Below are 72,089 nucleotides of genomic sequence, written 5' to 3'. Positions count from 1 at the left end.
TGAAAAATTGCAATCAAGAAATAAACAGCAGTTCTCTGAGCCAACTGTACAAGAACAAAGGGTTCATGATGAAATTTGCTAAGAAAGCTTTTACATCTTCTCAACATACACGTCCAAACACACAAAACAATAACTTGTACAGGTGATGGTTATGCTAGTTAGCTTGATTTGATGATCTTTCCACAATTTATACTATATCAAAACATCATAAAAGGGACACACAGATGGATATACTATTAAAGATAAGAATAAATGGAAGAAAAATTCAAGTTGTACATCTCAAATATATATAATACTTACTTATATGTCAAGTGTATCTTAATAAAGATGCTTTTAAAAATAGCTATTACAACTTAAAAAATAATCCAATTAATAAAGCAGGAAAGGACTCAGGTAGATCATTTGAGAGAGAGAAAGCTGACGGCTAACATATTCACATACACAGTTAGCCTCTTGGGAAATGAAATAATAACAATGTAAGATCATTCAGTTCTGTTCAGTTCAGTCGCTCAGTCGTGTCCAACTCTTGCGACCCCATGAATCGCAGCATGCCAGGCCTCCCTGTCCATCACCAACTCCCGGAGTTTACTCAAACTCATGTCCATCGAGTTGGTGATGCCATCCAGCCATCGCATCCTCTGTCATCCCCTTCTCCTCCTGCCCCCAATCCCTCCCAGCATCAGGGTCTTTTCCAATGAGTCAACTCTTCGCATGAGGTGGCCAAAGTATTGGAGTTTCAGCTTCAGCATCAGTCCTTCCAATGAACACCCAGGACTGATCTCCTTTAGAATGGACTGGTTGGATCTCCTTGCAGTCCAAGGGATCCTCAAGAGTCTTCTCCAACATCACAGTTCAAAAGCACCAATAGTCAATAAAGCAGAAATAGATGTTTTTCTGGAACTCTCTTGCTTTTTCGATGATCCAGCAGATAGTTGGCAATTTGATCTCTGGTTCCTCTGACTCTTCTAAAACCAGCTTGAACAACTGGAAATTCACGGTTCATGTACTGCTTAAGCCTGGCTTGCAGAATTTTGAGCATTACTTTACTAGCGTGTGAGATGAGTGAAATTGTGTAAGATCATTAGGACTCCTGTTTTCTCATCCTAAAATTTTCTCATTTGCTTCACAGAAGACACTGTGAAGTAGATGCCTCAGATACTGTGAAATATGTGTGCTATTGTTGCACAGGTGTATTTGCAAGCATCCTTTGGTGTGGATCTTTCTCCTCTCAATATTAAAACATGGTCAAATAAGACCCATCATAAAAATGAGAAATATCTTCACTTTAGGTTATACCCATCTACAGCTAATACCCTATTTCTCTACCCCAGTTAATTAATAAAATATTTGGACACATGTTCTACTTTTACAGGAAGCATTTTATGCTTCTCATCCATCTTATAATTGGGCTTCCATTTCTATCACTGACTCTTGAGAGTCCCTTGGGCTGCAAGGGGATCAAACCAGTCAATCCTAAAGGAAATCAGTCCTGAATATTCATTGGAAAGACTGATGCTGAAGCTGAAACTCCAATCCTTTGGCCACCTGATGGGAAGAACTGACTCATTGGGAAAGACCCTGATGCTGGGAAAGATTGAAGGCAGGAAGAGAAGGGGATGACAGAGGACAAGATGGTTGGATGGCATCACTGACTAGATGGACATGAATTTGAGTAAGCTTTGGGAGTTGTTGAAAGACAGGGAAGCCTGGTGTGCTGCAGTCCATGGGGTTGCAAAGAGTCAGACACAACTGAGTGACTGAACTGATTTCTGTCATTTAGTTGGCATCACAGAACACTGCCTTTCTGAGTTCAATATTCACTTCTCCTCTTCATATCATAACACTATTAATACACTGATATTTAGTTAAGCCAACAAACCAACCACAGTGGGCTCTGGGCTCTGGCCTGGGCTGAGCTGGTACTCAAGCAATCTCAGGTAAGCATCTGGGATATCCTTCTCTCTAATCTTTACCTGCAGTGTCCTTTGGGCTCTTGGACTCTCCTGCATGGGAACTCTGAAAAGAAGGTCTTCCTGTGACAGGCTGAATCCTTTCATGGATGGTTGATGTTGGAGACTGAGGCTTTGTCCCCAAACAAGACAACAGGAAGGAGACAAGAACTGGTCCCTTAGTTGGACTTTGGACTCAAAAAGCAACAATCGTGTCTCACCCTTGTGCAGGTGATACAAACTCAAGGATGCAGCAGAGGAGATATTTACAGCTCTCTTTGTTTTCTCATTAGGTTCATTTCCCTAATGCTGTAATGACCATGAATTCCCGCAGGGAATTCCGGACAGAATTCTTGACAGAAAGGATTTTTTTTTTCCGGTGATTCTCTATGCCCAGGATACCATTAACAAGCCAGGTGAATTCAATGCTTATTAATCCTTCTATATTAACTCTTGCTTTCCAAAGGTCTAAACTGCCAGCACCTTAACTCAACCCTGAATTTAAATTTTCTCCAGTGAGACTGAGGCAACTATCTTGAATAGGTCCACTGACTCATTAAATAATTGATTTGTGATGGCTACATACCCCATTAAACCTATAGAAAATTATATTTCCCCTCTTTCTAAGGAGGCTTCCCACGTGGCACAGTGGTGAAAGAATCTGCTTACCAGCGCAGGAGACACAAGAGAGGCAGGTTTGATCCCTGGTTGGGAAGATTCAGTGGAGTAGGAAATGGCAACCCACTCCAATATCCTTGCCTAAAAAATTTCGTGGACAGAGGAACCTGGTAGTCTACAGTCCATGGGGTCACAGAGAGTCAGACCCACTAAGCAACTGGGCGCACACACACAGTCTTTATATGAGGGACAATTTTGTTTCTTTAATGTAAAATATTGGACAGTGCATTCTTTCAGTTCCTGACACTTTTGCTAAAATCATTAGACATTTCATATTTATATCTAATGTTGAGAGTTGTCCTTTTGCTTCTCATTATAAAACGTCTGTAAGTTTGGGGATATATTTAGATTTTTTTAAGTGCCATAATCTGGCTTAGTACAGTGTATGTATGTATGTGTTAGTCACTCAGTCATGTCCAACTCTGCAATCCCATGGTTGGAGCCCATGAGTCTCCTCTGTCCATGAGATTTCCCAGGCAAGAACACTGGAGTGGGTTGTCATTTCCTTCTCGAGGAGATCTTCCCAAGCCAGGGATAAAACCTGCATCACCTGCATTGCAGGCAGATTCTTTACCGTCTGCACCACCAAGGAAACCTGCCTTAGTACATTATAGGAAGTTAATTTTTAGAGAAGCTCCTTTTGTGAGGTAGTGCTGTTATAACTCCCTCCTCCATTTCAGGAATGGGTCTGGGATGTATTTAATGTTCCACTGAAAATTGCAAACTGATTTCGGGATGGAATCTTGATTGGAATTCTTTCAAGATGCTTCCAGTTCTCAGGCTTTGGTTTGTGGTTCTCAATCAGTGATGATTTTACTCCTGGGATTGTTTGACAATGAAAAGTCAAATGCTGCAAAATACCACAATACACAGGATAGCAGGGAACACAAGTATCCTGTCCCAAAGTAACACTGAAGATGTGAAAAGTCATTTACACCAGCGCTTCTCCAACTCCACAGTGCATGCAAGTCACCAGGAACTGTAATTCAGGGCAAATTCTTATTGAGCAGATCTCCAGTGGAGCCTGAGGGCTCCGCATTTCTAACAATATCATGGCAGTGTGAAGTTCAAGGTCCTAATCTCTGGGTAATATTTTGAGTAACAAGGCTCTGGCCCTGTGTTAGAGTCAGGTACAGGAATATTTATGTGTTCTGTAACAAAATTAATTTTTTTACACAATTTTGAAAGAAAACTGTTTCACCCACTGCACAGGCTGTGATAAATTCTGGTTGATTCTTTTATATAAATGCTTCTGAATGATAGTAAATAATATATGTCAGGAAAAGACTTTGTAGTTGGCAGAATACAGGCCTCAAAACAATGTGCACATCCTAATCCCAGGTACTTTTTTATATGTCAGTTTATATAAAGGGGGATAAAGCTAGTACATAAAATAAATTTGCTAATCATTGACCTTAAAATGGGCTTCCCTGGTGGCTCAGATAGTAAAGAATCTGCCTGCAAGGCAGGAGAAGCAGATTTGATCCCTGGGTCTGGAAGATCCCCTGAAGAAGGGAATGGCTACCCACTCCAGTATTCTTCCTTGGAGAATTCCGTGGACAGAGGAGACTGGCAGGCTGTATAGTCCATGGGGTCACAAGAGTCAAGCATGACTAAATGACTAACACAGACAGACAAGACCCAGCAATCCCACTACTGGGCATATACCATGAGAAAACCACAATTCATAAAGACACATAAATGCCAATGTTCATTGCAACATTGATTACAATAGCCAGGACATGGAAGCAACCTAGATATCCGTCAATAGATGAATGGATAAGGAAGTTGTGGTACATATATATATTATGGAATATTACTTCATCATAAAGAGGAACAAATTTGAGTCAGTTTGAAGTGGATGAACCTAGAGCCTGTTATACAGAGCAGAGTCTGAGAGAGAAAAACAAATATCATATATTCAGTTCAATTCAGTCACTCAGTCATGTCTGAATTTCTGTGACCCCATGGACTGCAGCACACCAGGCTTCCCTGTCTTTCACCAACTCCCAGAGCTTGCTCAAACTCATGTCCATTGAGTCCGTGATACCATTGAACCATCTCATCTTCTGTCATCCCCTTCTCCTTCCACCTTCAATCTTTCCCAGAATCAGGATCTTTTCCAATGACTCAGTTCTTTGCATCAGGTGGCCAAGTACTGGAGTTTCAGCTTCAGCATCACTCCTTCCAATGAATATTCAGGACTTATTTCCTTTAGGGTTGACTTATTGGATTTCCTTGCAGTCCAAGGGATTCTCAAGAGTCTTCAACACCACAGTTATTTGGTGCTCAGCTTTCTTTATAGTCCAATTCTCACATCCATACATGACTACTGGAAAAACCATATCTTTGACTACAGAGACTTTTCTTGACAAAGTAACATCTCTGTTTTTAATATGCTGTCTAGGTTGGTCATAGCTTTTCTTCCAAGAAGCAAGCGTCTTTTAATTTCATGGCTGTAGTCACCATCTGCAGTGATTTTGGAGCCCAAGAAAATAAAGTCTCTCACTGCTTCCATCGTTTCCCCATCTATTTGCCATAAAGTGATGGGACCAGAAGCCATGATCTTAGTTTTTTGGATGTTAAGTTTTAAGTCAACTTTTTCACTTTCTTCTTTCACTTTCATCAAGAGGCTCTTTAGTTCTTCTTCACTTTCTGCCATAAAGGTGGTGTCATCTGCATATCTGAGGTTATTAATATTTCTTCCAGCTGTCTTGATTCCAGCTTGTACTTCATCCAGCCCAGCATTTCGCATGATGTACTCTGCATATAAGTTAAATAAGCAGGGTGACAATATGCAGCATTGACGTACTCCTTTCCCAATTTGGAACCAGTATGTTGTTCCATGTCCAGTTCTAACTATTGCTTCTTGACCTGCATACAAATTTCTCAGGAGACAGGTAAGGTGGTCTGTTATTCCCATCTCTTTAAGAATTTTCCACAGTTTATGGTGATCCACACAGTCAAAGTTTTGGCAATAAAGCAGAAGTAGATGTTTTTCTGGAACTCTCTTGCATTCTCAGTGATCCAACAGATGTCGGCAATTTGATCTCTGATTCTTCCTCTGCCTTTTCTAAATCCAGCTTGAACATCTGGAAGTTCATGGTTCACATACTGTTGAAGCCTGGCTTGGAGAATTTTGAGCATTACTTTGCTAGTGTGTGAGATGAGTGCAATTGTGTGGTAGTTTGAACATTCTTTGGCATTGCCTTTCTTTGGGATTGAAATGAAAACTGACCTTTTCCAGTCCTGTGGCCACTGCTAAGTTTTCCAAATTTGCTGGCATATTGAGTACAGCACTTTCACAGCATCATCTTTCAGGATTTGAAATAGCTTAACTGGAATTCCATCATCTCCACTAGCTTTGTTCATAGTGATGCTTCCTAATGCCCACTTGATTTTGCATTCCAGGATGTCTGGCTCTAGGTGAGTGATTACACCATCGTGGTTATCTGAGTCATGAAGATCTTTTTTGTATAGTTCTGTGTTTTGTTGCCACCTCTTCTTAATATCTTCTGCTTCTGTTAAGTCCATGTCGTTTCTGTCCATTATTGTGCCCATCTTTGCATGAAATGTTCCCTTGTTATCTCTAATTTTCTTGAAGAGATCTCTAGTCTTCCCATTCTATTATTTTTCTCTATTTAATATCATGTATTAACACATATATATGGAATCTAGAAAAATGGTACTGATGAACCTATTTGCAAGGCAGGAATAGAGACACAGATATAGAAGATGGACTTGTGGACACAGCTGGAGAGGGTGGGACAAATTGAGAGGATAGCAATGACATACCATTGACACTACCACGTGTAAAAAAGCTAGCTAGTGGGAAGCTGCTGTATACTACAGGGAGCCCAGCCCGATGCTCTGTAATGACCTAAAGGTGTGGGGTAGGGAGGGGGTGGGAGGGAGGCTAAAGAGGGAGGGGATATATGTATAAAAAAAATTAAAATAAAATGAAATTATATACAAAAAATGATTTTGGGCACAGACCTAAACATTCCTATACCTAACTCTAGCAGAGGCTGAGAGTGTTGTTACTCAAAGTGTGACCCTCAAGACCAGAATCTGCAGCTTCATACCCCTGCACAGCTATTAGAAATGCAGAGTCCTCTGACCCACTGGAGACCTGCTCAATGAGAATTTGTCCTGAATTACAATTCCTGGTGAGTTGTATCCACAGGAATTGGGGAAGTGCTGGTGTAAGTGGGTTTCCTCTCCTAGACATTAACATTTGGGGCAGGATAATTATTGGCATTGAGTGTTATCCTATTAATTGTGAGTGTTTTACAGCATCCCACCTTACATTGCCAAGTAACCCCAGGAGCAAAACCATCTCTAGATGAGAACCACAAACCAAAGCCTGAGAACTGGGAGCATCCTGATAGAATTCCAATCAAGATCCCAACCAAAAATCAATTTGTAATTTTCTACAGAACATTCAATTCCTCTGAGCCCCATTCCTGAAACAGAGGATGAAGTTATAATAGTGCTGCCTCACAGAAGGAACTTCTCTAGAAATTAAATCAGATCATCCCTATATTGTGCTAAGGTAGGTCATGGTGCTTGAAAATATCTAAATATATCTCATAACTTACATATACTTTATAATGAGGGGCAAAATGACAGCTCTCAACTTTGGGTATAATATGAAGTTCCTAATGGTTTTAGCAAGTGTCAGGAAACCAAAGATTTCCCAGGTGGTGCAGTGGTGAAGAATCCTCCTGCAATGCAGGAGATGTGGGTTCAATCCCTGGATTGGGAACACTCGCTGGAGGAGGAAATGGCAACCCACTCCAGTATTCTTGCCAGCAAAATCTGATAGACAGAGGAACCTGGCAGGCTGCTGTCCATAGGGTCGTAAAGAGTTGGACAGACTTAGAATGCATGAAAAAAAAAAAAATGAAAGTCGGGAAAACAAAGGGGGCACTGCCAAATGTTTTCCATTAGCGAAATAAAACTGTCCTTCTTATGAAGGGAATAATTATTTCCTAAGGGTTTCATGGGCTGTTAGCCATCACAAGTCAATGCTTTAATGATTCAAGGGAACTAGTCAAGACAGCTGCCTTAGACTCAGATGTTAGAGAAAATTTAAATTCAGGATTGAGATACAGTACTGGGAGTTTAGACCTCTGGAAAGGAAGAGAGTTAATGGAGGATGATTAATAAACATTGAAATCTCCTGACTTATAGCTAGTATCCTGGGAACAGAGAATCAAAAGACAAAAATCCTTTTTTTTCCAGACCAGTGTCCACAGGGAAATCACATAGTAACAAGGGCGGGTTACTACTACAAGGCTTAGTAACAAGAGGGAAATGAACCTACTTAGCAGACAGAGGGAGCGGTAAATATCTCCTCTGTTGCATCCTTGAGCTTGTACAACCTTGGCACAGACTAAACCTGGTTGCTCCTTTTGGAGTCCTAAGTTTGACTAAAGGACCAATACTTGAACCCTACATGCTCTCTCATCTGGGGACAGAGCTCCAGTCTCCATCATCAACCATCCAGGAAGGGATTCAGACTTCCACGGGGAGACCTTCCTCTAAGAGTTCCCATGCAAGAGATTTCAAGAACCCAAAAGACACTACAAGAAAAGGTCAGAGAGAATGTTCACTAGCGGTCATCTGAGAACCATTTCAGCCTAACCCAGAGCCCAGAGTTCACTACGGTTGGTTGCTTGCTTGATTAAATATCAATTCATTTTTATGATGCTAGAAAGAGAAGTGAGCGTTCAACTCAGTATGGCAATATTCAATGATGCTAATTAAATGATATCAATGTAAGCCCAAAGAGAAGACGGGTGAGAAACATAAAGTGCTTCCAGTAGAAGTAAAACAAATATCCAGTATCTTATTCATTTACTGGAGTAGAGAAATTGGGTATTAGCAATAGGTGGATATAAGACATAGTGAGGGCATTTCTTTTCAATCTGTTTTTAATTGGAGGATAATTGCTTTACAATATTGTATTGGTTTCTGCCATACATCAACATGAATCAGTCATAGGTAAACATATGTTTACCCTCCCTCTTGAACCTCCCTCCCACCTTCCCCATCCCACACCTCTAGGTTGTCACAGAGTACTGGTTTGAACTTCCTGAATCACACAGCAAATTCCCACTGGCTATCTCTTTCTATCTTATTTTACATGTAGCATTTCTTTCTAATTTTTATGACAAGACATATTTGATCATGTTTCAGTGTTGATTAGAAAGGTCCATACTAAGGAATGACTGCAAATACATCCTTGAAACAGCAGTTGCCAAAGACATAAACTTCGCAGTTTTCTTCTGTGAAAGAAATGAAAAAAAAATTATGATGTGAAAAGGAGTGTGCTAATGAACTCAGTTTCCAATTATTTCATTACCTCTGAGGATGAATATATACGTGGATTTGTTAGCCCTTTTTTCTCTCTTATCGGTTTGAGTCTTCCAATTTTGTGTAATAGGATCTGTGAGCTTTTATTCATATTTTTTAGTGCAGTCTCTCAAAGAATTGGAGTTTTTCACAAATTGGCTGTTTTAGTTGCTTTATGTAAGTATAATTGTATTGGTGAGGGACTGTGAGTGTATGTAAATTTTGTGTAGTCACATCTACCATCGGTCATATTGTGTTCTCTCCATTGCTCTTCAATTTTAATTTTTTCCCAAAAGAATTGGGCCAGCATATTACTACTCTTCACCTGCAAATCATTGTTTTAAACAAAATGGGTAGTGAAAATTCTACCACTTTAGTGCTAATAAATCACCCTTTATAAGTTTCCAGCAAGTTTTACATCTAATTACTCCTTAATGCTCTTTCTGACATTTTGTGGTTGGTGTGTGTTGTGTGTGTTAGTTGCTCAGTCATGTCCAACTCTTTGTGACCTCATGGCCCCTCTGTCCATGGAATTCTCTGGGCAAGGATACTGGAGTGGTTGCCATTCCCTTTTCCAGGGGATCTTCCTGACCCAGGGATCGAACCCAGGTCTCCTGCATTTGTGATTGGATCTATATCTAAATGTTGCCTCACATTCAGCCATCATGAGGAAAACATCTTTTTTTACCTTTTGACTAAAGATCACTTATACCTCCCTTAAGCATATTGAAAGCCACAAATTTCCATAAACGTGAAATTGCAACTTGGATACTGCTTTCTCCTTATATTTTATTTTTTAATTAATTTTTATTGGAATATAGTTGCTTTACAATATTTTGTTAGTTTCTACTGTACAGCAAAATGAATCAGCCATACATATACATATATACCTTCCCTTCTGTAATTCTTTCCACTCAGGTCCCCAAAGGGCATGAAGTAGAGTTCCCTATGCTGTACAATAGGTTTTCATTAGTTATCTATTTTATACACAGTATCAATAGTGTACAAGTGTCAATCTCGATGTCCCAATTCCTCCCACCTCCTCTTATCCCCTTGGTGTCCATACATTTGTTCTCTATGTCTGCATCTCTATTTCTGCTTTTCATATGACCCAGCAATCTCACTCCTGGGCATATACCCAGAGAAAACCATAATTCAAAAAAAAATATGCACCCCAATGTTCATTGCAGCACTATTTATAATAGCCAGGACATGGAAGAAACCTAAATGTCCAACAACAGAGAAATGGATAAAGAAAAAAAGGCTGGAATTGTTTCCATGTCTGAAGGTTTTGTATGTGTGTGTGGACTACAGAGGTCATTGATGGTTGGGCAAAGATCAGAACTAGGACTAGAACATGCCCATAGGACTTATCAGAAAGGCAATCAAAACCCAAAAAGAACAAAGAGAAGATGCCACATGTGAAAACAGAGATAGAATTTTGCCAATAGGAGAGTATCATATAAAACCAGTAGCTCAAATAAATATTAACTAGTCTCAGGAAAAACAAGATTTGTTGCATGAGACTAAAAATGGCCAACATTCAATTCATATTCATTGTACCTTGTATACACCTTTTTATAAAGTGTTGGATTTTTCCCTTTGCTCATTTTTCTCTTCTACTGTACAATTTGTATTTCAGATTAGAGGAGGATTATAGATATATAGGTATATATACAGGCATCTTTGCTCACTGAAAAGAGCAAATAATGTATGCTTAATACAAGGAAGAACATGACCATACCAAAATAAAACTCAGGTTTATTGGTATCTGAGATTATAAACCAGAATTGCTAGATGCCAGCTGTAAATAATTTGATCTGATTGACTTGAGTTGTATCAACTAAGTCAATCAGGGTAGTTGGGAGTGAAAAATACATGGAAGTAATATAGCCTAGGAAGCCAGGGTCTACTGTGTGTGTGTGAGAGAGATGTGGTGCCTTGTGGAGTGTGAGAAGTCCTGAGATCAGGGGTGCTGAACTGATATATTCCAAGGTGACTCATACAGAGGCCATAACTCAGTCAACAGAAGGATTTGTTTAAACATACAGGACAGTCTTGCAACAATTTCAGAAAGTGCTAGAGGAACCTAGTATGGATGAAAGACTCCCGTGACTTGCAATTTCAGCAGCATCAGGAGGCCACCTTGGTCCTCAACATCCTCTGACACCACCAGTCCTCACTCTACCCCTTGTCCATTACCCTCCCCACACTGGCTTCTTTTCTTTAAACTAGAACATCTTAAACAAGCACCAGCACCAGGGCCTTTGCACTGGCTGTTCTCCCTGCCAAGCACACACTTGATATATTCAAGTCTCCTGCTCTCTCTTCATTGAGGTCTCTGTTCAAAGTCACCCTTTCTGCATGCCTTGCCTGAACACCTATAAAAAGTAGCACCCCCTCTTTACTCTTTCCCCTTACACTTGCTTTCATTTTTTTCATAGTCTCTGTCACCATCTGACATGCTGTACTTTTTTATTTCCTATATTCTTTCTCCATGACTGGATTTTAGGAAAATTGGTTTTTCAGGACTGTATACTCTGCCAAATCCAAGAACAAAATACTGAAATTAATTTTTAACCACAAAATATAAATGGTAGCATTTCAGTGATGTGAGGATGCAAATTAAACATGTCATTTCCCCCTTTTTTTTTTAGTCACCTCCAAAATATGGCACAAAGGAACTTAACAAGACCTTCAGAATTTCTTCTCCTGGGGTTCTCAGAGGAACCAGAACTACAACCCCTCGTATTTGGGTTTTTTCTCTCCATGTATCTGATCACTGTGTTTGGAAACCTGCTCATCATCCTGGCCATCAGCTCAGACTCCCACCTCCACACCCCCATGTACTTCTTCCTCTCCAACCTGTCCTTTGTAGACATCTGCTTCACCTCCACCACCATCCCCAAAATGCTATGGAACATCTACATCCAAAGCCAAGTTATAACCTATGAAGCCTGCATCATTCAGGTGTATTTTTTAATGCTGTTTGCAGGGTTGGATGACTTCCTCCTGACGGTAATGGCCTATGACCGCTTTGCAGCCATCTGTCACCCCCTGTACTACACAGTCATCATGAATCCAAAAGTCTGTAGAATTTTGGTTCTGGTTAGCTGGGCCATCAGTGTCCTGCATTCATTGTTACAGACCTTAATGGTGTTGAGACTGTCCTTCTGTGGAGAGTTGGAAGTCCCTCACTATTTCTGTGAACTCAATCAGATAGTCCGACTTGCTTGTTCTGACAGCTTTCCCAATGATTTGGTAATATACATCACAGCTGTGCTGCTAGCTGGTGGTCCCCTCACTGGAATCTTTTACTCTTACTCTAAGATAGCGTCTTCCATCCACAGAATCTCATCTGCTCAGGGGAAGTATAAAGCATTCTCCACCTGTGTATCTCACCTCTCAGTTGTCTCTTTATTTTATTGTACAAGCCTAAGCGTGTATGTTAGCTCTGCTGCTACCCACAGCTCCCAGTCAAGTGCAACAGCATCAATGATGTACACTGTGGTCACACCCATGCTGAATCCTTTCATCTATAGTCTAAGGAACAGAGACATAAAGAGGGCTCTGAAGGCATTCTTCAGAATAGCAGCTATAAAAAGGACACTTGTCCTGAGATAAAGAAAGGCACATAATTGAAGGATTCAGAGATCTAGTGCTCGTAATTGCAAATCTTTGATCAGATTCTTTGATCTGGCTGTGAAAGTAGAACTTGCTCCTTCTATTTATTTCCTGGGATTTTCATTTCTTTTATTTCAACATCTCCATACAGTTTATGTCATTTACTTTATTGAAGTGCGTGCTCACTCTCTCTTTCACATACAAGAGTGTTTCTGTTTTATGGTTTTCTCAGTTTCTCAGATTTAGAAGAAAATCTGAGAAAGAACCTTGGATCTCAACCTTGGATCTGAACAGTTGGGGAATTCCCATTATCCTATGATGAGATGTGTTTCTTAAGAACAATTTATTCTCAAATAAAATATAAAGTGTCTTGCATACGTTGTCACATGCATATATCCTCTACAAATAGTTGTGCTTTTGTGTACTTTACAGTACAGTGTTGTATAGGGTACAGTAATTCTCTTTATTTCAATCCCAGGATGTCCAGAAGCAAACATAAAAGCAGTGGTGATGTTGTTGGTACTGCTAAGAAGCACCAAGTAAAAATGATGGAAACAAAAATGAAAATAACTAAGAGACTGGAGCGAGGAATTGAAGGAATTGGAGGACCAGAGAAACGACTAAGACAAGAGGAAGAAGATGTAACTGAAGAACCAGAGAGAACCATGACACAGAAAATAGCAAGGGGATTCTCTTTATATGAAAGGGCACTTGATGCAGAGAGTCAACTCACTGGAAAAGACTCCGATGTTAGGAAAGATAGAGCGCAGGAGGAGAAGCAACAGGATGAGATGGTTGGATGGCATCACCGACTCAATGAATGTGAGTCTGAGCAAACTCTGGGAGATGGTGATGGACAGGAAAGCCTATCCAAGAGGGAGGGAATATATGTATACATGTACCTAATTTACTTTGTCATACAGCAGAAACTGGGCTTTTCTTGTGACTCAGATAGTAAAGAATCCACCTGCAATGTGGGAGACCTGGGTTCAGTCTCTGAGTTGGGAAGACCCCCTGGAGAAAGGAAAGGCTACCCACTCCAGTATTCTGGTCTGGGGATTTCCATGGACTCTCCATGGGGTCTCATAGAGTCAGACATGACTGAGCGACTGAACAACAAGAACAAATTAGTTTTTGAGGTGCAGGACCTGAGTGTAGAATGGTACACGAAGGTTGCAGCAGCCATTCAGAATGCAATCCAGTGCTGCCCTGTCATCTCTGATGGGAGAAAAAGCCACACCAAGACATCAACAGACTGTTTTTTCAACTGCTTAGCTGCTCAGTCATGTCTGACTCTTTGTGACCCCAAGGACTATAGTCACCAGGCTCCTCTGTCCATGGAATTCTCCAAGCAAGAATACTGGAGTGGGTTGCTTCTCCAGAGACTCTTCCCAAGACAGGGGTCAAACCCAGGTCTCCTGCATTGCAGGTAGATTTTTTTACCATCTGAGCCAACAGAGAAGGCAGAGAATACTGGAGTGGGCAACCTATCCCTTCTCCTGGGGAACTTCCCGACCCAGGAATCGAAACAGGGTCTCCTGCATTGCAGGCAGATTCTTCACCAACTGAGCTACCAGAGTAGCCTGGGAGCTGCAAGGGAAGTTTTTTCAAGAGGGTAGATCAAACGAATCCAGCAAGGAATCAAAACCTGTGTCATCAACATCAGGTATGAGTGAAATTTCAGCTTCCATCTCCTACTGTTAATGATCCTTCAGCTCTACCATCTCCCATCTCCTGTCCCTCCTCCAGTCAGTAATTCTTGTCTGTTCACTCAACACCAACCCCTATATGCCAGCTGCTGTACTCTACCACTGTACTTCTCAAGGCACTGTACAGTAAGATTGAGAAGGTTTTCTTTATGTTTTGTACTTGTTTTTCATGTGTTATTTGTGCAAAAAGTTGTATAAACCTATTATAGTGATGGTGGTGGTTTAGTCACTCAGTCGTGTTTGACTCTTTGTGACTCCATCACCTGTAGCCTACCAGGCTCTTCTGTCCATGGGATTTCCCAGGCAAGAATACTGGAGCGGGTTGCCATTTCTCCAAGGAAACTGATTATAGTATAGTACTATGTGTTAGTACTATAGTATAGTACTATTGTGTTAGTTGGGTAGGCTAATTGTATTGGACTTATGAACAAATGGGACTTATGAACACACTCTTAGAAAGGAGCTCATTCATATCTAGGAAACTTGCTGTATTATATTTCTGTGTCCCCCTGAATATTTACAGTGCTGCCCACTCATGAATCTTTCCATAGCTCTAAATTAAACACCATGCAACTCTTTTCTAAAGTTAGGCATAATTTTAAAAAAGAATCAATGAATGTACATTTGAATATCATCCATTGTAAGTCCTCATTATGATCAGAAATCTCTTCAATTATTATGATCAAAGGGCAACTGACAAGAGAGGTTGAATTCCTGCCCAGCCTGTAATTCAGACTCACCAATTTTTCTCCACAAGTATTTATTTTATTCCAATCTCCCCTGGTTTCCTGGAAAGTAACATCAATGGAATCATATTTTAATACAGTTTTTTGAAGTAAACTTGAAAAACAGAATGATCATGAATGCTGTCTTAAATATTGATGCAAATGCCAAAAATAAGAAATAGCAGATGTTTACAATTCATATTTGTTTATTTTGGTTGTTGTTATCAATAAACTATCCAGTAGGTTGTCACTTCATGGGAAATGGCTTTCTGTGCTTTGCAAAAGCTTTCAAGTCTAATCAGGTCATGTTTATTTTTGCTTTTATTTCCTTTGCTTAAGGAGACAGATCCAAAAAATATTGCTATGATTTAGGTCAAAGACTGTTCTACCTATGCTTTCTTCTATGATTTTTATGCTTTCCAGTCTTACTTTTAAGTCTTTAATCCATTTGTGTTTATTTTTGTATATGGTGTGAGAAATATTTTAATCTAATTCTTTACATGTAGAATTTTCCCAGGACCACTTGTTGAAAGACTTTATTTAATATACTTGCCTACTTTGTCATAGGTTAATTGACCATAAGTGTGTGGTTTATTTCTCAGCTCTCAGTTCTGTTCCATTGATTGTATGTGACTGTACAATGCCATTTTGATGACTGTAGCTTTGCAGTATAGTCTGAAGTTTAGGAGAATGATACATCCTATTTCGTTGCCATGGGGATTTTTTTGGTTGGTTGGTTCATTGGCTTTGTTTTGCAATTGCTTTGACTATTCAGATTCTTTTGTGGTTCCATATGGATTTTAGCCATGTATGTGTTTTAGTCCCTCAGTTGTGTCCAACTCTTTGCAACCCCATGAACTGTAACCCACCAAGGCTCCTCTGTCCATGGGATTCTCCAGGCAAGAACACTGGAGTGGGTAGCCATTCCCTTCTCCAGAGGATCTTCCTGACCAAGGGATCAAACCTGGGTCTCCTGCACTGCAGGCCAATTCTTTACCATCTGAGTCACCAGGAAAGCCCTGAATTTTAGGAATATTTATTATATTTCTGTGGAAATTGTCATAAGTATTTTGAAGTACTAGAAGTGGATATTAGAAGTAGAGAGAGTGGGCATCCTTGTCTTGTTCCTGAATTTAGAGGAAGGACTCTCAGCTTTTCACTGTAGAATATGAGGTTGCTGTGTTTAGGTCATAAATGCCATTTTGTTGAGATATGTTCCCTCTATACCCACTTTGATGAGGATTGTTATCATGAATGGATGTTGAGTTTTATCACTGGTTTTTTAATGCATATAGTTTTTAAAAACTATTACTGTGGTATAATTGATTTACAACATTGTGTTAGTTTCAGGGGTACAGAGAAGTGAATCCATTATACATGTATGTATATACACTCTCTAGCTTTTTTATCATGTAAGCCATTACAGAGTATTGAATAGAGTTCCTTGTGCTATACAGTAGGTTCTTCAGTTCAGTTCAGGTCACTCACTCAGTCATGTCTGACTCTTTGCGACCCCATGAACCACAGCATGCCAGGCCTCCACATCTATCACCAGCTCCTGGAATCCACACAAACCCATGTCCATTGAGTCGGTGATGCCATCTAACCATCTTATCCTCTGTCATCCCCTTCTCTTCCTGCCCTCAATCTTTCCCAGCATCCGGGTCTTTTCAAATGAGTCAGCTCTTCGCATCAGGTGGCCAAAGTATTGGAGTTTCAGCTTCAACATCAGTCCTTCCAATGAACACCCAGGACTGATCTCCTTTAGAATGAATTGGTTGGATCTCCTTGCAATCCAAGAGACTCTCAAGAGTCTTCTCCAACACCACAGTTCAAAAGCATCAATTCTTCAGTGCTCATCTTTCTTTATAGTCCAACTCCCACATCCATACATAACCACTGGAAAAACCATAGCCTTGACAGTAGGTCCTTATTAGTTGTCTTTTTTTTTTTTTTCTGAGTTCTTTTTTTTTTTTTCCTTTATTTATTTTTTTTTTCCAGTGGGTTTTGTCATACATTGATATGAATCAGCCATAGAGTTACAGGTATTCCCATCCTGATCCCCCCTCCCACCTCCCTCTCCACCCGATTCCTCTGGGTCTTCCCAGTGCACCAGGCCCGAACACTTGTCTCATGCATCCCACCTGGGCTGGTGATCTGTTTCACCATAGATAATATACATGCTGTTCTTTCGAAATATCCCACCCTCACCTTCTCCCATAGAGTTCAAAAGTCTGTTCTGTACTTCTGTGTCTCTTTTTCTGTTTTGCATATAGGGTTATCATTACCATCTTTCTAAATTCCATATATATGTGTTAGTATGCTGTAATGTTCTTTATCTTTCTGGCTTACTTCACTCTGTATAATGGGCTCCAGTTTCATCCATCTCATTAGGACTGATTCAAATGAATTCTTTTTAACGGCTGAGTAATATTCCATGGTGTATATGTACCACAGCTTCCTTATCCATTCGTCTGCTGATGGGCATCTAGGTTGCTTCCATGTCCTGGCTATTATAAACAGTGCTGCGATGAACATTGGGGTACACGTGTCTCTTTCAGATCTGGTTTCCTCAGTGTGTATGCCCAGAAGTGGGATTGCTGGGTCATATGGAAGTTCTATTTCCAGTTTTTTAAGAAATCTCCACACTGTTTTCCAGAGTGGCTGTACTAGTTTGCATTCCCACCAACAGTGTAAGAGGGTTCCCTTTTCTCCACACCCTCTCCAGCATTTATTGCTTGTAGACTTTTGGATAGCAGCCATCCTGACTGGTGTGTAATGGTACCTCATTGTGGTTTTGATTTGCATTTCTCTGATAATGAGTGATGTTGAGCATCTTTTCATGTGTTTGTTAGCCATCTGTATGTCTTCTTTGGAGAAATGTCTGTTTAGTTCTTTGGCCCATTTTTTGATTGGGTCATTTATTTTTCTGGAATTGAGCTTCAAGAGTTGCTTGTATATTTTTGAGATTAATCCTTTGTCTGTTTCTTCATTTGCTGTTATTTTCTCCCAATCTGAGGGCTGTCTTTTCACCTTGCTTATAGTTTCCTTTGTTGTGCAAAAGCTTTTAAGTTTCATTAGGTCCCATTTGTTTAGTTTTGCTTTTATTTCCAATATTCTGGGAGGTGGGTCATAGAGGATCTTGCTGTGGTTTATGTCGAAGAGTGTTTTGCCTATGTTCTCCTCTAGGAGTTTTATAGTTTCTGGTCTTACATTTAGATCTTTAATCCATTTTGAGTTTATTTTTGTGTATGGTGTTAGAAAGTGTTCTAGTTTCATTCTTTTACAAGTGGTTGACCAGCTTTCCCAGCACCACTTGTTAAAGAGGTTGTCTTTTTTCCATTGTATATCCTTGCCTCAAACCAACAAATCATAGAAGAAATCAAAAAAGAAATAAAAATATGTATAGAAATGAATGAAAATGAAAACACAACAACCCAAAACCTATGGGACACTGTAAAAGCAGTGCTAAGGGGAAGGTTCATAGCATTACAGGCTTACATCAAGAAACAAGAAAAAAGCCAAATAAATAACCTAACTCTACACCTAAAGCAATTAGAGAAGGAAGAAATGAAGAACCCCAGAGTTAGCAGAAGGAAAGAAATCTTAAAAATTAGGGTAGTTATCTATTTTAAATATGTGTGTGTTAGTCTCTGTCGTGTCCGACTCTTTGCGACCCTATAGACTGTAGCCCTCCAGGTTCCTCTGTCCATGGGATTCTCCAGGCAAGAATACTGGAGTGGGTTGCCATTTCCTTCTCCAGTTTTAAATACAGTTGTGTATATATATCACATGTAAATTATTTTTGATGAGTTTGTGGGCAAGGTGGGGTCCACATCTTTTTACTCAGCCATCTTAATCTCCTCCTCCAAGATTTCATCATTTTTGTATAACTGAGTAGCATTACATTGTACATACACACATGCCTTCTTTTACATACATACACGCCTTCTTCTTTTACATACACATATGCCTTCTTCTCTTACATACATACATGCCTTCTTCTTTTACATACATACATGCCTATTATCCATTGATGGGCACTTAGCTTGTTTCCATATTTGGCTGTTGAAAATAATGTTGTGATGGACTTAGGGGCACATATATCTTTTCAAATTTCTGATTTTGTATTTTTAGGATAAATACTCAAATTGGAATAGCTGGATCATAAGGTAATTTTATGCTTAATTTTTTGAGCAGTCTCCCTACTCTTTTCCATAGTAGCTGCACCAATTTACAGTCCCATCAAGAGCATGGATATAAATGGAGAATAAATTTATAAGAAAGAAGTAACCCACTCCAGTATTCTTGCCTTGGAAAGCCCATGAACAGAGGAGCCTGACAGGCTACAGTCCATGGGGTTGTAAAGTGTTGGAAATGACTTAACAACTAAACAACAATAATACCTTTTAATTTGTTGAATACCTTTCAATTTGTCTTGATTATATACATATATATATAGAGAGAGATCTTTTTGAATATATCAATCCAAACTTTTTCAGAAGTATATTATTTGATGTGATTCATGGGTCCTTGCATTAAAAACATAGAATTGATCATGTATATGAAATGAATTCATACACTTCTCATTCAAAAGTTCAGGTGAAGACAATTTGGTGTGCAGAAAATGTAAAACTATATATTCTGTATCCTAGACACAGAGTATGGGCAGGAAAAGTAGAGATATAGGGAATTAGCTGGTGGAGGGATGTACAGTGATATAGGATGTTTTTCTAAGGAGAAGCATATTTAACTATGATGAATGAGATCCAGACCCAGAATGCTGCCAAACATTTCCCTGCAACAGCAGTTCATGAGACATATATTTCAGTGTCTCCTCCCTCTTAATATTCAAATAAAAAATTTTATTACATCAAAATTGTGTGCCAAAGAGCTTACCCTGCAGTTATTTCATTACCTATAAGATTAAATATATGTGTAGAGTTGTTTGGTTCAGTTCTGTTCTGTTCAATTCAGTCACTCAGTCATGTCCAACTCTGTCACCCCATGGACTGCAGCACGCCAGGCTTCCCTGTCTTTCACCAACTCTAAGAGCTTGCTCAAACTCATGTCCATCTAGTCAGTGATGCCATCGAACCATCTTATCCTGTATCATCCCCTTTTCCTCCTGCCTTCAATCTTTCCTAGCATCAGGGTCTTTTCCAATGAATCAGTTCTTTGCATCAGGTGGCCAAAGTATTGGAGCTTCAGCTTCAGCATCAGTCCTTCCAGTGAATATTAAGGACTGATTTCCTTTAGGATTGACTGGTTTGATCCAGTAGAATTGTTAGTCCATTACTTCCTCCTTTTAGAACTGACCATTCAAATTCTTTGCTTTCATATAGGAAATTCAGCAAGTTATTGTTCCTGTTTAGTTTTTTTCTTTTAATATATGCTTTCAAACTAGAAATTGGATTTTTATGATCAAAACTGCTGTTCGCCCTGAGATATTTCATGTATATATACAATTATTTGTGTAGAACTTCTGAGAATTTAAAATTTTGTGTGGTAAAACCTGCGTCAGTCATCCTATGCTCTCTCCAATTTTTTTTTTAACTGATGGAATTGAGCCATCATTTAACTATTCTTCACTTGCAAATCCTTACCTTAAACAAAAATGAAAAGGAATGTTCTTCTTTGTGCGTGGTGCAGATAAATCACACTTTTGCATATTTTGAACTACTTTCCACATTTCTTACTCCTTATGGTCCTTTCATTCTAGACCTGTCTCTAAAAGTTGCATAATGTTCAGCCTCTATTTGAAAACTTCTCTTCTTTACATTTGAATAAATATCACCCTTATCTTCCACATTCATATTGGAATCCATGTTTCTAAGTAAGAGGAAATTCTAACTTGGACAGTGCTTCTGTCTCATATTATAACAACTTGCTGTCATATTATCTCTTTCAATGTCTTTTGTTATAAAAAACTGAATTAGTGATATTAAGTTATAATTATCATAACCTTTTCTTTAGAATTTGGTTTTGTATTTTCCATTAATTGTTTCTCATATGGCTTTATTAATATTGAATTTCACAAAGTGCAGAAGGTAAAAAACATGGATGAAGAACCCCTTGTGACTTGAATTTTCAGCAGCAAGAGGGAGAACACCTTGTTCCTCAACATCCTCTGACACCATCTCTCCTCACTCTCCCTCCTGCTCATGTCCCTCACCAGACTGGCTTCCTTTTCTGGACTGGAGCATCTTAAACAAGCACCTTCCTCAGGACCTTCAAATTAGCTGCTGCCTTGCCAAGATGCACTGCCCCAGGTATGCTCATGGCCCTAGTTCTGTCATCCTTGAGGTCTCTGTTCTAATAGCACCTTGTTCACAGGTCTTACCTAAACATACAAGAAAACTCATGCTCCCTTTTGACTCTCTACATCATACCTCCTTTCTTTTTCTTCATACCACCCACCACCATCTGCCATGCTACATAATTTTTGCTGGCTTATATTCTTGGACTATAAAGAAAGCTGAGCACCAAAGAATTGATGCTTTTGAACTGTGGTGTTGGAGATGACTCTTGAGCATCCCTTGGACTGCAAGGAGATCCAACCAGCCCATCCTAAAGGAAATCAGTCCTGAGTATTCATTGGAAGGACTGATGTTGAAGCTGAAACTCCAATACTTTGACCACCTGATGCAAAGAACTGATTCACTGGAAAAGACACTGATGCTGGGAAAGACTGAAGGCAGGAGAAGGGGACAACAGAGGATGAGATGGTTGGATGGCATCACCAACTCGATGGACATGAGTTTGAGCAAGCTCTAGAAGTTGGTGATGGACAGGGAAGCCTGGCGTGCTGCAGTCCATGGGGTCGCAAAGAGTCAGACACTACTGAGTGACTGAACTAACTAATTACATAGAATGGAGTTTTTTAAATATTAAGTTACACAGCCCCTATACAGTACTAAAATCCATACAACTCTTATAACAAACATTTTCTAATGAGGGACTTCCTGGAAGCTTTTAACTGTTGCTGTAAGTATGAAGCTCTTAACAGTTATGGCAAAACTTTCATAAATCCAAACACAATACTGTCCAAGGTTTTATATTAAGGAATAAAGTTATCCCACTTTTGAAGATGGGAATGCTAATTTTCTCTAGATATGGAGGGCTGTGGCTCACCAGGAGTGAAGTTGGTGCCTTGAATAGGGATCTAACCAAGACAGAATCCTCAAGCTTAGACTCTGGAGAAAATTTGAACTCAGAGATGGGGTGAAGTGTTGGGACCTTAAGGTTTATTCCTCTGGAAGACTGGTGAATTTATTAAAGAAGCAATAAACACTGAATACTGAATTCATCTGGCTTGTAACATTGAATCCCAGACAGAGAGTATGAGCAGGAAACTTTTCCTATCTGACCAAACCACTGTCCCACAGGGAAATCAATTATTAGAGGTGGTAGTTACAGAAGGGAAACATACTAATGAGCAGACATAAGGAGCCATAAATATTTCCTGTGCTGCAGTCCCTCAGCCTGTGCAAACTTGGACTAGATTGGGGCATGGTTGATGCTTGCAGAGTCAGAACTCTAGTTGGGGGACCGATGCCTGACTCCACAATCTAGTCTGTAGATAGAGTCTCTGTCTCCATCAAGATGAGTTGGGCGATGTATGTTGAGACCTTGCTGTCAGAAACTCCACCCAGGTGTGTCCAAGAGCCCGGTAAATACTACAAGAGATGGTCAGATGGAATGACAGCCACGAATATTGACCTGAATTCGCCTGAGCACCTATGTAGACTAAACCCAGAGTCATGATCACTGCGGTTGTTTGTTGTATTGACTGATAAATTAATGGATTATTTCATGATGCATAGAAGTGAATACTGAACTCAACAATCCAGGGGTCAACGTTGACTATTAAATGATGGACATGGAAGCCCAGTAAGAAGAGGGATTGAGAGGTACAAAGTGCTTTCAGTAAAAGTGAAACATAAGTACCTTTGCAATTAACTGAAATAGAGATATAGGGTACTAGCTATGGGGGAATGTACAGTGATATAGAATATTTTTCAAAGAAGAAGCATATTTCACTATAATGAGTAAGATCCAGAACAAGGAATACTGGCAAACAATTTCCTGCGACAGCAGTTCAGGAGACATACATCTCACAGCATTTCCAGCCTCTTAATATTAAAATTAAAAAATTTTTTATTATGTGAAAATGGGTATGCCAATGAGCTTACTCCACAATTATTCATTGCTTATAAGATTAAATAAATGTTAAAGATTAAGTAAAGATTAAATGAGATTAAGTTAAATAAATTCACTAGCCAATTACTTCCTCATTTTAAAATTGACCCATTCAAGTCCTTTGCTTTCCTATGAGAAGTTCAGCATGTTTTTGCTCCTGTTTTTTTATTATATGCTTTCAAACTAGAAACTTGGTTTTTATCATTAAGATTGCTGAATATGTCATGTATGTATACAACTATTTGTGCAGAATGTGTAAGAATTTAAAATTTTTTATGTGAAAAATCTGTGTCAGTCATCTTATGCTCTCTCTAATATTTTTTTAACTGAAGGAACTGAGCCATCACTCAAATATTCTTCACTTGCAAACCCTTGCCTTAAACAAAAATGAAAATGAATGTTCTTCTTCATATTTAGTGCAAATAAGATACATTTTTGCATATTTCCAACTACTTTCCACATCTCTTATTGTCTTTTTGTTCTAAATCTATCACTAAAAATCGCATTGTAGTCAGCCTCCATCTGAAAGACTCTTCTCTTTACATTGGAATAAATATCACTCTTATCTTCCATATGCATATTGGAATCCATATATTTCCATATAAGAGAAAATTATGACTTGAATAGTGTTTCTGTCTCATACTATAAAAACTTGCTGTCATCTTATTTCTTTCATTGCCTTTAATAATAAAAAATTGAATTAGTGATATTATTAAAATATTATGACTCAGAAGGCAAGATGGTTGGATGGCATCATCAACTCAATTGACATAAGTTTGAGCAAACTCCCGGAGATAGTGAAGGAAAGGGAATCCTGGTGTGCTCCACTTCATGGGGTTGCAAAAAATGGGACAAGATGTAGTGAAAGGTTATTGCTGAGCCATGAAACACGCTGGGATTCTTGGCCTCAGGAGGAGAGGAATTAGATCCAGGGCCACTGGATCTTGTCACTTAGATCCTTGTCACTGGACAAGGCTTGATCACTCAGAGCTTTTGTGTAATAAAGTTTTATTAAATTATAAAAGAGAGAAAGCTTCTGACATAGACATCAGAAGCGGGCAGAAAGAGTGCTCCCTTGCTAGTTTTTAGCAAGAAGTTATAGACCTATTAGCAGGCTGCTAAAAGGAAATGTCTCAAAACTCAGAGAGTGGCACCAGGCCCCTCACCCACAATATGCATTTTGAGATAACATCAGCACAAGGTGAGTTATCCCAGGCCATAAAACAATTGACAGGAATCTTGAAGAAAGACAGATTCCCAAGCAAATACATAGTCTCATTAACACATCTAAAGAGAACATTTCCATAAGAAAAATGAATTGCTTATCTCAGGATTTGAAAAAACCTCAGGTGGAAACAGGTGTCCTCATGGCAACACAGAATTTTGAAAGAACCCGCCTTTTAATTGTAATTTTAATTTTGCCTTTTAATTTTGTATAGAAAAGGGGGGGAAGGTCTGACACGTGTAATTTGTTTCCTCCTGCCACTTAAGTGCTGACACTTGCAGCCTATTTCTTCCATTTGGAGGCCCCTAGCCTTCCTACCTGTTACCCTCTCAGTAGCAACAGAACAACAACGATTATAAACTTTTCATTTGGAATTTGGTTTTGCATTTTCCTTCAATTGTCTCTCATATGGCTTTTTCTAACAGTGAATTCCTTAAAATATAGAAGATACATAACATGGATGAAGAACTCCTTGTGACTTGATGTTTCAGCAGCAGGAGGGAGAACACCTTGTTCCTCAACATCTCCTGACACCATTTCTCCTCCCTCTCCCTCCTGCTCATGTCCCTCAAGAGATGGCTTCCTTTTCTGGACTGGAACATCTTAAACAAGCACCTTCTTCAGGACCTTCAAATTAGCTGCTGCCTTGCCAAGATGCACTGCCCCAGGTATGCTCATGGCCCTAGTTCTGTCATCCTTGAGGTCTCTGTTCAAATAGCACCTTGCTCACAGGTCTTGCCTAAACAGACATGAAAAATCACACTCCCTTTTGACTCTCTACATCATACTTCCTTCCTTTTTCTACACAACACCTATCACCATCTGATATGCTATGTAATTTTTGTTGGCTTATATTCTATCTCCAAAATGGGATCTTAGGAGCTTTTGTTGTCAGCAAACTACATTCCCTGCATAGACAGTACTTGGGACATTGTCACTATTCAACTTACATTTTTCAAATGCATGAAAGAATTTCTCACTAAAACTCTGAATATGTGACATCTTGGGGAAAACACTGACCCTTAGACAAGTCTGCTAATTAGAGATGACACAGGAGTTTACCCAGTGAAGTGTGAAAGTCACTCAGTCATGTCCGACTCTGATACCCCATGGATTATACAGTCCATGGAATTCTCCAGGCCAGAATACTGGAGTGGTTAGCCTCTCCCTTCTCCAGGGGTTCTTCCAAACCCAGGGATCGAACCCAGGTCTCCCACATTGCAGGCGGATTCTTTACAAGCTGAGTCACATTGGAAGCTGAAGAATACTGAAGTGGGTAGGGGTTTACCTAAAGTACACAAAATCTGTGAACAAAATATTGACATTAACATCTTTATGGGAAAATATAAAAGATAGCAATTCAATCATGCGAGTAATGCCCATTTGTGTGAAAATAGTCACGTAATTTTCCCCTTTTCTGGTAGTCAAACCACCAAATGGAACCAAAGAACCTAACAGGGGCTTCAGAATTTCACCTTCTGGGATTTTCAGAGAAACCAGAACTGCAACCTCTCATATTTGGACTTTTTCTCTCCATGTACCTGATCACTGTGTTTGGAAACCTGCTCATCATCCTGGCTGTCAGCTCAGACTCCCACCTCCACACCCCCATGTACTTCTTCCTCTCCAACCTGTCTTTTGTAGACATCTGCCTCACCTCCACCACCATCCCAAAGATGCTGTGGAACATCCAGACCCAGAGCAAAATCATAACATTTGAAGGCTGCATTACCCAGGTGTATTTTTTCACACTCTTTGTAGTACTGGACATTTTACTGCTGACTGTGATGGCCTATGACCGCTTCATGGCCATCTGTCACCCCCTGCACTACATGGTCACCATGAACCCCCAGCTCTGCCAACTGTTGGTGCTGGTGTCCTGGCTCATCAGTGTCCTGCATTCCTTGTTAGAAAGCCTAATGGTGTTGAGACTGTCCTTCTGTACAGTCTTAGAAATCCCCCACTTTTTCTGTGAACTCAATCAGATGATACAACTTGCTAGTTCTGACCCCTTTCTCAATAACATACTGATATATTTTGCAGCTGTCCTGTTGGCTGGTGGTCCCCTCTCTGGCATCCTTTATTCATATTATAAGATACTTTCCTCCATACGTGGAATCTCATCAGCTCAGGGGAAGTATAAAGCATTTTCCACCTGTGCATCTCACCTCTCCGTTGTCTCCTTATTCTACTGTACAGGTTTAGGAGTATACCTTAGCTCTGCTGGTACCCACAGCTTACAGTCAAGTGCAACAGCCTCAGTGATGTACACCATGGTCACACCCATGATGAACCCCTTCATTTACAGCCTGAGAAATAAAGACTTAAAGAGGGGTCTGAAAATACTCTTTGAAGAGGTAGCTCTAAAATGTCATTTTGTCCTTGGGCTTAAGAAGTGCCCTTGATAGCAGAGCTCAAAGCCTGTGCCAAACATTGCCAGTCTTTGATCATATTGTGGAAGTAGAACATTGCCTCTTTTATTTTCCTTGGAATTTCTAGTTTGATTTTGACTTCATACAATATGTGCCACACACTTGCATGTTTTGTCATATCTCTGATATGCATGATTTTTCCCTTTTTCATTTTCCTACTCTCATAAATTGCATTTCCAATCTTGGATGTGAAATATTTGAAAATACCTTTTTATCTCAAGACTCTACATGGATCTCTTAAGAATTATTTCCTCTAAAATAAAATATGTCATATTGAGTAATTTTTATTTTGTTTGACTAAAAGAAATAGTCATGAGCTGTACCATTCCCATAAGTGGGGAGAAAACTTCTTGGCAATCAGAACTATTTATAAGTTTACAACAGATGAAAATCTGAGACCATCATTTCTAACTTTTGTGAAAATCATTCTTTACATATCACTACATTAATTGCTCTTTTTGGTACATATTTAACATACTGGTTGTTGTCACTGATCAAGGGTATTTTCTACTCATTAGGCTCTTATTTTCTGTACAGTCTTACATCTACTCTATTTACCATAGTCACTAGCAATATCTGACAATAAAATACATCTCCAAGTGGAATCTACTCTGAAGTCACCTATGAGTAAATAAATAGATATAATATGGCTAATATGGTCTTAGAGTGGGTTTCCCAGGTGATGCTAGTTATAAAGAAACCACTTACCAATGCAGGAGACACAGGAGATATGGATTCAATTCCTGGGTCGGGAAGGTTCCCTGGAGAAGTAAATGGCAACACACTCCAGTATTCTTGCCTGGAGAATCCCATGGACAGAGAAGTCTTTTAGTTATGGTCCATTGGGTCACAAAGAGTAGGACACAACTGAAGCGACTAAGCATGCAGGGCCTTAGAGTAGGGTTAAACCTAAGTACAATGAAACAAAATATCAAGTCTATGAAAAAGATGTATTTTTCAGACAGTTCACATACTCATCAACATATGGACCATCAGTGTTCATTTATAAGGTATATTCATTGAGCTGGAGGACTGGAAGCACGTTTTGGTTTTTTATTAAATTATTTTCTTGTGTCTGTTTGAAATTTCCACTGCCTCCACAACATATGATTCCTTCCATTCCTCAGAATGAAGTAACTTCCACCCTTCAAAATTTTCTCACCACTGCTAAAAGGGCAGAGAATGAACAGTATTAGTATCATCCATTATATATCACCCTCATAATTAAAGGATGACTCACTGGAAAGCTTGGGTTCCTGTTGTACAAATATGAATATCTTTCCAGCCTCTTCACATGACCTCAAAGGGAGTCACTTTTCCATTTTTTAAATTTATTTTGGCATATTTTTGTTTTGTATTTTGTATAAAATAAAGTTGAGCAACAGAGTAGTTACCTTCAAATTTCAAAAGAAATATGTTGAACAAGCAGAATGAGACTATTAAAATTACCTTCAATTCCATTCAGTTTTATTATCATATCAGTTAGCTGTGAAACTGAGCAGGACCTTGTGGGGTCTTCCCAGAGACAGACCCTCTTGTGGCTCCTTCATCTTGTGTGCTGAGAATTTTAGCCTCTTAGGCTTTCCCTGAGATCCAAAGAACAGATTTAATCAGAAAAGTGTGAAAATGCACAACAAAGGAAAACTGTCAAGTAAGACAAAACAAAGTCAAGGACCTTTGAGCTTCCCTGGTGGCTCAACAGTAAATATCTGCTTACCAATGCAGGAGATACAGGTTTGATCCCTGGATCGGAAAGACCCCCTGGGGAAGAAAATGGCAACCCACTCCAGTATTTTTGCCTGGAAAATCCCATGGACAGAGGAGCCTGGCAGGTTACTATCCATGGAGTCGCAAAGAATCAGACACAACTTAGTGACTAAACAAAACAAAACACAAAATAGCAATAGCCTAGCCATAAAACAAAGTCAGGGCTTCCAGGGTGCCACTAGTAGTAAAGAACTCGCCTGCCAATTCAGGAGATGGAGGTTCAGTCCTTGGGTTGGGAAGATCCCTTGGAGGAGGGCATGAGAACCCACTCCAGTATTCTTGCCTGGAGAATCCCATTGACAGAGGAGCCTGGCAGTCTATGGTCTGTAGGATCTCTAAGAGTCAGACACGATTGAAGTGACTTAGCACGCACAAAACAAAGTTAAGGACCTTTGCTCCTCTTCAAGGGCTATACATAATTCTGCTTTTTTAACATTAAGGTTTTTTTCCAGCTATTCTTTTTCTTTAATTAATTTATTTAATTGGAGGATAGTTACTTTGCAATATTATGATGGTTTTTGCTAAACATCAATATGAATTAACCACAGATATACATGTGTCCCCTCCAACCTGAACCCACCTCCCTCCCCATCCTATCCCTCTAGGTTGTCACAGAACACTGGCTTTGAGTGTCCTGCTTCATTCATTGAACTTGCACTGGTCATCTATTTTACATATGGCAATGTACATGTTTCATGCTATTCTTTCAAATAGCTCCACCCTCGCCTATAGATAATTCTTGCACCATAGGTTTGAGTCATCCTGAAGAGTCTAAAACTCCAATCAGGTGGAAAATCTTAACTGCAAGCCGACCACAAGCTCCTAGACCCCAGACCAGTTGGAACAAGAAGATTGATGACTGTGATTCCAAAAATATTATTCTGTTAACTTACCACCAATCAATCAGAATAATGGCACACAATCTGATCTCACAACTTTGACCCAGTCTCTCACACTGTCTTTAAAACCTCTTCCCAGAAATGTATCAGAGATTTGGGGTCTCTTGAGCATGAGTTGCTTATTCTCCTTGTTTGGGACCCTGCAATGAACCCTGCGCTTTGCTGCAACACAACCTGGTGTCAGTAGATTGGCTTTACTGCACTCAGGGAAGCATACTCAAGTTCGGTTCAGTAAGAGCTGCTACCTACAAACTTGCCTAAATAGAACAGATTAATAGAGCATCTCTATTATCTAATGTCATGATAGGATGGGGACTTGTTCTGATCTCTGCAGGGCTTTTCATGAGTCTGTTGCTCTTCAGTCCCTAAGTCATGTCTGACTCTCTGTGACCCCATGAACTGCACCATGCCAGGCTTTCCTGTCCTTCACTATCTCCTGGAGTTTGCTCAAACTCATGCCCATTGAGTCAATGATGCCATCCAACCATCTCATCCTCTGTCGCCCCCTTCTCCTCCGTGAGTCTAGTGTAGTCAGACATGAAACTCTATGTTGTGATATTAAGACTCATCCATGATGTCGTGTGAGGTTGTACTCCTCTTCTGTATAAAACTCCTTTGATATATGTAGGCTAATGTCCCAGTTTTAGGGGGGAAATGAGTTTATTAAATGTGAGTTGTCTTAATATAATTTAACTACCTTACATGTGTATGTGCCCAGTAGCTCAGTCATGGCCAACTCTTTTGCGATCCCATGGACTAAAGCCCACCAGGCTCCTCTGTCTGTGGGATTTCCCAGGCAAAGAATACTGGAGTGAATTGCCATTTCCTTCTCCAGGGAATCTTCCTGACCCAGAGATGGAATCCGTGTCTCCTGCATTTCCTGCACTGGCAGGCACATTCTTTACTACTGATCCATCTAGGAAGTCCTTAGATACTTTAATATCCACATAAGAAGCTTTGCTTTATCCCATTTAGAAGCAAAACTTCCCACTCCTGTTACATGTGATTCAGTTACTTTTGCTCCAGATACTACCATGACATGCATACTGGAATTTTTAAATACTGATAAATTGATTAAAGCATAGTTACATATAATAAATTGAACCCAATTAAAAATCATTAAAATTAAAAGTGTATACAACCTAGTTCCATTTCTATATATCTTGAGAAGGTACCCAATAAGTTTTGCTGCTTTGTTATGCACTTTTAATAAATGGAATTCCCCTGGCCTCTGTTTGCTTACTTCTAAAGGTAATGTGGAATAATAAACATAACTTCTGAGGGATGCTGTGAGAAAATAGGAAATCTATAAAAATAGCTGTATAGCTTAAAAAATTCATATGTAAGAGGCACATGTGTGTGCATTAATTGTATATAATCTTCTCTCAAATAAACACATCAATATACATACAAGCACATGCACACAGAAACATTTATAATCCAATTTTTTATGTTGAAAGAAACTTTTAAAGAAAGTTAGAATATAAAGAAATAATTAGAACAAATAATTTCACAATTTGTATGGAATTACAAAAAACCTCAAATAGGCAAAGCAATCTTGAGAAATAAGAATGGAACTGGAGGAATCAACCTGCCTGACTTCAGGCTCTACTACAAAGCCACAGTCATCAAGACAGTATGGTACTGGTACAAAGAAAGAAATATAGATCAATGGAACAGAATAGAAAGCCCAGAGATAAATCTATGCACCTATGGACACCTTATCTTCGACAAAGGAGGCAAGAATACACAATGGAGAAAAGACAGTCTCTTTAACAAGTGGTGCTGGGAAAACTAGTCAACCACCCGTAAAAGAATGAAACTAGAACACTTTCTAACACAATACACAAAAATAAACTCAAAATGGATTAAAGATCTAAACATAAGACCAGAAACTATAAAACTCCTAGAGGAAAACATAGGCAAAACACTCTCTGACATAAATCACAGCAGGATCCTCTATGACCCACCTCCCAGAGTAATGGAAATAAAAGCAAAAATAAACAAATGGGACCTAATTAAACTTAAAAGCTTTTGCACAATGAAGGAAACTATAAGCAAGGTGAAAAGACAGCCTTCAGAATGGGAGAAAATAATAACAAATGAAGAAACTGACAAAGAATTAATCTCAAAAATATACAAGCAGCTCCTGCAGCTCAATTCCATAAAGATAAGCAACCCAATCAAAAAATGGGCCAAAGAACTAAATAGACAGTTCTCCAAAGAAGGCATACAGACGGCTAACAAACACATGAAAAGATGCTCAACATCACTCATTATTAGAGAAATGCAAATCAAAACCTCAATGAGATACCACCTCACACATGTCAGAATGGCTGCTATCAAAAAGTCTACAAATAATAAATTCTGGAGAGGGTGCGGAGAAAAGGGAACCCTCACACTGTTGGTGGGAACGCAAACTAGTACAGCTATTATGGAGAACAGTGTGGAGATTCCTTAAAAAGCTGGAAATAGAACTGCCATACGACCCAGCAATCCCACCACACACACTGAGGAAACCAGATCTGAAAGAGACACATGTACCCCAGTGTTCATCGCAGCACTGTTTACAATAGCCAGGACATGGAAGCAACCTAGATGTCCATCAGCAGATGAGTGGATAAGAAAGCTGTGGTACATATACACAATGAAATATTATCAGCTATTAAAAAGAATGAATTTGAATCCATTCTAATGAGGTGGATGAAACTGGAGCCTATTATACAGAGTAAAGTAAGTCAGAAAGAAAAACACCAATACAGTATATTAATGCATATATATGGAATTTAGAAAGATGGTAACAATGACCCTATATGTGAGACAGCAAAAGAGACACAGATGTATAGAACAGACTGTTGGACTCTGTGGGAGAAGGGGAGGGTGGGATGATTTGAGAGAATAGCATTAAAAAATGTATATTACCATATGTGAAACAGATCACCAGTCCAGGTTCAATGCATGAGGCAGGGTGCTCAGGGCTGGTGCACTGCGATGACCCTGAGAGATGGGATGGGGAGGGAGGTGGGAGAGAGGGTCAGGATGGGGAACACATGTACACCCATGGCTGATTCATGTGAATGTATGGCAAAAAAAAATTAAGAAATAAAAAAATTTTTTTAATTAAAAAAAATTTTTTTTAAATAAACAAATAAAAATAATGAATGTCTGAATTAACATGAAATTCAAGGAATATAGAGATTTAGGCAAAATAATTTAAGTTAAAATGGGCTTCCCTTGTGGCTCAGTGGGAAAGAATCCACCTGCCAGTGCAGGAGACACGGGTTCAATCCCTGGGTTGGGACGATCCCCTGGAGAAAGAAATGGCAAACCACTCCAACATTCTTGCCTGGGAAATCCCATGGACCGAGGAGCCTGACAGGCTTAGTGACTGAACAAAAATTGTGTGATATTACTTCTGATAAAAATGACATCTTAATTATCAGACCCACACTTAATAATTAGACCCACACTTATATTTATGGAATGAGAACTCTAATGTACCAACTAATAGGGCAAACATATCCAAACTGACTCATTTTTGTCTCCTATTAAAGTGGGTCACTCATACAAAATACCTTAATCCAGAGGAAACTAAATGACTGAATTGAGAAACTTAAACTCAGTTCCTGTGAACCGTATTTTATTGGCTAAATGACTCAATTCATTCCTACTGCTGTGTAACAAATTACTACACTAGTGTCTTAAAAATTAAAGTCCTAAGAATCAGAAGTCTAGTTTCATCTCAATGGGCTGAATACAAGGTGTCTGCGAGAACTGGGATCCACCTGGATGCTCCAGGGAAGAAAACTTCCGTAGATCACTTTCTAGTAGGCATGTGTATTCCTGATCAAGTGGTTCTTTTGTTGTTTTTGTTCACTGTTGTTCAGACACTAAGTCTTGTCCAACTCTGTGACCCCATGGACTGCAGCACTCAAGGCTTCCTTGTATTTCATTATCTCCCAGAGTTTGCTCAAACTCATTTCCATTGAGTCGACAATGCCATCCAATCATCTCATCTTCTGTCATCCCCTTCTCCTCCTGCCCTCAATCTTTTCCAGCATTAGGGTCTTTTCCAATGAGTCAGTCCTTCGCATCAGGTATTACTTTGTCATCTTCAAAATGGGCAGCATAGCATCTTCAAATCTCTCTCTGATTCCAGTTCATCCTCTAGTCAACACATTTAGAGGACCATTAGGATTACTTTATACAAACCTGGATAATCCAAGCTAATCTTCTCATTTTAAAGTCAATGATTAACAAATTTTTAATCTACCAGCATTATGCTGTAAGCTAACATATTCAAAAGTTCATGGGATTAGGATGTAGACAGCATTTTAAGGCTCATATTCTGTCCACTACAAGGCTTTTTCTGTTATATGTTATTTGATGTCATTCAAAAGCCCTTACATAAAAATTAAACAATTTATCACAGCCTCTGCAGTGAGTGAAAACTTTTCATTCAAAGTTACATACAAAAATGATTTGGGGGAACTTCCCTGATGGCCCAGTGGTTAAAATTCTGCCCTTCCAGTGCAGGGGATGAGGGTTTGATCCCTGGTCAGGAAACTAAGATCCCACATGTTCCCTGGGGTACAGCCAAGAAAAAATGATTTTGGAGAGAGAACACAGAAACATTCCTGTAACTGAATGTAACACAGGACCAGAGCTTTGTTACTCAAAGTATGACCTACAGACTAGAACCTGCAGCTTCACAGTGCTCAGGATCTTGTTAGCAATGCAGCATCTTAGAGCCCAAGAGACATTCAATCAGAATTTGGCCTGAATTAGAATTCCTGGTGATTTGTATGTACAATGGAGTTGGAGAAATGCTGGCATAAATGAGTTTTCTCACATTCTAGGGGTTAACATTTGGGGCAGGATAATTACTTGTGTTGAATGTAATCCCGTGTGTTGTGGGTGTTTAGCAGCATCCCACCTTACACTGACAAATAAGTCCAGGAGCAAAATCATCTCGGCTTGAGAAACACAACCCAAAGTCTGAGAACTGGAACCACACTGATAAAAATGCATTAAAGAGTCCATCCCTAAATTGGTTTGTAATGTTCAGCAGACCATTAAATGCCTCTCAGACTCATTCCTAAAATGGTAAATGGAGTTATAATAGTACTACTTCACAGAAGGAACTTCTCTAGAAATTAAATCAGATCATCCCTATAATGTACTAAGATAGTGAAGTGAAGTGAAAGTTGCTCAGTCGTGTCTGATTCTTTGCGACCCCATAGACTATACAGTCCATGGAATTCTCCAGGCCAGAAGGCCAGAATACTGGAGTGGGTAGCCTTTCCCTTCTCCAGGGGATCTTCTGAACCCAGGGATGGAACCGAGGTCTCCCACATTGCAAGTGGATTCTTTACCAGCTGAGCCACAAAAGAAGCAAGAAGGGAACTAAGATAGATAATGGTACATAAAAACATGTTTTTTACATCTAAACATATCTCATAACTTAGATTTTATAATAAGGAGCAAAATGACAGCTTTCTCCTTATATATAAATGTAAAATGCCAATCGGTTTCAACAAAGGTGTCAGGGAGCCAAGGACTGCACTGTCCAATGTTTCACATTAAAAGAACAGAGTTGTCCCTCCTATGATGAACTGAATAATAAATTACTCAGCTATAAAAAGGAATGCATTTGAGCCAGTTTAATGAGAAGGGAAAACCACTAGACCATACAGGTATGACCTAAATCAAATTCCTAACTATTATACAGTGGAGTGAGAAATAGATTTAAGGGACTAGATCTGATAGACAGAGTTCCTGATGAACTATGGATGGAGGTTTGTGACATTGTACAGGAGACAGGGAGCAAGATCATCCCCAAGAAAAAGAAATGCAAAAGAGCAAAATGGCTGTCTGAGGAGGCCTTACAAATAGCTGTGAAAAGAAGAGAAGTGAAAAGCAAAGGAGAAAAAGAAAGATATACCCGTTTGAATGCAGAGTTCCAAAGAATAGCAAGGAGAGATAAGAAATCCTTCCTCAGTGATCAGTGCAAAGAAACAGAGGAAAACAACAGAATGGGAAAGACTAGAGGTCTCTTCAAGAAAATTAGAAATACCACGGGAATATTTCATGCAAAGATGGGCTCAATAAGGGACAAAAATGGTATGGACCTAACAGAAGCAGAAGATACTAAGAAGAGGTGGCAAGAATACACAGAAGAACTGTACAAAAAAGATCTTCATGACCCAGATAATCATCATGGTGTGATCAATCACCTAGAGCCAGACATCCTGGAATGTGAAGTCAAGTGGGCCTTAGGAAGCATCACTACAAACAAAGCTAGTGGAGGTGATGGAATTCCAGTTGAGCTATTTCAAATCCTAAAAGATGATCCTGTGAAAGTGCTTCATGCAATATGTCAGCAAATTTGGAAAACTTAGCAGTGGGCACAGGACTGGAAAAGGTCAGTTTTCATTCCAATCCCAAAGAAAGGCAATGCCAAAGAATGCTCAAACTACCACACAATTGCACTCATCTCACATGCTAGCTAAGTATGCTCAAACTTCTCCAAGCCAGGCTTCAACAATACGTGAACCATGAACTTCCATATGGTCAAGCTGGTTTTAGAAAAAGCAGAGGAGCCAGAGATCAAATTGCCAACATCCGCTGGATCATCAAAAAAGCAAGAGAGTTCCAGAAAAACATCTATTTCTGCTTTATTGACTATGCCAAAGCCTTTGACTGTGTGGATCACAATAAACTGTGGAAAATTCTGAAAGAGATGGGAATACCAGACCACCTGACCTGCCTCTCGAGAAATCTGTATGCAGGTCAGGAAGTAACAGTTAGGACTGGACATGGACCAACAGACTGGTTCCAAACAGGAAAAGGAGTACGTTAAGGCTGTATATTGCCACCGTGCTGATTTAACTTACATGCAGAGTACATCATGAGAAATGCTGGACTGGAGGAAGCACAAGCTGAAATCAAGATTGTTGGGAGAAATAATAATAACCTCAGATATACAGATGATACCACCCTTATGGCAGAAAGTGAAGAAGAACTAAAGAGCCTCTTGAAGAAAGTGAAAGAGGAGAGTGAAAAAGTTGGCTTAAAGCTCAACATTCAGAAAACAAAGATCATGGCATCTGGTCCCATCACTTCATGTCAAACAAATGGGGAAACAGTGGAAACAGTGTCAGACTTTATTTTGGGGGGCTCCAAAATCACTGCAGATGGTGACTGCAGCCATGAGATAAAAAGACGCTTACTCCTTGGAAGAAAAGTTATGACCAACCTAGAGAGCATATCAAAAAGCAGGGACATTACTTTGTCAACAAAGGTCCATCTAGTCAAGGATATGGTTTTTCCAGTGGTCATGTATGGATGTGAGAGTTGGACTATAAAGAAAGCTGAGCGCCAAAGAATTGATGCTTTTGAACTGTGGTGTTGGAGAAGACTCTTGAGAATCCCTTGGACTGCAAGGAGATCCAACCAGTCCATTCTAAAGGAGATCAGTCCTGAGTGTTCATTGGAAGGACTGATGTTGAAGCTGAAACTCCAATACTTTGGCCACCTGATGCAAAGAGCTGACATTTGAAAAGATCCTGATGCTGGGAAAGATTGAGAACAGGAGAGAAAGATTGAGGGACCACAGAGGATAAGATGGTTGGATGGCATCAGCGACTCAATGGACATGAGTTTGAGGAAACTCTTGGAGTTGGTGATGGACAGGGAGGCCTGGTGTGCTGCAGTCCATGGGGGTGCAAAGAGTAGGACATGGTTGAATGATTGAACTGACTGACTGAATGAGATGGGTGAACCTAGAACCTGTTATACAGAGTGAAGTAAGTCAGAGAAAGAAAGACAAATATGGTCTATTAACTCATATATAGGGAATCTACAAAGATGGTATCAACGATCCTGTGTGCAGGGCAGCAAAGGAGACACAGACATAAGGAACAGACTTTTGGACTCAGTGGGAGAAGGAGAGGGTGGCATGATTTGAGAAAATAGCATTGAAACATTTACATTACCATATGCAAAATAGATAGCAAGTGGGAGTTTGATGTATGACGCAGGGCCAAAGCTGGTGCTCTGTGACAAGCTGGTGGGATGGAGGTGGGGGGGAGGTTCAACAGGGAGGGGACACATGTACACGTGTGGCCGATTCATGCTGATATATGGCAAAAAAACCATCACAATATTGAAAAGTGATCATGCTGCGATTAAAATACATAAAGTTAGTCAAAAAAGAGAAGAGAATAATTTTCTAAGTGTTTTGCAAGGTATGTAGCCCCCCTTGAAAAACTTTGCAAGTCAATGTTTTAATGACTCATCGAACCTGTTCAAGAAAGTCGCTTCAGTCTCACATCAGTCAGCCAGTGCAGTTGCTCAGTCATGTCCAACTTTTTGCAACCCCATGAACCGCAGCACGCCAGGCCTCCCTGTCCATCACCAACACCCGGAGTTTATGCAAACTCATGTCCATTGAATCGTTAATGCCATCCAACCATCTCATCCTCTGTCGTCCCCTTCTCCTCCTGCCCTCAATCTTTCCCAGCATCACGGTCTTTTCAAATGAGTCAGCCCTTCGCATCAGGGGCCAAAGTATTGGAGTTTAGAAAATTTAAATTCAGGGTTGAGATAACATGCTGGGAGTTTAGACCTCTGGAAAGCAAGTGAGTTAATGGAGAAGGATCAATAAAAACTGAATTCACCTGGCTTATAAGTGGTATCCTAGGAGCAAAGAAACAGTAGGGGAAAAGCCTTTCTGGCCAGATGAAGTCCCACAGGGAATTACAGGTTGTAGCACCATGAGGGAAATGTATCTAATGGGCAGACATAGAGAGCTGTAAATACCTCCTCTGCTGCATCCTGGAGCTTGTACAGCCTGGGCATGATTGAGACGCAGTTTTTGCTCTTGGAGTCCTGAGGCTATAAAAAGCCAAAGCTTGACCCCTTCCTGCCGTCTTGTCTGGGGACAGAGCTTCAGTCTTCCTCCTCAAGTGTCCAGGAAGGGATTCAGACTTCCACACAAAGAACTTCTCAGAGTTCCCATGCAGGTGAGTCCAAGAACCCAAAAGACAACTGATGAAAAAAAATCAGAGAAAGTGAAATCCAAGAATGTTTACCTGATGCCATTTAAGCACCAGCCCCACCCAGAGCACAGAGATCACTGTGGTTGTTTGTTTGCTGGATTAAATATCAAGGTAACTTTATGATACAAAAAAAGAGAAGTGAACATTGGATTCAGTAAGGCAACGTCCAGGGATGACGATTAAATGATAGGAATGGGAGCCCAATTTGAAGAGAGATGAGAGGCATAAAGTGCTTCCAGTAAAAGTAGAACATGTATCCAAATATTTTATCAATTAACTGGAGGGCTGATATGGGTATCAACTATGTTGTTGTTGTTGTTGTTGTCTAGTCACTAAGTCGTGTCTGACTATTTTGCAACTCCATGGACTGCAGCCCGCCAGTCTCCTCTGTCCATGGAACTTCCCAGGCAGGAATATTAGAGTGGGTGGCCATTTCCTTTCCCAGGGGATCTTCCAACCCAGGGATTGAACCGGCATCTCCCGCACTGGCAGGCAGATTCTTTACCACTGATCCATCAGGGAAGCCCCAGGGTATTAATTATGGAGGAATATACAATGAAGAAATTTCTTACTAATTTTTATGATGGGCCATAATTAACCATGTTTTTATATTGAGAAAGATCCATGTCAAGGAATGCCTGGAAATACATGTTTGCAACAATAGCACATGTATTTCACAGTATCTGAGACATCTATTTCACAGTGCCTTCTGTGAAGTAAATAAAAAAATTTTTAAGATGTTAAAGGGCATGTGCTAATGATCTTACTTGGGAATTATTTCATTTCTCATGAGGCTAACTATGTATGGGATTTTGTTAGCCATTTACTTTCTCTACCACGAATTATCTGAGTCCTTTGCTTTTTAAAATTGGGTTAATTCTCTTTTTATATCAAGATGTAACAGTTCTTTAGTAAAACATCTTTATTGAGACACTTGATGTATAGATATTATATATACTAAAGGTATAAAACCTAATGCATTGACATGTGTATAAATTATGGAAAGATCATCAGGAAAAGCTAAGTAACAACAGTTGCTGTTTTGTGTGTTTGTGTGTGTATGTTCGACTTCCCTGATGGCTCAGACGGTAAAGCGTCTGCCTACAATGCGGAGACCCGGGTTCAGTCCCTGGGTCGGGAAGATCTCCTGGAGAAGGAAATGGCAACCCACTCCAGTATTCTTGCCTGGAAAATCCCATGGGCAGAGGAGCCTGGTGGGCTACAGTCCATGGGGTCACAGAGAGTCGGACACGGTGTATATTCAGAAGATTTAAGATCTTTCTACTTAGCAAATTTCAAGCGGTGAGCCCTTCGCTTTTGTATGGTAGAATGAAAGAATTTTGCTTCTGTTTTTCATTGCACTCTTTCAAATAAAGAATTAGAGTTTTCCCACAAGCTGGATCTTTGCCTTTTATTTACTTTAAGTACGTACATACATATTTAGCTTCCCCGGGGGCTCAGTTGTAAAGAATCCTCCTGTCAGTGAGGGAGACACAGGTTCAATTCATGGATCAGAAAGATCCCCTGGAGAAGGAAATGGAAACCCATTCCAGTATACTTGCCTGGGAAATCTCATAGACAAAGGCGTCATGTGTTCTTTCCATTGCTTCCTTTTATGAAAGAAAAACAACTGTCATTTTAATATTCTTCACTTGCAGATTATTGTTCTAAACAAAGTGATAGTGAAAGTTCTGCATGCTTAGTGCTAAGAAACTGCCTTTATATGTTTTTCCAAAAATTTTGCATCTGCTATTCCTTATTATTATTTTGAACTTTTGAATCTAAATCCATTTCCAAATGTTGAATCACACTTGTCCATTATTTGAAAGGCATTTTCCACCACTGTTTGACTGAAGATCACCCTTAACTTCCTTAAGCACATTGAAATCACCAAATCTTCATAGAAGATGAAATGATAAATTAGACCCTACAGTTTCCCTACATTTTAAAAATATTCTGTTATATTCTTTTGTTTCCAAGTCATTGACAATGTAATTTTATATTATGAGCCTCATTCATGTTGTTAAATTCTTTTATTTCATGTCTTTACATAAATGTCAAAGTCCAAGAACAACAAATAGATGAATTCACATGTGAAAAGGGAGAAAGAAATTTGCCTCCTCTGCTATCAGACAATGTTAAAACAGTCATATATATATATATATATATATAAAGGAAGCCCATTATACAGAGTGAAGTAAGCCAGAAAGATAAACACCAATAAGGTATACTAACGCATATATATGGAATTTAGAAAGATGGTAACGATAACCCTATATGCAAGACAGAAAAAGAAACATAGATGTATAAAACAGACTTTTGGACTCTATGGGAGAAGGCAAGGGTGGGATGATCTGAGAGAACAGCATCGAAACATGTATATTTTCAAGTGTGAAACAGCTAGCCAGCCAGTCCAGGTTGGATGCATGAGACAAGTGCTCGGGGCTGGTGCACTGGGATGGCCCAGAGGGATGGGATGGGGAGGGAGGTGGGAGGGGGGTTCAGGATGGGGAACACATGTAAATCCATGGCTGATTCATGTCAATGTATGGCAAAAACCACTGCAATATTGTAAAGTAATTAGCCTCCAACTAATAAAAATAAATGGGAAAAAAATAAATTAAAAATAAATAAATAAAATAAAATTATGCTTTAGAAAATATTTTTATTATCATTTTCTGAAGACTTTCTTATATATCAGATGGTAATTTTCTGTCTGCATAGGCAATGATTTTTTTTTCAATCTAACATTTGTCTATGGTATTTACAGTTCTATTTTTGCTTTACAAAAAATGTTTTAAAATTATATAATCAGATATGCCTGTCATTTAGTATACAACTCTGGTTTCTTGTTTGGTGTAAATAAATATCCTCTGGTGAAGTTAATTGGTTGTTTAACTGTGGAATATGTATGTCACATATTATGCAGTCATTAAAACGAATAAACAAGAGCTATACCATCTGAAAAAATATATATATTTTTTATATACATATAATATACATATATATACATATATATAATATGTGTATATATTATACATATGATATATATGTTTTTGTATATGTATATTATTGTACATATAATATACACATATATATAAAGGAAGCACAGGAAAACCAACTTTTGTTGCCTGCTATTAAAAATAGCCAACATTCAATTCATTGTCATTGTGCTTTGTATACATTCTTTTGTGAAACTTTGCTTATTCCTTTTGCTCATTTTTCTCTTGAGACTGTACAATCCATAAGTGTTTCAGACCATCAGCACTTTATCTTTGGATAAATTTATTTCTGTTATGCATTATTTTTCCTGGAAATCAAGGAAATATAACAGCAAATAAAATATCACCAGAACCAAAGAAGCTTTTCTTTGCCACATGCTCTTAAGAACCACCAGAGATTGTGTTAGTGCTAGTTGCTCAGTTGTGTCTGATGTTTTGTAGCCCCATGGACGGTAGCCCAGGCTTCTCTGTCCATGGAATTCTCCAGGCAAGAATCCTGGAGTGAATAGCCATTGAAATTAGGTCTTTATTACCTTTTGTGTCCACTGTCTCTCACTCTCTCTCTCTCTCCTTCTCTCTTTCTCCCAATATATATGCATATCTTGAAATCAAGCTTTAGAGAAAGAACATATATCTGTATGTATATCTATACACATACAGGCATACTTGTTCAGTGGAAAAATAATTTCTGTATCTTTGATACAAAGCAGAAAATGGACATAAAAAAATCATACTACAAGTTTATTGGTACCTGAGATTAAAAACTAGATTTTCTAGATGCCATTTGTATATAATCTGATCTGATCAGCCTAAGCTGTATCAACCTCTAACACAATGAGCATAATTAGGAATGAAAAATATGTGATAATAACACACCCTCAGAAGTCAGGGTGTACTGCGTGCGTGTGCGTGTGTGTGTGTGTGTGTGTGTGATGTCCTATGGAGTGTGAAATATCATTAGAACAGGGATACTGAGCTCATTTTCCAACGTGATTATCATTCATAGAGGCCAGAACACAATCAACAGAAGGTACTAGAGAAGAGTCATTTAAACACACAGGCCACCTTTGCAATAGTTTCATAAACTTCTAGAGGTACATAGTGGCTTCCCAAGTGACTCCAGGGTGAAGAATCTGCCTATCAATGCATGAGATGCAAGAGACACAGGTTTGGTCCCTGGATTGGGAAGATGCCCTGGAAAAGGGAATGGCAACCCACTCCAGTATTCTTGCCTGGAAAATTCCGCGGACAGAGGAGCCTGGTGGGCTACAGTCCATGGAGTTGCAAAGGACTCGGACACAACTTAGTGACTAAACAACAAAGAGGGACATGGTGTGTACTGTGTACACCTGATCTGAAGTCTCAGCAGCAGCAGGGAGGCCACCTGGTTCCTCAACATCCTCTGACACCATCCCTCATCACTCTCCCTCCTGCTCATGTTCCTCCAGAGACTGACTTTAAAAAAAAAAAAAAACTTTAACATCCAAAACAAGCACATTCTTCAGGGCCCTGTTTGTATGTCTTGCCTGAACACCCATGTGAAACAGTAGCCGCACTAACTCCTTTCCTCGTATTTGCTTTCATTTTCCTCATAGTGTCTGCCACCATCGAACATGCTATATATGATGCTTTATTTGTGATATTCTTTATCCATGATGAAATTTTAGAAGACTTTGTTTCTCAGAACCCTATACACATTGCAAAATCCATGGGCAAATATTAAAATTAATATTTGACAGCAAAATTTAAAAGCAACATTTCAACAATGTGAGACATGTCTATTTGTAGCAAATTTTTCATGTTATTTTTCCTCTATCCTTGTAGGCAATAAGGAACAACACAGGAGTTTCAGAATTTCTTCTCCTGGGATTTTCACAGGAACCAGAACTGCAGCCCCTCATATTTGGGCTTTTCCTCTCCATGTACCTGATCACTGTTTGGAAATCTGCTCATCATTCTGACTGTCAGTTCAGACTCCCACCTGCACACCCCCATGTACTTCTTCCTCTCCAACCTGTCCTTTGTAGACACCTGCTTCACCTCCACCACTATCCCAATGTTGCAGAAACCAGTACTCGAAAAACCAAGCACCACACTCGGAGAGTCGGAGAACTCAGCTTTATTAAGCCAGCAGACCCAGAGGAGTTAACACTCCAAGCTCTGAGCCCTGAACAAAGGGGTTACAGAGTTTTTATACACAGAGAGGCAGGATTAAGCAGGTTTGCAGGGGCTTGGTGATTACAAAGAGCAGGACAAGGGTGAGTGAGATAAACTCCAGTTCCAAGTATCATGAGTCTCCACTTTCTGAGACTATGTGACCTACGTGATCCAAACTTTGCAAGGAGCAAGCTGAGTTATAGAGGCAGAAGGAGCAGGAGGTTATGTGAAATTTTAACTTTTCCTCTTCATTCCCCCCTCTTGGTGCTTCTATCATTCATTGTAGAAAGCATCATCTCATGTTTTGGTAGGACATTCAGAGCTCCCCATCGTTTAAAGGGCTATATTGAGCTATTACCATTTGTAACTTTACGGATTTAATTTGAAAGGTTATGAACTGGGTAGCAGCATTGAGAATACAAGGGCCAAACAAGAGTGCCCTCCACAAAGAATATGAAGACAGGACCAGTTAAAGGGAGAAGCCACGATGCCCAGCTCCAGATATTGTTCCAGTTACCCCAGGAATTAGCTAGTTTCTCTCTCCATTTTATGATTTGTTCCCTTAGCTGTTGGGCCATGTCCCTGACTATTTCTGATTGGTTTACATAAAGGCAGCATTCTTCATTCAAGAAGAGGCAGAGTCCTCTCTTTTCAGCTGTCAGTAGGTCCAGCCCTCTGCTATTCTGTAAAACCACCTCAGCCAGGGAGACTAGCTGGTCCTGTAATGAAGAGCATGGCAATAATACTGATTAGGGATCGAGCCAGAATTGACAATGAAAGTCCATTGATGTTTTTTGATAGCTGGATCCTCAAGCTTCCACCACGCATTGACCAGCCAGTTGCCGGAGTGTTGCTGGAGCAAGGCTGAAGAATCCTCAAGCTTCTGCCATGCGTTGACTAGTCAGCTTCTGAAGTGACTAGGGCAGGGCTCAGCGTCCTTCATGGGTGAGGGCCGTTGTCTTTGGAACTGGACCTTGAGGGAGGGGGTTTTGGGGGTCCCAAACTGCCTTCCAGGTGTCATCACAGGAAGCTGCTGACTTCTTGACTCTGGGGTGGTGGATCCAAGGGATGACCTATAACTCTATCAGCAGTAGGGGTTGCTAGGACGACCGTGTGAGGGCCTGTCCAATCTGGCTAAAGTGTTTTTGTTTTGTTTTGTTTTGTTTTTTTCTAATCTTTAACCCATACCTCTGGCTCATAGGGATGAACCCAATTGCCCAAAGGAGTGGGTGTCCTTTCTAAGGTTTACTGGGGATATGGTGGAAGACTTTTCCCAGGGCTTGGAGGTGTTGGGACATCTCCTGGTCAGCTAGCTGTTGGTGGCCTCCCTTGAGCTTTTCTATCACTGGGGGTGGTCTCCTGTATAAGATCTCAAAGGGAGACTAGCCTGAGGACTTTGGGGTGCACTTACATATGGAGATGAGAGTCCACAGAATACGACAGCTTGTTCCAGCATTGTTTGGGTGTTAACCAGGGGATATTCTTGTCATACTACTACTTGGGGAAACAAACTTAACAAGAAGGTTAAGGATATATGGCCCAAAGATTAATAGAAGTAGGAAAGATGTTGTGGGGCTAGCCAGGAGAACCAGGTCCAGACATTGGTTCATGACATTAGTGTTTCTCTAGGTATGAGAAGATGCAAGAATTCGGACTCATAAAAATCTTTACCTAAAAACATTTGACTATCTGAAGGGCTGTTTTTCTGGGTTTTTCCCAGAGCACCAAGTGCCTTATTTTTTTTCTCTCCACCCTGAACTTCTTTCAAGGGGATGTTGAAGGTCAGCATCTTGTAGTGGCTATGATTTAATCTTTGTAGAGGCAGCTGATGAGGGTCAACTTCCAATCAGCAGGGCCCCTTCATAGCCACATATTTGACCATATTTTGGGGACATTTCATGATCATTGTGTCCTGCAGTCCTGGGAAGGCTCATTCCCAGGTCTAACAAAGATTCCATTGACAGGCCACTCAGTGTGTTGTGACTAGACCAGGCCTTGTAAGGAGCAAAAGTCTCTAGAACATACCTGCCTTACTAACCTCTAGGTCCAGAAAAATATTTGCTCTTGTTGCTTCTTCCCATATCTAGAGTTACACTATTACAATTATTGATCTCATATGAAACTGCATATCAGCAGTTTATCACAGGCTCGGTCACACATTTAGTAATGTAAGAAATAATCTTCTGAAGCAAGCTACATAGAAAATAATATAGCTAGCAGCTATTAGTAAGGTCACAAGCAAGAATTTAAGTCAAGATCTTTTATTGGGTATAGCTCAATATACCCCAGGTCATCTGACTCAGTTAAATAATTATAGCCAAGTGTTCATCTCCTGGTTGTACATCATGGAGCATCAGACCTTTATCCAGAGATTGGTTACTGAGATAAGCTTTAGAAACAATCTTAGAGTGTACTTTTTAATAACTTAATTAAACTTTTTAGCAATATAACATAGCAAAGAACTATCTCAGAAGTGAGTAAGCACAGACCTTAATTAACAAACTAGAACTTAATATTCAGTGAAACATGAATTTTTTTTTTTTTTTTTTTTAGAACTCATTGTGAGGGCATTAACAATTTAGCCAGGGAAGGCTTTAACCCATCAAATAAAAACGAGGTCTGTCAGGAAGCTGGGAAAAGCCAAGCAGCCATCTTGGATTTCCCATAGCCCTGGCTCTTTGATTTTCAGCTGTTGTTTATCCATTTTTAATTTCCTGATTTAGGAGCAGACTATTGCCATGTTTTAAGAACATCAGGATAGCAAAAGTCTTACCGTGAGGGGTTACTTTTTGTAGAAGCAGAATGAGCTTTGTCTACATGTACCATAATCTTAAATCTTTATTTACTTTACCAAAGTAACAAAAGATTTTAAAAGCAACTATAAATCACTTAAAGACAAAGAATTTATAATTTGTTATCAAAAGCTGCATTCTAAGAAAACTTTACTTTCTAAACAAAGAGAAGGCCAAATTCTAGCCTGGTACCAGCTTACTGTTAATAACAAAATTTGTTTATCTCTTTAATCTTAGAAAGTCTTTTCCATAAATCTTGAAGAACTAGCAGTATTCTTCTAAAGGCATGAGACTAAAACCATAGAAGGCATGTTTAAAATCTGATTCTATTGCAATTGACAAAGAAACCTGGTCATAAAATTTTAATATGATAACTAGAATTATAATTGACCATGTTTTATCAGGGCATATCAGATCTATATGAATTTCACACAATTTTAAGATATCTATTTAGTAACATCAACCATACAGTATAACCTGAAAAGATTTATCACCCCTCTAGCAGTACTTCCCATGTAATTTAACATGTCCAATGTTACCTGTCTCAGGGGCCCTCTGAAGCATCCCAAAGTTAGCTAGAAGTTATTTAGGAAGTTTTGTCAATAAATATCAAAAGGATTTATAACAGTCAGGTAGGATAATATAAGTTACTGGGAAATAATAGCTATTTACTTAGCCAAAGTTAACAAAAGATTTCAAAAGTAAACATAGGACAGATCAATTAAGAGGAAAAGAAAGTTAAATTTATTATTAAAAGCAGTTCAACATCTGAAGAAAGTTATGTCCTCTTAACAGAGAGAAAGGCTGAATTCAAGTTTTGCACCAGCTTACTTTAAACTCATTTAGGTAAACTTAATTAAATTTATTTTAAACTTGGTCAGTACTAATCATGCACAATTTTTTTTCAGGGTCACTTGCCACAAACCTTCTAATCACTTTTTCTAACAGCCACCTATAAGTCAGACCTACTTTTTTTCCCTTCATAAAATGTAATTTTATTTTTTATACTTTTTTTATTAAAAACATACCTCCTACTTCCTTATTAGATTAACAAACAAGCATTAATACTAGATATTTAATATTGAATATTTCCCAGTTCACATGAATCTGAAATTTATTTAGGTTAATTTTTCTTGTATTTAGAATTGTTTGATTTGTAAGCGCTTACTTTTCTTAAGGCCAATTAAATTAGAATTCATTTACAACTTCAACAATATTATCAGAAAAAAACAAAAGACATACACAGAGATATACATAAACCAGACAGACAGATTGACAGAGATCTTGTCGTTTTCTATTTGAGATTTAAAATATCTCTTTTACACCCCCCTACCCCTTTTTTTTTCTTTGCTTGAAGTTCTAATTTGCCCAAAGCTGAGGTCTCAGGCAAAATTGGCTGTGTATTTTAAGGACATGGAAAGGGTTAACTTCAAGGTTTCTCCTAGGTAGGCCTTTTAACAAGCTAGTTGTTTTTAATTGTATATGCAAAAAGAACTGTTTTTGCAGTTTCCAAAAAGAAAAATTTCTCTCACTCCGTTCAATCAGCAATCTCACACTCACAATCATTCAGAGGTTATCACAATGCCTCCTTTCTCCCGAGTCCCCAGGTTTCCTTAACTGTTGCTCCCTTCCCGGGAGCTCCAAGGAGGTGATGAGTCTCCCAGTTGGAGTAGGATCTGACTGGGGACTGGCCTGGGGCCTTACCTGATCCTGTGGCCATTCCTGGTGGGTTGGTCCGTTCCTCCAATGAGTCCTTATAATACTTAATTTATTTCAGTTGGGTCTCAGCCGTCCAGAGAGTCAGAACACTGATCTGAAAGAGAACCTGGAATACCATCAGGTGGCACGCCTCCTTGCCTTGTTCGTCTCGGGATTTCTTTGCTCCAACTCAGCCAAGCCACCAGTGTGGCAACTTAAAGGGCTAGCATGGTTGGAATCTCGCTGGGGCCTCCAGAAATGTTGCAGAAACCAGTACTCGAGAAACCAAGCACCACACTCAGAGAGTTGGAGAGCTCAGGCTTATTATGCTGGCGGGCCCAGAGGAGTTAACCCTCCAAGCTCTGAGCCCCGAACAAAGGGGTTGCAGAGTTTTTATACATGGACAGGCATGATTAAGCAGATTTGCAGGGGCTTGGCGATTGCAAAAAGCAGGACATGGGTGAGTGAGATAAGCTCCAGTTCCTAATATTGTGAGTCCCCACCTTCTGAGACTACGTGACCTACGTGATCCAGGCTTTGCAAGGAGCAAGCTGAGTTACCAAGGCAGAAGGAGCTGCTGCTGCTGCTAAGTCACTTCAGTCGTGTCCGACTCTGTGCGACCCCATAGATGGCAGCCCACCAGGCTCCTACATCCCTGGGATTCTCCAGGCAAGAATGCTGGAGTGGGTTACCATTTCCTTCTCCAATGCATGCACGCATGCTAAGTCTCTTCAGTCATGTCCGACTCTGTGCGATGCTATGGAGCAGGAGGTTATGTAAAATTTTAATTTTTCCTCTTCACCAAAGATGATGTGGAACATCCAGACCCAGAGCACAGTCATAACATTTGAAGCCTGCATCACCCAGGTGTACTTTTTCATTCTGTTTGCAGAGTTGGACAATTTCCTCCTGACCATGATGGCCTACGATCAGTATGTGGCCATCTGTCACCCCCTGCACTACACAGTCATCATGAACCCCTGGCTCTGTTGGCTGTTGGTGCTGGTGTGCTGGATGATCAGTGTCCTGCATTCCTTGTTAGAAAGCTTAATGATGTGCCGACTGTCTCTCTGTACAGTCTTAGAAGTTTCTCACTTTTTCTGTGAACTCAATCAAAGGATCCAACTTGCCAATTCTGACACTTTTCTCAATAACATGGTGATGTATTTTGTAGCTGTGTTCCTGGATGGTGGTTCCCTCTTTGGTATCATTTATTCATATTCTAAGACAGTGTTCTGCATACATGAAATCTCATCAGCTCAGGGGAAGTATAAAGCATTCTCCACCTGTGCATCTCACCGTCCATTTGTCTCCTTATTTTATTGTACAGGTTTAGGAGTGTACCTCAGCTCTGCTGCTACCCACAGCTCACACTCAAGCATAACAGCCTCAGTGATGTACACTGTGGTCACACCCATGCTGAACCCCTTCACCTACAGGCTGAGAAATAAAGACTTAAAGAGGGGTCTGAAAACACTCTTTGGAAAGGTGTCTCTAAAAGGGTCTATTTATCCTAGGACTTAAGAAGCACCCTGGGTAGCAGAGCTCAACATAAGGGCCAAATGTTGCCACTCTTTGATGAGACTCTAAACATAGAACATGCCTCTTCCATTTTGGGGGGAGGGGAAGGGGTGGATTTCTATTTTGATTTCAAATTCTCTATACAATTTATGTAACTCTATTTTACATTTTGTAATACCTCTTATAACCAGGATTTTTCCATTTTTCATTTTTCAAATCTCATCATTGTATTCCCAAACTTGTTTGTGAAATATTTGGAAATTCCCACTTATCTCAAGGAACCGCATGGATCCCTATAGATAATTTCTTCTCAAATAAAATAGATCGTATGGAGTACTTGCTGTTGTTGCTTTTGTTGTTGCTGATTCTGAGAGGGTAACAGGCAGGAAGGCCAGGGGTCTCCAAATGGAGGAAATAGGCTGCAAGTGCCAGACATTTTTATCTCTCTTAAGTGGCAGGAGGAAACAAACTGGTGATATTTTTTTCTTCTCTGTACAAATTTAAAAGGAGGTTTCTCTTAAAATGCTCTGTTGCCATGACACCTGGTTTCACCTGAAGCTAACTATTCTCAAAACCTTGAGTTAACCAATACATTTTTCTTATGGAAATGTTTGTCTTAAGCTATGTTAATGTGCTATGCATTTACCCCAGACTCTGTAAGTTCCGCCAAATGGCTCAGAAACTACTTGACAGACCAGTATGTTATACTCAGATATTGTTCCCCTAATCTAAGCAAATGAAACTATTTGTACGGTAATCTGCCCTTCTACAAGATTCAAGTCAATCATTTTATGGCCTGGGATAAATTGTCTGGTGCCATTCTGAGTTTTAAGACATTCCTTTCTTTTCACTAACAGACTGCGAGTGACTATATAACATCCAGCTAAAGACTAGCAGGGGGTACTCTTTTGCCCCCTTCTGATGCCTATGTCAGAAGCTTTCTCTATCTCCTTTATACTTTAATAAAACTTTATTACACAAAAGCTCTGAGCGATCCAGCCTCGTCTCTGTCCCCGTATTGAATTTGTCTCCTCCGGAGGCCAAGAATCCCGGTGTCTTATCGTTCAGCAACAACCTTTCAATTGCAAGCCCTTACTTGTTGTTGGAGCAAGCAATAGAGACTCTTTGGAAAGCCTGCAGACCAAGAAAATGGTGAGCAAGTGTCTCAAAGAACCATTTTTCTGTGTTTGAATGCTTGTTTCTTTTATAGAAGAGAGTGGTAAAGGGTAGGTAAAGTAAAAGGGAATGAGATGTTGCAACTGTTGCCTAGTTCCAGCCAGGCTCTGGAGGGGGTGTAGTCATTTCTTCTTTCCCGAAGCCATTTACAGGTGGACATTATCAGGATGTTTTTTGTGAAGTAAACAAAGATAATTTAGTCTAGATTTATACATAGGGGTTCAATCCCTGGGCAAGGAAGATCTCCTGGAGGAGAGCATGGCAACCCACTTCTTGACTGGAGAATCCCATGGACAGGGGAGCCTGGTGAGCTACAGTCCATGGAGTCACAAAGAGTCAGACACAACTGAAGTGACTATGCACGCATGCACAGACATGGAAGGCCGGGTTCCAGAAGATGGGCCATTATGTATACTTCAAGCCATAGGCACTATCCCTTTAGTGATTAACTTGTACCCAAAGCAAGGGTCCCCTGGAGGAGGGCATGGCAACCCACTCCAGTACTCATGCCTTGGACAGAGGAGCCTGGCGGGCTACAGTCCGCATGTGTGCATGCTCAGCCACTTTAGTCATGTCCAATTCTCTGCAATCCCACGGACTATAGCCCGTCAGGCTCCTCTGTCCATGGGATTCTCCAGGCAAGAATACTGGAGTGGGTTGCCATGCCCTCCTCCAGGGGATCTTCCTGACCCAGGGATCGAACCTGTGTCTCATGTCTCTTGCAGTCACAGGTGTTGTGCAAACATCCACAATCTTCCAGCTTCTCCATGTTACCTCTAAGGGACAGAAGTAGTACCACTTGTTCATACAGTTATGTGAAATAAACTTGAGCAACAGAATAATCATGAATATTATCTTCAAATATCAGAAAAGATGATTAGAAAAAGTAGAATCAGATTACTACAATTATCATCACCTGTCTCCAATTTGATGTTTGTTTCAATTGGCTATAATTGCTCCATAAATGTGGACAAGACTGGAAGAAAGTTGGAGTGAGAGAGAGATTTGAAAATGCTTTGCAGCTGGTTTGGAGATGGAGAACATGTTCTAAGCAAAAATATGCATGTGTCCATTACAATCTGTAATGGAAAAGGAAATACATTTTCCAATGGAGCATCATGTAGGATCATAGGCCTACAGATATCTTTATTTTAGTCCAGTGAGACCCTTTTCAGGATTCCACCCTCCATAATTTAAGATATATTTTTTTTTAGAAGCCACTCAAATGGTAGTTTGTTACAGAAGCAATAGGAATCAAACACACACATACCATTTAGTTTGAGAGAACTAAGTTTAAGTCTCTCAATTCACTCATTTAGCTTCCCTTGGGCAATGGCATTTTGTCTTGAAACCCTACGTTAAGTAGAAGAAGAAAATGAGAGTCAAACTGAAGATATCCTGCCCCGTTAACTGGAACAACAAATTTCTCACTGAAAAATTGGGAATGTGTGTTTTATTTTGAGGCCATTAAGGAATTAATGTGGGAAAGTAGGTCTATTAAAATTAGGATCATCCATTATAATTTAAATATTTTCAAATTTATACACTCTTTCAATCCCATGAAAATTCAAACATTCATTTTTTTACTTCTATTCTTTCCAACTTTCTCTCAAGTTTTCTTTCAATATTATAGATGGGACTACAAATGAACATATGATTGTACATATGTATGTGTGTGTGCATGTGTGTGCTTGGTCATGCCCAACTGTTTGCAACTCCATGGACTTAGCCTGCCAGGCCTCCCAGTCCATGAAATTTTCCAAGCAAGAAATACTGAAGTGGATTGTCATTTCTTTCTCCAGGGTATCTTCCCGAGCCAGGGATTGAACCCGAGTCTCCTTTGTCTCCTGCATTGGCAAGCAGATTCTTTACCACTTGCGCCACCAGGGAAGCCCAAGTGAGGGTGTGAGAGTGTTTATTTGAAGATGTACAAATGCACACACACACATAATACACATACTCCTTACTCCCAAACATTTTCTTTAGACTTATAAAGTGTTTTTACACATTTTTGTAACTTACTAAACTTATTTGACAAGTAAAGTGGGATAAAATTATTTGCTATATAAAGTGGGGTAAATGTATTCAGTGTTATGATTTAATACCCATGTGCTGTGCTGTACTTATTTGCTCAGTCATGTCCAACTCTTCGCAAACCCCTGGACTATAGCCCGCCAGGCTCCTCTCTCCAGGGGATTTCTCAGGCAAGAATACTGGAGGGGGTTGCCATTTCCTTCTCCAGGGAATCTTCCTGAACCAGGGATCGAACCCACGTCTTTTGCATCTCCTGCATTGGCAGATGGATAATTTACCACGAGGACCACCTGGGAAGCCCCCTTCAGCAGAGGAAGGACACAAGATTGAAGGATTCAGAGACCCAGAGTCAGAAACTGAATCTTCAATCAGATTGAGTAAGTACAGCTTGCTCCTTCTGTTTATTTTCTTGCATTTTCATTTCTTTGACTTCAACTCCTCTGTACAGTTTGTGTAACTCACTTCATTAAATCTTGTGATCTGTCTCATATTCAAGAGTTTTCCCATTTTGTGGTCTTCCCATTCTCTCAAATGTATTCTCAAACTTGATTCTGAAAGGTTGTTGCTGAACGATAAGACGCCAGGATTCTTGGCCTCCGAAGGAGACGAATTCAATCTGGAGCCAGAGACGAGGCTGGATCGCTCAGAGCTTTTGTGTAATAAAGTTGTATTAAAGTATAAAGGAGATAGAGAAAGCTTCTGACAGAGGCATCAGAAGGAGGCAGAAAGGGTACTGCCCTGCTAGTCTTTAGCTGGATGTTATATAGTCACTAGCAGTCTGTTAATGAAAGAAAGGAATGTCTTAAAACTCAGAATGGCACCAGATAATTCATCCCAGGCCATAAAACGATTGACTTGAAATCTTGTAGAAGGGCAGATTACCATACAAATAGTTTTGTTTACATAGATTAAGGGAACAATATCTGAGTATAACATACCAGTTTGTCAAGTAGTTTGAGCCATTTGGCGGAACCAACTTGAAGACAGAGTCTGGGGTACATTAACATAGCTTAAGACAAACATTTCCCTAAGAAAAAATGTATTGGTTAACTCAAGGTTTGAGAATAGTTAGCTTAAGGTGAAACCAGGTGTCATGGCAACAGAGCATTTTAAGAGAAACCTCCTTTTAAATTTGTACAGAGAAGGGGAAAAAAATATCGCCAGTTTGTTTCCTCCTGCCACTTAAGAGAGATAAAAAGGTCTGGCACTTGCAGCCTATTTCCTCCATTTGGAGACCCCTGGCCTTCCTGCCTGTTACCCTCTCAATTCCAAACAATTAGGGAATTACCATTTTTTTCATATGTCTAGATGGATTCCTTAAGAACAATTTAGTCTCAAATAAAATATATACTGGAAGTCTCTCAGTCATGTCCCACCCTTTGCGACCCCATGAACAGTTCATGGAATTCTCCAGGCCAGAATACTGGAGTGGTAGCCTTTCCCTTCTCCCAGGGATCTTTCCAACCCAGAGATCAAACCCAGGCCTCCTGCATTACAGGCAGGTTCTTTACCAGCTGAGCCACAAAGGAAGCCCTAAATAAAATACATAGTACCAAGTATTTTTCTCTTTTCTTTTACTAAAAGAATAGTCATAAGTTTTACTGGTGCTGTGGGAAAAAAAAAAAAAACTACTTTAGGCACCCATAGCTACTCATATGTTTAAAAGAAGGAAAATCTCTGACCACAGATTTCATTTGTGTGAACTTCATTCCTTTGTATATCACTACCTTAACTACTCTTCCTTGTATTCTGGAATTCAACATACAGTGTTTTATAATATGGCCTTGTTAAAGCCATGCTTTCCGGGAAACAAACTCACTCAGAAGGACAATGCAGATAGTGGAGTGCATTTTATTACACCGGTGGGCCCAAGGCAGAGTCTCCTCTTAGCCAAGGACCCCGACCAGCATTTGTGAAAATCTTTTATACCCCATGTGTACGTGTCCAAACCCACCACCCCAAATTCCTTGAGACTTACATAAACAAAGGAAGGGTAAATACAACTGCAATAACCCTATCATTCATGTGTTATGTATTCAAACAGTTAATAATCAATAAGCCCACAGTTACATTCTGAACAGTTAATAATAAATATGCCTGTGGTCACATTCCAACCAGTTAATAATCAATAAGCCTGTGATTACATCCCGATAGATACGGAAAAAATTTATGACCTATCCGGAGGCAGGGGTGATTAGGATATGTTTCCTCTCAGGCGATGAGTAACCTGGATGTAATCTTCAAGATTCCCCTGCCCAGAGGGGGTCTTATCCTTCCATGATCGTTCCCATAGGCGCTAAGCACAGAGTTCATAGTCCACTGGAGAGGTGGCCGCTCACGACCAGCACGGACAGGCCTGAGATGGAGTCCAGGCCCTATGAAATCCTTCTTCAGCATTGAATGTTATTTTCCTCATTAGAATCTTATTCTCTTCTTCATATCTATGCCCACAATACCTACCACAGTCACTGACAGAAATAGATTATAAAATACATGTCTTTATGTGGGGGAGGGATGCTGGGGGGAAGGCATAGTTAGGGAGTATGGGATGGACTTGTACACACTGTCATATTTAAAATGAATAACCAACAAGGACCTACTGTATAGCTCAGGGAATTCTGCTCAGTGTTATGTGGCAGCCTGGATGGGAGGGGGGTTTGGGGGAGAATGGATACATGTATTTGTATGGCTGAGTCCCTTTGCTGTTCACAACATTGTTTGTTAATTAGCCATATACCAGTACAAAATAAAAAGTTTAGAAGAATTGTATACAAAATTTTTCACAGCCTCTGGAATGAATGCATACACTTTTCTTCAAAATGTCATGCAAAGGTAATATGAGGTAGAGAAAACTATGTACAAGACTCTAAAACAGCCTGACTTACTCATGGAGTGTCCACAGTCCAGTACCAGCTTCATCAGCATCATCCAGGATCTTGTTAGTGTTATGCCCGATGTCCGAATCCCCGAGCAGGAAGAGAGAAGGCTTCCAAGACAATGCAACTCGCAGGAAGGGAAGTTTATTACTGACTCGAGCCAGGACTCTCCACCCGCAACCAACGCAGTGGTGCGGGTCAGAGAGCCCCGAGCCCAGGCTGTTATACAAATTTATAGGGTGAGAAGTGGATTGGTTACACGTTTGCAAAGCAATTTCATTGGTCAATACTTTCGCGCACGTGGGACTTTCCTGGGGGCTTCCACCCCGTTCCTAATTTCCTAACTGGCAAACATCGGTCAGTGTTAAGTGAAAGCTAATTGGTCCTAATTGGCAAACAGTGGTCAGTGTTAAGCGAAAGCCACCTGATAATCTTACCAAGTAGGAAGGCCTACTCCTAATCTAAGCTGTGTTACTTCTGCTCGCCTCACAGTTAGAAATGCAAAGTCTCTTGACTCACCAGGCAGGACAAGATGAATCAGAAACTGCATTTGAACCAGCATCTGGGTGACTGGTATGCACAGTGAAGTGGAGAAAGTGCTGGTCCAGAACAGGCTGGTTCGCTTTCTCATTGTTGACTTTTTGTGACAGGATCATTATTTGAGCTGGGTACTGCTCTGGGCTGGAGAAGGGCATGGCAGCCCACTCCAGTATTCTTGCCTGAAGAATCCCATGGACAGAGGAGACTTGCGGGCTATGGGCCATAGGGTTGGACATAGGGCCAATAGTTGGACAGGGCTGAAATGACTCAGCACACATGCACTGTCCTGGGCATCATAGATGTTTAGCAATATCCCTTCAGTATGACCAAATATCATGCCGGACAAAGGTATCTCCGAGAACCACTGGCCCAGAGTTTGAAAGGTGGAAACAAACTGGCAGAATTCCAATAAAAGCCACGTACCCTAACCTGGATTATAACTGGCAAATCACTCATCCACAGGAAACCTATTTCTGCAATGGAAAATGGATTTTGTAAAGTACTATCTTATAGAATGTTTGTTTCTAAAAACGAAAGCATGTCATTCCTATAAAGTGCTAAGATCTGTATGTCTCAAGCTTAACAAACATTTTCTAATGAGAGGCTAACTGTGACAGCCCCTAACTTATGCTGCATGTATGAAGCTCCTAATTATTTTGGCAAAACTGTTGTGAATCCAAGCAGCATACTGCCCAAGTTTTTTGTTTTGTTTTTTTTTCTCTAGTTGCAGTGAGAAGCCTTCTCATTGCAATGGCCTCTCTTGTTGCAGAGCATGGGCTCTAGAGTGAGCGGGCTTCTGCAGTTGAGGCACATGGGCTCAGTACTTATGCAGATTCTTAACCACAGGACCATCAAGAAAGTTCTGCCCAAGGTTTTACATTAAAATAACAAAATTATCCAACTCACTGAAGATGGGAAGAGTAATTTTTTGAGGGATATGAGGAGCTCTGACCTACCAATGCTTTGATTAGGAACCTAATCAAGACAGTATCCTCTCTGAGACTCTGGAGAAAACTTGAACTCAGAGTTGGGATAAGATGCTGCTATTTAAGTTTTATTCCCCTAAAAAGACAGGAAAGATCATGGAAAAGGAAAAATAATCACTGAATTCAACTGGCTTTTAACATTGTCTCCACACAGAGAATGAGTGGGAAAATTCTCTTATCTGTCCAGGCCAGATCAGTGTCCCACAGGAAAATTAATTATTAGAGGCTGGTGTAACAGGAGGGAAATGTGCTAATGAGGAAACATAGGGAGCTGTAAATATCTCCTCTGCTGCATCCCTCAGCCTGTGGGTCCTTCAGATGGAGAGGACGTGACTGTAGCTTGTGGACTCATAACTCTGCCCAGGGGACCAATGCTTGACTGCATCCCACTCTCTTGTCTGGAAGCAGAGCATCTTTCTTCACCATGAACCATCCAAGAGGAACTTGGATGTCTATATGCAACCTTCCTCTCAGAGACCCCACCCAGGTGAGTCCAAGAGCCCAGTAAACCCTGCAGGATATCAACCAGAACTGCAGCCAAGAACATTTACCTAAGTTCACCTGAGAGCCAGCCCAGACTAGCCCAGAGCCAAGGCCACTGAAGTTGTTTGTTTGCCTGATTGATTAACATTTTAATTTGTGATGCCCCAAATAGTAGTGAATATTGAACTCATTAATGCAAGGGTCAATGTTGACCATTAAATGACTCAATTTGGAGAAGGAATAAGAGGTATAAGGTGCTTCCAGTAGAAATAGAACCGAAATCCAAGGAACTTTGTGATTAACTGGAGTAAAGATATAGGGTATTAGCTGTGGAGGAATGTAAAGTGATGTAGGGTATTTTTTAAGAAGGGGCATATTTGACTATGATGAGTAAGATCCAGACCAAGGAATGCAAACATTTCCCTGCAACAGCAGTTCATGAGACACACATTTCAAAGTATCTCCTCCCTCTTAATATTCAAATATTTTTTTTAGTTTATTACATGTAAATGGGTAGTGCTTAGTAACACGCAACACTCTGTGACCCAGCAAGAATACTGGAGTAGATTGCCATTCCCTCCTAGTGGGGATCTTCCCAACTCAGAGATCAAACCTGTCTCTTGAATCTCCTACATTGTTAGGCAGAGTCTTTACCACTAGCACCACCTGGGAAGTTCATAATTGGGTAGTGCAAAAGTGAAAGTGCTAGTCAATCAGTCATGTCCAAGTCTGTGACCCCATGGACCAGGTCCGCCAGGCTCCTCTGTGGGATTCCCCCGGCAAGAATACTGGAGTGGGTTGCCATTCCCTTCTTCAGGGGATCTACCCAACTCAGGGATCAAACCTGGGTCTCCTACATTTCAGGCAGATTCTTTACCATCTGAACCACTAGAGAAGCCCATAAATGGGTAAGCTAGAGCTTAATTTGCAATGAATTCACTCATTGTAAGGCTGAATATATTTGCAGATCAGTTAGCCTGTTACTTTCTGGATTTAAAATTGCCTATTCAGGGAAATCTGCTCAATGTGATGTGGCAGCCTGGATGGTAAGGGAATTTGGGGAAGAATGGACCCAGGTATATATATATGGCTGAGTCCCTTCACTGTCCACCTGAAACTATCACAAATTTGTTAATCAGCTATACTCCAATACAAAATAAAAAATTTTAAAAATTAAAATAAAATTGTCTGTTCAATCCATGGATTAGGAAGTAGACATCTTTGGCAGGGAGGTGGAGATGAGAAGGGGGCATTTTTCACCCCAATATATAACCCTATTTAAAAGTGCTTCTTTAGACTTCTGGCAGTCCTCTGGTTAAGACTTTGCCTTCCAATGCCCAGGTGTGAGTTTGATCCCTGGTCAGGGAACTAGGATTCTACATGCCTTGTGGCCAAAAAATCAAAACATAAAACAAAAGCAATACTGTAACAAATTTAATAAATGACTTTCAAAGTGGTCCATATCCGAAAACAGGTGTTTTTGTGGGGTTTTTTTTTTTTTTTTTACTTTTTTAAATTAATTTAATTGGCAGATAACTGCTTTACAGTATTGTGATGGGTTTTGCCATACATCAACATGAATCGGCCACCAGTATTTATATGTACCCCATCTTGAGCTCCCCCACCTCCAACCCCACTCTGTCCCTCTGGGTTGTCCCAGAGCATCCGGCTTTGGGTGCCCTGTGTTCTTTTTCAATACTGAGCTTTATTCAGGGCAAGATAAAAGACTCTAAAGACATTAGGTTACATGTAGTTAAGAAGTTGTTAGGGCTTCCCCTGGAGAAGGAAATGGCAACCCACTCCAGTACTCTTCCCTGGGAAATCTCATGGACAGAGGAGCCTGGTGGGCTACCGTCCATGGGGTCACAAAGAGTCAGACACGACTGAGCACCAAGGTGTTGTGAAGGTAAAGTGTGTCCCCAGTGAAACTGAATTGAATTCCTGAGTGAAAAAATAAAATATTTGTGACTAAAAAAATAAGCAAATAAAATCCCCTGCTCTTCATTAAATTCACTTCATTGCTATTTGAATATTGGGCCTTTATAATGATGAACAACAAATAGTTGGGTTTTGACTTGGCCCAAATTGAGAATTTTTGTCTTTAGTGGGGAAATTGAACTGATTTTAATATACTGACATCCCTGGCATATTTGTTTTGCCCTTTTTTTAATTTAATTTTTGTTCTGCTTTTGGAAAAAGTTTTCTATACTGTCCTGTTGCCTTTCTTTTCTTTTTTTTTCAACTTTAATCTTCTTATTGTCTTTATGTTTTACCAAAGCTTTCTTTATTCTTCCAAATGTCAAAATTGTAAGGGAAATATGAATATGTAAGAAGTTTAACACAATTTTACTTCATCTACTCAACCAAAGATGTTAATATTGGGGGTAAATTTCAGATAAAAATTATTTTTAAAACTTTGTCTTCCTTTTTTTTTTTCAATAACACCTTTGCTGGAACATAGTTTACATAATGGGGGCTTCCCTGGTGGCTCAGATAGTAAAGAATCTGCCTGCAATGCAGGAGACCGGAGTTCGTTCCCTGAGTCAGGGATCCCCTGGAGATCCCCTGGAGAAGGGAATGGCTACCCAAACCAGTAGTCTTGCCTGGAGAATTCCAAGGGGAGAAGAACCTGGCAGTCTATAGTCCATGGGGTCACAAAGAGTCAGATATGACACTACATAACTCACTATTTTAATGTGTATGTTTAAGGGGCCTTTAACATTTACAAAGTTATGTATTGATCACTGTTGTCTAACTCTAGAACATTTTTATCACTTCCCAAAGGAACCCCACATCATTAGAGTCACATCCTCTGTCTCTTTTTTTTTTTTTTTCTGGCCCCCAGCAGCCACTAATCTACTTTCTCTATAGATTAGCCTACTCTGGACATTTCATATAAATGTGATCATACAAAAAGTAAAGGAAAATTGCCTGTTCGGGTCCTTTGTTCTAGAGAGTGAATTTCAGCATGTTTGGGGAATGTTTTGTTCTGTTTTTAATTTTCGTTGAAGTCTAGTTGTCTTAGCTTCTGCTGTACGGCAAAGTAAGTCAGTTGTATACAAACATATATCCCCTCTTTGTTGGATTTCCTTCCCATTTACGTCTCCACAGAGCAGCTTATGAAAAGATGCTCGCCATCACTAATTACTAGAGAAATGCAAATCAAAACTACAATGAGGACTTGGTCTTCATTGAAAATCTACAAACCATAAATGCTGGAGAGGGTGGGGAGGAATGGGAACCCTCTTGCACTGTTGGTGGGAATGTAAATTGATGCAGCCATCATGAAAAACAGTATGGAGGTTCCTTAAAAAAACTAACCATAGTACTGCCATATGACCCAGCATGTTTTTTATTCCTGTTTTTTTTTTTTTTTTACTGTATTCTTTCAAACTAAGAATTGAAATTTCATCATCAGTTTGCTGTTCCCCATTTAGATACTTTATGTGCCTGCCTGCTAAGTTGATTCAGTAGTGTCTGACTCTGCAACCCCATGGACTGACATGCCAGCCTCCTCTGTCCATGGGATTCTCCAGGAAAGGATACTGGAGTGGGCTGCCATGCCCTCCTCCAGGGGAGCTTCCCCACTCAGGGATCAAACCCAAGTCTCTTAGGTCTCCTACATCTGCCGGCAGGGACTTTACCACTAGCACCACCTGGGAAGCCCATTCAGATATTTGTGCAGAAGGTCTGAGAGTTTCTACATTTCTGTGGTAAAATCTGTGTCAATTTTATGTTCTCTCCATTATTGGTTTTTTTTTTTTAACTGAAGCAATTGTGTTCACCTAAATATTCTTCACTTGCAAATCCTTACCTTAATCAAAAATGAAAATGAATGCTCCTCTTCATACTCGATGCTAATAAGCCACGCTTTATGCATGCTTTCAACTACTTTCCTCATCTTATTCTTAGATCTTTTAAATTTAGAACTATCTCTAAAAGTTGCATAATGTTCAATCTCCATTTAAAAGGGGTTCCTCTTTACCTTTGTCAATATTCTTCCAAATGCAGAATTGAATGGATATATTTCTATCTAAAAGGAAATTATACACAGATAGTGCTCCCATCTCATATTTTAAAAACTGTTGAATTATTTTATAACCATATCTGTGTAATCCAAAATTGAAGTCATTATTAAGTTATAAGTACTGTATTATCTTTTTTTTAGAAATTTAGTTTTGATTTTTCCTTAAACTGTCTTTTGTATAAGTGTTTTTAATATATAATTTCATAAAGCGCCAAAGATACATAACAGCAACAAAAGACCCCTTGAGACGAAGTTTCAGCAGCAGCAGGGAGACCACCTTGTTCCTCAATATTTTCTGACACTTTCTCTCCTCACTCTTCCTCCTGCTCATTTCTCTCACCCCCTGGCTTCTTTTTTAGACTGGAACATCTTAAAGAAGCACCCTCCTCAGGACTTCACTTTGATTTCCCCTTGCCAGGCACACACTTGCCAGGTATGCTCACCAACTCTCTTTCTTCCTTGATGTCTCTGTTCAAATATCACGTTTTTTACAGGTCTTGCTTAAACATGCATTAAAAAGTAGCATTCCCTTTTCACTCTCTCCCTTATACATGCTTTTGTTTTCTTTGTAACACTTCTCACCATCTGGCAAGCTATATGATTTTCATTTGCTTACATATGGTCTCCATAATGGGCTTTTGAGAGCTTCTGCTTTTTGACACCCTATACTCCCTGCATAGACATTACCTGGAACATTGTCCCAAGTCAATTTATATTTTGCAAATGCATGAAAGAATTTCTCATTAAAACTGCGAATATGTGACATCTTTGAAAAAAATGAGAAAAGCACAAGTTTGCTTCTTAGCGATGACACAGGAGTTTCTCTAAAGTGGACCAAATCCATGAACAAATATTGAAATTAATTTCCTAATGGGAAACTTCAAATGGAAGCACTTGCAATGTGACTAATATACATTTGTGTGAAAATTAGTTGTGCTATTTTCCCCTTTTCTGTTAGTCACCTCCACCACATGGCACAAGGGAATCAAACAAAAGTTTCAGAATTTCTTCTTATGGGATTTTCAGAGGATCCAGAACTGCAGCCCCTCATATTTGGGCTTTTCCTCTCTATGTACCTGATCACAGTATTTGGAAACCTGCTCATCATTCTGGCCACCATCTCTGACTCCCACCTCCACACCCCCATGTACTTCTTCCTCTCCAACTTATCCTTTGTAGATATCGGTTTCATCTCCACCACCATCCCAAAGATGCTATGGAACATCCACACCCAGAGCCAAGTTATAACCTATGAAGCCTGCATCTTCCAGATGCATTTTTTCACACTCTTTATAGGATTGGACATCTTCCTTCTGACCGTGATGGCCTATGACCGCTTTGTGGCCATCTGTCACCCCCTGCACTACACGGTCATCATGAACCCCCGGATCTGCGGACTGATGGTGCTGGTGTCCTGGATCATCAGTCTCCTGCATTCCTTGTTAGAAAGCTTAATGGTGCTGCAGCTGTCTTTCTGCACAGTCTTAGAAATCCCTCACTTTTTCTGTGAACTCAATCAAATGATCCAACTTGCCAATTCTGACACTTTTCTCAATAACATGGTGATGTATTTTGTAGCTGTGTTCCTGGCTGGTGGTTCCCTCTTTGGTATCATTTATTCATATTCTCAGATAATGTTCTGTATATGTGAAATCTCATCATCTCAGGGGAAGTATAAAGCATTTTCCACCTGTGCATCTCACCGTCCATTTGTCTCCTTATTTTATTGTACAGGTTTAGGAGTGTACCTTAGCTCTGCTGCTACCCACGGCTCACACTCAAGCATAACAGCTTCAGTGATGTACACTGTGATCACACCTATGCTGAACCCCTTCATCTACAGTCTGAGAAATAAAGATTTAAAGAGGGGTCTGCAAATGCTCTTTGGAAAGGAAAATATAAAAGTGTCTATTGTCCTAGGGCTTGAGAAGTGCCTGTGATAGCAGAGCTCAAAACCTGAGCCAAATATTGCCAATCTTTGATCAGATTATGAAAGTAGAACATGCCTCTTCTGTTTTTCTTGGAGTTTCTATTTCAACTTCTCTATACAATTTATTTAACTCACTTTTATTATTTAGGGCATCTCTGATGTCCAAGAGTTTTTTTCCCTTTTTTTATTTTTGTACTCAATTGTATTCCCAACATTGAAGGTGAAATATTTGAAAATTCCCATTTATCTCAAGGGATTTCTTAAGAATAATTTCTTCTCAAATGAAATATATCATAATGAGTATTTTTGCTTGTTGTTTGTCTAAAAGAGTAGACATGAGCTGTAAAAATCCTATGAACCAGAAAACTTCTCTATAAACAGCTATTTGTAAGTTTATAACAGAGGAAAACCTGAAACCACTCTTTTTCACTTTTATTAACATCATTCTTTGCACATCACTACCTTAATTGGTCTTCTTGATTATCCAAACCTTAACACATTGATTGTCATCACTGATCAAGGTTACTTTTCTATTCATTAGGATCTTATTCTACTACATAGCTTGTGTCCACTTGAGGCAGGAGGTAGATGTCCATCCCACACCCAGGGTAAAGCAATTGGAGATTAATCCCCTGTACATCGCAACTCTAAGATGAGAATAATAGGAAACAAGAGAGGAGGCTGGACCTTGCTCAGACCACATATTTCTGATTCCTGAAGTGAGGAGATGTCCCCAATCACACACGTGTAGAAAGGCTCCTTGGAGGTCAAAGGGGAGTGATGTCAAGGGATGTTCTACCCACAGGCCTCTTTGGTAGAATCCGTCTTGGCTAAGAAATGCATGTGCACACATGGGAGGATTCTGGGATATACCATACATGGACTGTGAACCAGGTAAATCAAAATTATTGGCCAAACAAAACCAGGAAGAAATGCCCCCATAAAAGTAATTCTAATTGCCACAAGGGTGCAGCTCAGAGACTCTCTGAGTCCACCCATGTGTTTATCCACAGGTACTGTACTCTTTTTTTTTTCTATTAAGAAATAAAAATATTCTTAAAAAATACTTTTCCTCTTTAAAAAGTATTTTTTTCCTCTTACTTTTCTTTGTGAAATTTTTTTTCTGCAACACTGAAGGGCCTGGGCCCTTGTCTCTGACTTCTGGTCTAGTGGCTAGAATTCCTTGCTCTCACCGCCATGACCTGGGCTTGATCCCTGCCTAGGAACCCAAGACCCACTTCAAGCCATCGCAGTCTGAGTAGGATCACACTGTGTCTATCATGCTCATTGACAAAAGTGATAATAAAATACATGCCTCCAAGTCGAATCTATACAGAAAGACAAGTATGAAAAATAGATTGATATAATATGGCCTTAGAATGGATTTTATTTTAAATATAATGAAGCAAAAGGCTAAGTCATTCATTTTGTTGTTGCTATTGTTCAGGCACTCAGTCATGTCCAACTCTTTGCAGCTCCATGGACTGCAGCACGCCAAGTTTCCCTGTCCTTCACCATCTCCTGTAGCTTGCCCAAACTCATGTCCATTGAGTTGGTGATGTCATCCCACCATCTTATCCTTTGTCATCCCCTTCTCCTCCCACCTTCAATCTTTCCCAGCATCAGGGTCTTTTCAAATGAGTAAGTTCTTCGCATCAGGTGGCCAAAGTATTGGAACTTCAGCCTCAGCATCAGTCCGTCCAATGAATATTCAAGATTGTTTTCCTTTAGGATTGACTGGTTTGATCTCCTTGCAGTCCAAGGGACTCTCAAGAGTCTTCTCCAACACCACAGTTCAAAAGCATCCGTTCTCTGGCTCTCAGCCCATCCTTATGGTCCACTTATTACATTTATTACTATGCAAATTTTTTTCAGACAATTCATTGACTGATTGAAATATGCACTATCAGTATCCATTTGTAAGTCATGTCTGACTCCTTGTGACCTCACGGACTGTAGCCCACCAGGCTCCTCTGTCCATGGGATTTCCCAGGCCAGAATACTGGAGTGGGGAGCCATTTCCTCCTCCAGGGGATTTTCCCGACCCAGGAATCGAACCCAGGTCTCCCGCATTGGCAAGCAGATTCTTAAATACTGCACCACCAGAGAAGCCCATCTGTAGGATTTCCCAAGCAATTATTGTTTCAGTTATTGTGAAACAGAATGGGACCTTGTGGGGTTTCCCAGGGGCAGACACACACACCGTGTGTCCATACCTCTTGTTCATAGAAAAGCTTCAGTTTATTAGATCTTCCCCAAGCTCCAAGCAGCAAATTTAGTCAGAGAAGCGAGAACATTTAGAAACAGAGGAGAACAGTCAAATGGAAAAAATGATAGTTTAACCATAAGACAAAGTCAAGGACATTTAGTTCCTCCTCAAGGGCTATAGATCATATACCAAATGATATCCTTGCATTGTTTTTCAGATACTAAAATTCCCACTCAGTGGGAAAATATTAACTACATGCTGACCACAAGCACATAGACCTCAGACCTGTTGGAACCAAAAAATTGATGACTGAGATTCCCAAAAAGATCACCCTGTTACCTCACCAACAATGAATCATAATCTCGCACAAGCTGATCACACATCCTGTGACTTTCTCTTCACTCTGTCTTTAAAAATGCTTCATACAGAGTGAATTAAGTCAGAAAGAGAAAAACAAGTATTATATTAATGCATGTATGTGAAATCTAGGAAAATGGTACAGATGAGCCTATTTGCTGGGCAGGAATAGAGATGCAGACGTAGAGAACAGACATGTGGATGCAGGGCAGGGGAGGGAGGGTGGGATGAAATGGGATTGACTATACACACTTGTTGGGGTCCTTTAATGGACCGGAACCTTGTGGTACGGAGTCGACGATAAGAAAGTGAAAGAGAGAAAGAGGCTGATATCACTTGGTTTATGCAGAGGGCCAATAAAGTCCTTGACATAGGACTTGCATTGCTCAGAAGGCACCAGGCGCCCTCTCAAGAGGGTCTTAGAAGCCCGGGCAGAAAAGTGAGCACGACGGGTCTCCACGCTCCAGAGTCAGCCAGAAAAAGAGAGGGAGAGAGAGAGAGAGACAAAAAAGACCCAGGGACCTAAGCTCTGATGAAGCAAAGGTGCTTTAATGATTTTCCTATGAGTATATATAGGCTGTGGTACAAGAAACTTCTTTCGGGAATGATAGAGATCAGAAAACCTAACGTACATCAACCGTTACCAAGGGAACAAGGGGTAATGTAAGTCACAAGGTCAGGAGACAATCCATATCTCAAGAAAGGGGAACGAGACTAAGCAGTTTTGTCCTAAAGAGAATGTTTACTAAAGGAGACCCAAGCCTGCCTCACACAATGACCTCAGTCCCTGGGAGCAGCGTGCTGTTCCACTTGAAGAGGGACAAAGGACTCATGAGAGACAGCACGTAGGAATCCTCCCGTCAAACATTCCCTGACACACACTATCATGTGTGAAATAGATAGCTAACAGAAAGCTTCTGTATAACATGGGGATCAGCTTGGTGCTCCATGATGACCTAGAGGGGTGCAATGGGAGGGAGGTCCAAGAGGGAGGGGATATGTATATACAGGTAGCAGATTTACTTTTTCATACAGCAGAAACTAGCACAACATGGGAAGCAAGTGTATCCTAACTAAAAACAATAGTAATAAGAATAAAGTTTATACCTAGATACTTGAAAATGGATAAGTAAATAAATAATTAATAAAAAAATAAAAATATCTCCCTGAAACATTTATAGATGATGAAATGTTATTTAACCAGGTTGATCTTGTGCATTATGTTAACTTACTGTATTGAAATGTGTATCCATTTATATATATATATATATATATATATATATCATTTGAAAAGTTACATGTATCCCAATGCTCATTGCAGCACTATTTACAATAACCAGGACATGGAAGCAACCTAAATGTCCATCAATGGAAGAATGGGTAAAGAAGATGTGGTACATGTATATAATGGAATATTACTCAGCTATAAAATGCCATTTGCAGTGACATGGATGCACCTAGAGATTGTTAATATCATGTGTATGTGGAAAGCTGAATAAAAAAGGTACAAATGAATCTATTTGCAAAGCAGGAATAGAGTCATAGAACAAGCTTATGGTTACCAAGGGGGAAATGGACAGGAGGGATAAATTGGGAGATTGGGGTTGACATACATACTATGCATAAAATAGGTAACTAATAAGGACCTACTGTATAGTGCAGAGAACTCTGCCCAGGGCTTTGTGGTGACCTAAATGGGAAGGAACTCCAAAAAAGAGGGGATATATGTTTGCTGTACAGTAGACACTAACATAACATTATAAAGCAACTATACTGCAATAAAAAATTTTTAAATAAATAAAAGAGAAAAAAAAGTTTTTAAATCCAGGGGATAAAACGTGAATTGCCTTAACTTAATTCACTGCTGTAATATCCACATGTGAAACTTTCTCTTTTCCGGTTAGAAAAGATGTCTCTTGTCTCTGTCAAATGTGACTATGCTCCAGACCCGACCCTGGAATGCACACTAGAATTCTTTAATCATGATAAATTTATCAAATCATAACTACATGCCATATTCTGTACTCATTTAATGTGTACAAATTGAAGAAATTTAAATGTCATTTGCTAATTAACACTATATACTACCTGCTTCTATATACACAGTTGAAGAAGGTATATAACAAGTTATATATAATTAAGTTTTTACTGCTGTGTTATGTACTTACTAAAAATTTAATCCCCCTGGCCTCTTTCTCCTTAATATGGAATAACAAACATAACTTCTGAGAGATGTTGAGAGAAAAAATGAAATCTGTAAAAATATTTGTGCAGTCCAAAGAACACAGTCAAGGGCAAGGAATATGTATGTCTGTACATTACTTGTTTACATTTTTCTCTCAAATAAACACAATCACACACATATATGTAAATGCAAACAGTTTCATTTATAATTCTACCTATTATGTTAAAGAAACCTCTACAGAAATTTGGAGGGTAAATAAATGAAAATATTGAATGTTTGAATTACAATGAAATTCATGGATTGTAGAACTTAATACAAAAAGTCATAAAAATCATGAATGTGTCATATTACTTTGAATAGAGATTAATATTTCTATCTTAATGCCTCAAAGTCAGAACCACACCTATATTCTATATTTATGGAATGGAGAATTCATTGCATTAGATAATGGGGAAAACATCTCCAAACTGACTAATTTTCTTCTACTAATGTGAGGTTTCAACAATAAACAAAGCTAGTGGAGATGATGGAATTCCACTTGAGCAATTTCAAATCCTAAAAGATGATGCTGTGAAAGTGCTGCACTCAATATGCCAGCAAATTTGGAAAACTCAGCAGTGGCCACAGGACTGGAAAAGGTCAGTTTTCATTCCAATCCCAAAGAGAGGCAATGCCAAAGAATGCTCAAACTACTGCCCAATTGCACTCATCTCACACACTAGTAGAGTAATGCTCAAAATTCTCCAATCCAGGCTTCAACAATACGTGAACTATGAATTTCCAGATTTTCAAGCTGAATTTTGAAAAGGCAGAGGAATCAGAGATAAAATTCCCAAAATCCTCTGGATCATTGAAAAAGCAAGAGAGTTCCAGAAAAACATCTATTTCTGCTTTGTTGACTATGCCAAAGCCTTTGACTGTGTGGATCAAAATAAACTGTGGAAAATTCTGAAACAGCTCAGAATACCAGGCCACCTGACCTGCCTCTCACAGGTCAGGAAGCAACAGTTAGAACTGGACATGGAACAACAGACTGGTTCCAAATAGGAAAAGGAGTATGTCAAGGCTGTATATTGCCACCCTGCTTAATTAACGTATATGCAGAGTGCATCATGTGAAATGCTGGGCTGGATGAAGCACAAGCTGGATCAAGATTGCTGGGAGAAATATCAATAACCTCAGATATGCAGATGACACCACTCTTATGGCAGAAAGCAAAGAAGAACTAAAGTGCTTCTTGATGAAAGTAAAAGAAGAGAGTGAAAAAGTAGGCTTAAAGCTCAACATTCAGAAAACTAAGATCATGGCATCTGGTCCCATCGCTTCATGGTAAATGGATGGAGAAACAGTGGAAACAGTGGCAGACTTTATTTTGGGGGGCTCCAAAATCACCGCATATGGTGATTGCAGCCATGAAATTAAAAGACACTTACTCCTTGGAAGAAAAGTTATGACCAACCTAGACAGGATATTATAAAGCAGAGACATTACTTTGCCAACAAAGGTCTGTCTAGTCAAGGCTATGGTTTTTCCAGTAGTCAGGTATGGATGTGACAGTTGGACTATAAAGAAAGCTGAGTGCTGAAGAATTGATGCTATTGAATGGTGGTGTTGGAGAAGACACTTGAGAGTCCCTTGGACTGCAAGGAGATCCAACCTAAAGGAGATCAGTCCTGGGTGTTCATTGGAAGGACTGATGCTGAAGCTGAAACTCCAGTACTTTGGCCACCTCATGTGAAGAGTTGACTCATTGGAAAAGACCCTGATGCTGGGAGGGATTGAGGGCAGGAGGAGAAGGGGACAACAGAGGTTGGATGGCATCACCGACTCGATGGACATGAGTTTGAGTCAACTCTGGGAGTTGGTGTTGGACAGGGAGGCCTGGCATGCTGCAGTCCATGGGGTCGCAAAGAGTCAGACATGACTGAGTGACTGAACTGAACTGAATCCTGGGGAAACTAAATGACTATATTGAGAAAGTTAAAATCAGTTCCTGTGAACCATATTTTATTGGATAAAATGTGGGCATTACATTCCTATGCTGCTTCAGCAAATTACTATACTAGTGACTTGTGGCTTCTCAGGTGGCACAGGGATAAAAAGACTTCCTGCCAACGTAGGAGACGAGGATTTGATCTCTAAGTTGGGGAGATCCCCAACTTGTTTACATTTGGAGTAAACATTTCTTACATGGAGTAGGAAATGGCAACCCACCCCAGTATTCTTGCCCGGAAAATCTCATGGACAGAGAAGCCCAGCAGTCACAAGGTGTGGGACATGACTGAGCACTGAGCATGCATATTAGTGGCTTAAAAAAATTAATGTAGAGATCAGAAGTCAAAACTCATCTCTTCAGGCTAAATATAAGATGTCTGTAAAAGTGATCCATCAGGACACTCAAGGGAAGGAATGCATTGCCTTCTTAGATCACTTCCTGTAGGTTACCTGCATTGCTTGTCTCATGGTCATTCCTCATCTTCAAAGGCAGTAGCATCTCTCTGCTGACTCCAATACTTCTCTCTCCACCACATTTAGGGGACCACTGCCATTATTTACACCAACCTGGATAATCCAAGGTTATCTTCTCATCTTAAGGACAATGTTTAGCAAATTTATTTTATCTGCTAGCTTTATCCCCCTTTACATCAGCAAACATATCCAAAAGTTCTTAGGTTTAGGATGTGGACATCTTTTTTGAGACCCTTATCTTGTCTATTCAAATTCTTTTTCTGATATATATTATTTGATGTCATTCAAGAGCCCTTACAGAATTGAATACAGAATTTATTAGGGCTTCTGTGGTGAGTAAAATATTTTTCTTACAAAAATTGCACAAAAAGTGAATTTTGGTATAGATCTAAACTTAACAATAACTAACTCTAACACAGGACCATAGACTTGTTAAAAAGTGGCCCACAGGACTTCCCTGGCTGTCCAGTGATTAAGATGTCACCTTCCAACACAGGTGGTGCAGGTTCTTTCCCTGGTCAGGGAGCTAAGATACCACATGCCTTGAGGCCAAAAAACCAAAACATAAAACAGAAGCAATTAAAAAAAAAAGAAAGAAAGTGACCCACAGATCAGGACCTGCAGCGTCACACCTCTAGGAGTGCTAGAAATGCAGAGTCCTTGGGCCCACTGGGAGACATACTTACTCAGAATTTGCACTTGAATTAAAATCCCTAATGATATTGTATGCACAGTGAAGTGGAAGAAGTGTTGATGTAAATGTGTTTTCTCCTGTTCTTGCTGTTAACATTTGGGGTAGGATAATTATCTGTGGGTGAGTACTGTCCTGTGTGTTATAGCTGTTTAGCAGCATCCTTTCTGACATTGCCAAAGAGCCCCAGGAGCAAAACCACCTTTGGTTGAGAACCACAACCCAGAGTTTGAGAACAGGAAGCAACCTAATAGGATTCAATCAAGACTCCATCTCAAAACTGGCTTGTAATTGTCATCAGAACATTAAACACCTCTAAACCTC

General features: G+C 39.8%; 3 protein-coding genes and 1 long non-coding RNA gene across 5 annotated transcripts; 3 read left to right on the top strand and 1 right to left on the bottom strand.

The window, feature by feature from the left end:
* The first annotated feature begins 11,756 nt into the window (after window positions 1-11,756).
* Window positions 11,757-12,611, top strand: LOC122699861 (olfactory receptor 7D4-like). The gene is made up of 2 exons (XM_043912282.1): window positions 11,757-12,111; window positions 12,397-12,611. Exons 1-2 carry the CDS (start codon window positions 11,757-11,759, stop codon window positions 12,609-12,611), a joined length of 570 nt encoding a protein of 189 aa, XP_043768217.1.
* Window positions 12,612-25,908: 13,297 nt separating this feature from the next.
* LOC122699338 (olfactory receptor-like protein OLF4) lies at window positions 25,909-26,877 on the top strand. The gene has a single exon (XM_043911171.1). The coding sequence runs from the start codon at window positions 25,909-25,911 to the stop codon at window positions 26,875-26,877; it is 969 nt and encodes a 322-aa protein (XP_043767106.1).
* Window positions 26,878-28,398: 1,521 nt separating this feature from the next.
* On the bottom strand, window positions 28,399-56,047 carry LOC122699344. 2 transcript variants are annotated; one of them, XR_006342598.1, is made up of 4 exons: window positions 55,898-56,047; window positions 48,288-48,408; window positions 38,394-38,621; window positions 28,399-28,490 (listed from the first exon to the last, which is right to left on the bottom strand). It is a non-coding gene; the product is annotated as an uncharacterized LOC122699344 (long non-coding RNA). The 2 variants fall into 2 exon arrangements; XR_006342597.1 differs by having other exon boundaries at window positions 48,288-48,396.
* A 6,839-nt stretch (window positions 56,048-62,886) lies between these two features.
* On the top strand, window positions 62,887-63,864 carry LOC122699859 (olfactory receptor 7A17-like). The gene has a single exon (XM_043912281.1). It carries the CDS (start codon window positions 62,896-62,898, stop codon window positions 63,862-63,864), a length of 969 nt encoding a protein of 322 aa, XP_043768216.1. The 5' UTR covers window positions 62,887-62,895.
* Window positions 63,865-72,089: the final 8,225 nt, after the last annotated feature.

Source organism: Cervus elaphus, chromosome 9 (assembly GCF_910594005.1).
Source record: "Cervus elaphus chromosome 9, mCerEla1.1, whole genome shotgun sequence".
Taxonomy (NCBI): Eukaryota; Metazoa; Chordata; class Mammalia; order Artiodactyla; family Cervidae; genus Cervus; species Cervus elaphus.
Note: the sequence above shows the minus strand (reverse complement) of the source record. Positions and strands in the feature narration are given on the sequence as shown.

What these genes read in the sequence shown, in the direction of transcription:
- LOC122699861 (XM_043912282.1), top strand. Translation starts at nt 11,757, where the DNA reads ATGTATCTGATCACTGTGTTTGGAAACCTGCTCATCATCCTGGCCATC. An exon ending in TCTGGTTAGCTGGGCCATCA is followed by an intron (nt 12,112 to 12,396) that starts GTGTCCTGCATT and finishes CTCACCTCTCAG; the next exon opens with TTGTCTCTTTATTTTATTGT.
- LOC122699338 (XM_043911171.1), top strand. Translation starts at nt 25,909, where the DNA reads ATGGAACCAAAGAACCTAACAGGGGCTTCAGAATTTCACCTTCTGGGA.
- LOC122699859 (XM_043912281.1), top strand. Translation starts at nt 62,896, where the DNA reads ATGGCACAAGGGAATCAAACAAAAGTTTCAGAATTTCTTCTTATGGGA.